Source organism: Mangifera indica, chromosome 8 (genome assembly GCF_011075055.1).
Source record: "Mangifera indica cultivar Alphonso chromosome 8, CATAS_Mindica_2.1, whole genome shotgun sequence".
Lineage (NCBI taxonomy): Eukaryota > Viridiplantae > Streptophyta > Magnoliopsida > Sapindales > Anacardiaceae > Mangifera > Mangifera indica.
This window is the reverse complement of record NC_058144.1, coordinates 13,786,826-13,858,914: the sequence shown is the minus strand read 5'-3', so window position 1 is coordinate 13,858,914 and position 72,089 is coordinate 13,786,826. Positions and strand designations below refer to the sequence as shown.

General features: G+C 32.9%; 5 protein-coding genes across 10 annotated transcripts; 3 read left to right on the top strand and 2 right to left on the bottom strand.

The window, feature by feature from the left end:
* Positions 1-33,563: 33,563 nt before the first annotated feature.
* LOC123223999 lies at positions 33,564-34,013 on the top strand. The gene is made up of 2 exons (XM_044647483.1): positions 33,564-33,792; positions 33,850-34,013. Exons 1-2 carry the CDS (start codon positions 33,564-33,566, stop codon positions 34,011-34,013), a joined length of 393 nt encoding a protein of 130 aa, XP_044503418.1.
* Positions 34,014-44,627: 10,614 nt separating this feature from the next.
* LOC123224336 (late embryogenesis abundant protein D-34-like) lies at positions 44,628-45,768 on the top strand. Its single transcript, XM_044647972.1, has 2 exons — positions 44,628-45,359; positions 45,451-45,768. The coding sequence occupies exons 1-2, from the start codon at positions 44,736-44,738 to the stop codon at positions 45,610-45,612; spliced, it is 786 nt and encodes a 261-aa protein (XP_044503907.1). The 5' UTR covers positions 44,628-44,735; the 3' UTR covers positions 45,613-45,768.
* Positions 45,769-48,593: 2,825 nt separating this feature from the next.
* On the top strand, positions 48,594-49,646 carry LOC123223125 (transcription repressor OFP16-like). The gene has a single exon (XM_044646213.1). It carries the CDS (start codon positions 48,754-48,756, stop codon positions 49,456-49,458), a length of 705 nt encoding a protein of 234 aa, XP_044502148.1. The 5' UTR covers positions 48,594-48,753; the 3' UTR covers positions 49,459-49,646.
* Positions 49,647-52,675: 3,029 nt separating this feature from the next.
* LOC123223633 (40S ribosomal protein S18-like) lies at positions 52,676-54,242 on the bottom strand. Of its 3 annotated transcripts, none has more exons than XR_006503824.1 (4): positions 54,127-54,242; positions 53,864-54,045; positions 53,390-53,578; positions 52,676-53,204 (listed from the first exon to the last, which is right to left on the bottom strand). XR_006503824.1 is itself a non-coding variant. In XM_044646902.1 (2 exons), the coding sequence occupies exons 1-2, from the start codon at positions 53,677-53,679 to the stop codon at positions 53,099-53,101; spliced, it is 396 nt and encodes a 131-aa protein (XP_044502837.1). In that variant the 5' UTR covers positions 53,680-53,734; the 3' UTR covers positions 52,676-53,098. The 3 variants fall into 3 exon arrangements, 1 of the variants encoding a protein (XP_044502837.1); XR_006503825.1 differs by having other exon boundaries at positions 53,947-54,045; XM_044646902.1 differs by lacking the exons at positions 53,864-54,045; positions 54,127-54,242 and having other exon boundaries at positions 53,390-53,734.
* Positions 54,243-54,842: 600 nt separating this feature from the next.
* LOC123223632 lies at positions 54,843-63,292 on the bottom strand. 4 transcript variants are annotated; one of them, XM_044646899.1, is made up of 10 exons: positions 63,034-63,292; positions 60,573-62,779; positions 59,855-59,993; positions 59,634-59,716; positions 58,966-59,204; positions 58,255-58,341; positions 57,200-57,299; positions 56,364-56,577; positions 55,249-56,264; positions 54,843-55,169 (listed from the first exon to the last, which is right to left on the bottom strand). In XM_044646899.1, exons 2-10 carry the CDS (start codon positions 62,775-62,777, stop codon positions 55,164-55,166), a joined length of 4,089 nt encoding a protein of 1,362 aa, XP_044502834.1. In that variant the 5' UTR covers positions 62,778-62,779; positions 63,034-63,292; the 3' UTR covers positions 54,843-55,163. The 4 variants fall into 4 exon arrangements, with proteins under 4 accessions (XP_044502834.1, XP_044502836.1, XP_044502835.1 ...); XM_044646901.1 differs by having other exon boundaries at positions 55,366-56,264; XM_044646900.1 differs by having other exon boundaries at positions 54,843-55,194; positions 55,366-56,264; positions 63,034-63,291.
* Between the last annotated feature and the right edge of the window lie 8,797 nt (positions 63,293-72,089).

Sequence of the window (72,089 nt, the reverse complement as noted above, 5' to 3'; positions counted from 1 at the left end):
AACTCAATATTTGATGCTATAGATTCTTTCAAAAGAAAAAAAATCGTATTTCTAAATTTGAATCAAAATAATCAATTCATAAGAAAAAAATATTTATATAAATTTTAACTCAAAACTTAATTTTATTTGTTAAATTTAGATCGTATTTTATGTAAAGGAGATATTTGGATATTTAATAATAATTTAGGGGTTAACAAATATTAAAAAAATATGGAGGGTATTTTGATATTAAACAAAATATGAAGACTTTAAATAAAATATTAAGAATAGATAAATACATTTTGATACAAGAGAATATATGAGGGTATTGAATGAAATATTAGATAATTATAGGGTTAAATAAAATATTAGAAAAATATATAGGTATTTTGATATTAAACATTGTAAGATGGTTTAAATGAAATGTTAAGAGTAGATAGATGCATTTCAATATAAGACAACATATGAGAGTGTTATATAAAATGTTATATGATTATAAGGGTTAAATGAAATGTTAGAAAAATATAGAAAGCATTTTGATATTAAACATTATAAGAAGGTTTTAAATGAAATGTTAGGAATAGATTGATGCATTTCGATACAAAATAACATATGAGAGTGTTAAATGAAATGTCAGATAAATATAAGGGGGTTAAATGAAATGTTAGAAAAATATGAGAGACATTTTGATATTAAACATTGTAAGACGGTTTAAATAAAATGTTATAAATAAATAGATATATTTCGATACAAGACAACATATAAGGGTATTAAATAAAATATCTGATAATTATAGGGGGTTAAATGAAATGTTAAAAAAATATTGAGACATTTTGATATTAAACATTGTAAGAAGATTTCAAATAAAATATTATGAATAGATAGATAAATTTTGATGCAAAACAATATAAAAGGGTGTTAAATAAAATGTAAGATAATTATAAGAGGTTAAATAAAATGTTAGAAAAATATAAAGGTATTTTGATATTAAACATTATAAGGCGTTTGTAAATGAAATGTTAGTAGTAGATAAATGTATTTCAATACAAGATAACATAAGATGGTGTCAAATAAAATGTTTGAAAAATATAGAGGACATTTTGATAGTAAATATTGTAGGACGGTTTTAAATGAAATGTTAAAAATATATAAAGACATTTTTGGAAACTAAAGGTGGCATATATATCAATAAATGGTTATTGTAGATTTTTTTCTTATAAATGTTTAATTTTTCCTTAAAATTTTTCATTGTACGATTGATAATTATAATAGCTAGTAATGCTTATATTTATTTCCAAAAAGAATGGATTTAACGTGATGAAAACACAAAGAAATATATTGGAGGTTGTAAACAATTAATAAAAATTCCCTCTAAAACAATATTTAAGAGATTTATCTAATTTTTAAGTGAACATTGTAGTATTTATCTAATCAGAAACTACATTCAACTATGTATAAAACAAAAAAGAATTGAGTTTGACTACCTTGTAAAGATTGAAAATAATAAAGATGTCCAAGACCTTATTGACATGTCTCAATATTTCAAGGAATGTATTCTTATTTTTGTTACATGTGTCCCGATCAAAGGACAAGAAAAAGAAAAGGAAGAAGAAGAAATTGGTGAAGCAAAAAAAGAATCTGATTAGGAAGACTTGATTGATTTTAATAATGATGCATTCTATATTACTAGTAAATAGGCTCATGGAGACAAAGAAAGGGTTTTTGACTGGGGTGACTTTGACAAGAACAAGATAACTAATATTCTTTTTGATGAGACAGATTCCTAGGATATATCACTTGTTACCTGTGGCATAAATAGTTTGCAGCTTAAATATCCTATTATTGGTGGCGGAAATTATTTAGGACCATTTTTTGACAATATCCCCACAGATCTGTTTAAGTGGCTTTCCGATTTTCCTCCACAGTCTTCAACATCATCAAGTGGTGCAGGATTGATCCGAGAGGGGAATGCTGTAAAACTTGGTGACATTTTTCACAACAAAAAACACTTGAAAAATGTTGTGGACCAATTTGCCTTGGAGAAAGGATTTCAATACAGAGTGTTTAAGTCTAACACGGGGCGATGAAATATTAAGTGTTATAATGATAAATGCTAATGGTATTTAACATGAAACAGAGTCAAATCCAATCCCACACATGTTCAATTGATCAGATAATACCACATCACAGAAAGTTGTCAATTAATGAGATCAAATTTTGTGTTGATTGATCGAATTTATCAACCTAAAAAGATCATTATTGACATCACTGATAGGTATAAAATTGACATTTCATATTCACAGGCCTGGTGGGTAAAAAATTGGACTTTAAATTCATTGATGGCCCACTGGAAAAATCATTTGTGCTCTTAACTGATTATTGCTATAATTTAAAGTATGCTAATTTGGGAACCATGACAACCATAGAAATAAATGATGAACATCGATTTAAGTATTTTTTTTATGGCATTGGAAAGTTCTGTTTATACATTTAAACAATATATTTGACCTGTTATTTACATTGATGTTGTTTTCCTTAAAGGTCAATATCTTAGACATTTATAACTTGTGGTGGGCCTCGATGGTAATAACCAAATATACCCTATTACTTTCAATGTCGATAAAAAGGAAAGTCATGACACGTTGTGTTGGTTTTTGACAAAGGTAAAAGAATGCATCAACGAAATCCCAGAGTTGGCAATAATTTAATATCGACATCATGTTATATACTCTACAATGGTTGAAGTCTTTTTAGATGTATACCATGGGTATTGCTGTCATCACCTTCTCTGTAACATGCGATCAAAGTACGAACGCGACTCATAGGTAACATGTTTTTACATGTATAAAAATTTTATACTATTTAACATTTTATAAATTTTGATAATGAAGTGCTCATATTATTTACAAACTCGTAGGTTGCGTATTTATATTGGAAAGTCGTATAGTCATATACAAAAACAGATTTTGAGGCTATAATAAGATCTATTGATGAGGTGCATCTTCAAGCCGAGTCTTACCTACGTGAGGTGGGGTTTCACTGATGGAGTAGGACACATTTTTTTAGGCATCGGTATAACATAATGACAACTAACATTATGTTAGGTCTTACCTACATGAGGTAGGGTTTCATCAATGCCTTTGTCAAACACTCACAAGGTCTACCTATTATGATGCTCGTCAAGTTCATTTGGGATACATTATAAGAATAGTTTTACTAGAGGAGAAACCATGTAAGTATGTACGGAGTTATTAATAATTATCTATTTGAGCATGTCTTTCTTCTCTTGTGCTTGTTATTAATAAATATGTTGTTGCTTTTTTCAAATTACAAATGAATGCATTAACTATGTTACCCCATAGACCAAGGTGAAACTCCACCACCATGTGTTGAAGGCTGCATACTTGGAAGTTCACCTAATTTCAAATGTTTGGTATCAGGTTCTAGGTATTGGTGGATACATGGGCATTGTGGACTTTAATGAAATGTCTTGTACGTGCAAGAAGTTTTAGCTTTCAGGTATTCCATGCATGTATACGGTTGCTGTTGCAAGACACATGAGGTTCACAAATGTGAATGCATAGGTTCCTACTTTCTTCACCACCAAGTGGTATCGTACAATATATACAAAACCTGTCAATCCACTCATGAACTAATCATAATAGTTGCATGCCCTTGAAGAAAGAGTTATCTTGCCCCTCACCCTTCTCCCCACCCCCTTGGTTCTCAATCGTCATCGAATAGGTCACCCTTCAAATAGAAATTGATATCCTACGCAGGAGATGATTATTACACCCAAGGTATGTAATCGATGTAAACAACCAGGGCATGTTCAAACACAATGTAACAGCTTAGCACCAGTTCCAAGTTTTGTCTTAGAAGGTTTATCTAGAAGAGGTAAAAGAACTAGATCTTGATTAATGTTTCATTTGAGTACTTGTGTTCATATGCGATGTAATATATTTAGTATGAATAATGTTTTAGTTATATAGTTGTTATAATAAACACTATTTATGTAATTGTTAGAGTAAACATTTTGTTGTTTCATTAATGTATGATTTACTTGTGTTTAAGGAGTGTTGGTAGAGTGTAATTTGAAGTGAATAATATCTTTTAGCTCACCCTTCTATTTAGTTTTATTAAATATATTATGTATGTATTTGTTAAAAAGATATGTAAATCAATGTACTTTGATTAATGTTTCACTTGGGTACTTGTATTCATATACAATGTAATATATTTAGTGTAAATAATGCTATAATTATATAATTGTTATATTGAGCATTATTTTTGTAATTTTTAAAGTAAATATTTTGTTGTTTCATTAATGTATGATTTACTTGTGTTTAAGGAGTGTTGGTGGAGTTCCAAAGTTGGCGGATTTATCTTTTATGCCTTGGTTATGCTTGGGTTTCAATTTGGCACCATTTTAGTATTTTAGTGTATGTGTGTGTATTCTTTAAGGTGTCTTGGCAAAGAGTTGCAGAGAAATTACAAAATTGCCACTGTGATTTTCTTCTATTTTTGATTGTCTTGCCTTGATCAATATTTGTACAACACTTGATGATATGATAGTTTAGGGTGTTATACATACTTATGTATAAAGCTTGGAGGTATTGAAATTACATTTGAGGCCTAATTTGTAGAAATTGTAAGATAGTGTAATTTGGAGTGAATATTATTTTCTAACTCACAATTTTTCTATAAACGATAAGATAATGAATAAGTGACACTTCGTGTAAGAAATTGTAAGTTGAGTTCAAGTTTTGTATTGTCGTTTTGATAGGTTCAAGATATGGCCATATATATATTGATTGATAAAATGGAAAAAATAAACAAAGGAAAAAATTGAAAAAAAAAAAAGGGAAAAAAATGAAATTAAACACGTAACAATATATAATGATAAACAATGTATATCAAAGGTATAACCATATATAATAAATATATACATAACAACTCAGAAGTCAGTAAAATAAACAATGATAAATACAAATTTATCTCCGTAATCTACTCAATACAGTGAAAATACAACTACAAGAGCAAATACTGACACATAAAGGTGGATGACTCTCGGAGAAAATCTAGGCTCTGTGACAGCGCCATACACTCTATGAAGCGTAACATAAAAATATTGTAATCACTAGAACCCTTGCCCTACTGGATGACACCTTTCGCTTGACATAATATCAGGTGATCTACTCGTGGTGTATGCCCAAAATTGGTCCAAAAACTTGTCGTCTCTAATACTGTCAGTATGAATGTCATGTAGGATCACATCCACCGTGTGAGCCCCTCATAACTCGTTGTGTACAATACCTCGGAGTTGTAAACTATGATTAACCAATCATAGAAATCTATAACTCTGGTCGCCCAAAGGGCATAGTTAAAGTTAATAAGGATGAAAACCTCTAAACATTGAGAAATTATAATGGATACATGTGTTGTATATAAATTAATTCAAAATAAATTATAATAAAAAAACTATTATACTAGAGCTTATGACCTCCCCCAATGGTTTGTAAAATAAACCAAGGGTATAATATGCGTCAACCATCTTTATGAATAGCTTGGGCTACTCGTACTCCTCTAGCGACGTGGTAGTCCAACTATCGAATGCTATCCTGATATGCCCAGCGAAGAGGGTGTAGGTTGTCATCCAACTTTGTGGAATGATGGCTTGTTGTTGGTGTTGGTGTCGACATAATAGTGCCCAAAAAGAATCTACATGCTAAAATAGATATATAAAACTTGGCTTGTATTAGTTTTTTGGCAAATATATAAAATGTTTAACCAAATTCAATGAATATAGCAACTTACATCGTTGATTAGCCACTCGCATAGCTTGACAACAATCTTCCAAAAAGTGTCTCTGAACTGAGCTCTAATGAAGTAAACCCCATGGTTGTCGGATCTACAACTTTAATGTACCACGTGAGGAAATATTCCTCATGCTTTGTAGCAGAAAATATAATAGTCTGAATTTACTGTTTTACCCTTGATTTGATTAGATTTGTATATGGGGTGCAAAAAAGAGGATGCTTCCAGATGACCCTACCATGAGTAGTCCACACAAACTGAAAAATAACATAAAATTGTTAATTCAATATTTAATCTTAATTAACAAATACAATTAAATCGGTTAATGTTACCTAATCGATGTATGACGGAGGAGGTTTGATGGAGAAATCCTCTATTGTTGTCAAGTCAACCATCCGTACCTCCTCAATGGACTGTAAAAGTAATTTCATATTATCAGTGATTGATATATATGAAAATGTACAAATTATAATGGATATATCTCATTCTGCTCTCCATGTGAAATAACATCCAGTAGCTCGTCCTTCTGTAAACTAATTTGAATTACCTTTTTACTAGAGTTGGAGATATCAATAATTAACCACAACCATTTATCCTGAAAAGAAGAAAAAACACATTTAAAATATATATAATAATATTAATAACAAATTGATCAATGATATTTTATAAAAAAATATACTACCTCTATAGTCGGGGAAGGTATATGAGAAGAACTCTCGATCAATATCTTTTCACAACTAGTATCCTATACGAATATTAATAACAAATTGATAAATGACATTTCATATCAAATATAATAACAACAATAATTTTCAAACCTCAAATAGGAGAGGTGATGCAATCGATAGGGCTAACTAAAACACTTCATGACCAATACCCTTTATGAATATATAAAACAAATTAATTAATAACAATTAAAAATATATATAATAATAATGATAAATGACAAACTTCGGATGAGGGAGGTGATGTAGTCGAAGGGCCAGCCCTCTCATGGTTAGTACCCTGTGCGAATAATAATAACAACTTGATTAATGACATTTCATATAAAATATAATAACAACATTTCATATTAAACATCATAACAACAATTAATTACAAACCTCAAGTGGGAGACATGATGGAATCGAAGGGTCAATAGGTGAGGTCGTCTCGACACCGTCGAGACATTTGAGAAGACACCTCGTGCCATAAACAGGAAATCTCACACAATAACATCTGTTGAGGATAGAATGGATGATGTAGTCAATAGACACTCCTATGTGGGGTGATTGGTAGCATGGTCTTGAACCCTGTGGACAGAACAATACCTGCATACCATGGTTTGAATAGGCTTTTCAGTTGTCTCAAGATTATCGGCCTGTATATCAATAGGTGGAATTATCGAAAATGCTCTATCTCCTGTTGAAGGGGGCACCAAAAAGGATGAGGAGGAATACAAATCTAACATACCTATGGATAGAACAATACCCGCATACCATGGTTGGGGCGGGAAAGTGATATCATCCTATTCATTCATATATATAATTCAATTTATTTGCAATAATCAAAGTATCAATTAACAATTACATACCTTATCCTCGGTGAAAATAATTCCCATATAACTCTAACCAGGAACATCTCGCGTATGCTACCTGAACATCCGTAGAGATGTATGGACATCAACCAAATCCACCTAATTATATAAGATGTTGAGCTTCTCATATATCCAGTATTACAATATAAACATTAATGGTTAAATTTAATTAGTTTTTGTTTTTGTCAATCAATATAGATGATCAACAAATATACACTTACCTGGAATGCAATGGGAAATCTGTAGATGTCATATTTATGCATGTCAAGCATTTGGTCAGAGCAAACTCTATCACTTGCCTGAGACATCAATTTGAATGTCATCTACCATATTTAAACACCCTAGGGATAAGAATTAAATCTATCCAAGTGATCAACCAACTGGAGGTACTCTACAGATACCTTCTATTATCTATCATTCCCTAGTAACATCATATGAAAATAATACAACAAGCCAATTTTGATAGCGTCGATATCGTTATCCCCTATGGCCTAACCAAAAAAACATACTTTACATCATGATACTACACCTTTTAACATCCTTAAAAATAGGTATCTATAATCCTATGTCCAAATCTACGTGGAATATATGATGCAAGTGCAGTAATCAACGTAACCCCGCCATCAATGCAAACTCGAATAAGTTGAATCTCACGTCAACCCCATTTGCCCTAAATCAAAGCTCATCTCTGCTTAAGCCCCAATATAACTGTCGTAGCAGAAATGAATGCACCAACACTCCACTGAACTTGATAACTGGTAATTATAGGAGATACCCAAAGCATGTTCTCTCGAACAACCGCAACTGCCCTAACATCAATATAGACCTAATCTTCGATATACTGGTGCACTAGACACAATATATAACCTCTGCTCAGAAGTGTCGTGACATATTCGAGATTCTTAATTCTTCACAATCACGTTTTCTTTTATGAGAAATATCCTGGAAAAAAATTTAAAGTTTATAAGAATTTCATAAAAATATATATATAAAAACAGACATGGAAAAGACAAATATAGAAAAAAACAAACCTAAAATTTGAAAATTACATATTGGAATACTTTAAAATGGCAAAAATTGAAAAATCGAATGAAAGTTCAAAAATTACATATGAAAGTACCTTAGATGTGAGACAAACGAAAAAAACAGACTTAAATTTGAAAACTAAACATCTAAAAACCTTTAAATGACGAATATCAAAAAACAGAATTGAAATTCGAAAACTACACGTTAAAATACCCTCGAATATCTAAAATTGAAAAATCACACGAAAATTCGAAAATTACAAGTTAAATTACCTTAGAATGATAAAAATAAAAGGGAAATTTTAAAAAATGGCCAAAATGCCCTCCCATTAAGCAAAAATGCCCAAAATCACTATTTCCGAGCCAAAATGCCCAAAATCACTATTCCCAAACAAAAAATGCCTATGTCTTTTTTTAAATACCAAAATTACCCTTCCCCTCATATTTATATAACTCTCCTCACTCACTATAGGGATTAAATATAATTTTAGATAAATATGGGGGGTTTTTAGATATTTTACATTGTAAAGGGATTTTGATATTTATTTATTTATTTCAAACTTTTTCTAAAATGTCAAAATTACCCTTCCCCTCATTTATATAACTCTCTACACTCATTAGGGGGTTAAAATAATTTTATATAAATATGGGAGGTTTTTGGATATTTTACAATGTAAAGACATTTTGATATTTATTTATTTATTTCAAACTTTTTCTAAAATATCAAAATTACCCTTCCCCTCATCTATATAAACTCTTCTCACTCATTTTGTTTACACACACTTCTCATATCACTCAAACACTCACTCTCACTTTCATTTTTATTCAGGATCAATTAGTAGGGATTCATTCGGGTGGAAGAAGTTCGTATTTCTGAATTCGACTCGAAAGAATACTATTTATCAAAAAAAGGTATTTATGTCAATCTTAGCCTAAAACTTAATTTCATTTGTTAAGTGTAGTTTTTATGTCATAATATAGGGGTTAAATGCAATGTTACACAAGTATGGGGGTTAAATGTTATTTAGGATAAATATGGAGGGTTTTTGGATATTTTACATTGTAAAGGCATTTTGATATTTATTTATTTATTTAATTACTTTTTCTAAAATGTCAAAATTACCTTTCCTCTCATCTATATAAACCCTCCTCACTCCCTTTATTTACACTCACTCTCACTTTCATTTTTATTCAAGATCAATTAGTAGGGATTCGTTCGGACGGAAGAAGTTCGTATTTTTATATTTGACTTGAAAAAATACTATTCATCAAAAAAAGGTATTTATGTCAATCTTAGTCTAAAACTTAATTTCATTTGTTAAGTTTAGTTTTTATGCCATATAATGATTCACAAGTATAGGGGGTTAAATGTAATTTAGTATAAATATGAGGGGTTTTTAGATATTTTACATTATAAAGGCATTTTGATATTTATTTATTTATTTATTTATTTACTTTTTATAAAATGTCAAAATTACCCTTCCTCTCATCTATATAAACCCTCCTCACTCCCTTTATTTACACACACTTCTCATATCACTCAAACACTCACTCTCACTTTCATTTTTATTCAAGATCAATTAGTAGGGATTCGTTCGGATGGAAGAAGTTCGTATTTTTGTATTCGATACGAAAAAATACTATTCATCAAAAAAAGGTATTTATGTCAATCTTAGTCTAAAACTTAATTTCATTTGTTAAGTTTAGTTTTTATGCCATAATATGGGGTTTAAATGTAATGCTTCACAAGTATAGGGGGTTAAATGTAATTTAGGATAAATATGAGGTTTTTTTGGATATTTTACATTGTAAAGGCATTTTGATATTTATTTATTTAATTACTTTTTCTAAAATGTCAAAATTACCCTTCCTCTCATCTATATAAACCCTCCTCACTCCCTTTATTTACACACTTCTCATATCACTCAAACACTCACTCTCACTTTCATTTTTATTCAAGATCAATTAGTAGGCATTCGTTCGGACGGAAGAAGTTCGTATTTCTATATTCGACTCGAAAAAATACTATTTATCAAAAAAAGGTATTTATGTCAATCTTAGCCTAAAACTTAATTTCATTTGTTAAGTTTAGTTGTTATGCCATAATATGGGGGGTAAATACAATGCTTCACAAGTATAGGGGTTAAATGTAATTTAGGATAAATATGAGGGGTTTTTGGATATTTTACATTGTAAAGGCATTTTGATATTTATTTATTTAATTACTTTTTATAAAATGTCAAATGAAATGTTATTAAAATTAGGGCGCATTTTCATATTAAACATGGTAGGCGCATTATAATTGAAATTATAGGTTTTTTCGAGTTTCACTTCTTTAGGATATATCAATTCACATTTTCCAGATTTTTGTAAAATTTTTCGATTGTTGCCATACTAGGGTATTTCAACTTTTAGATTTCGAATTTCAGTTCTGTTTTTTCGAATTTCATCCCTTTAGGATATATCGATTCGTATTTTTCAGATTTCTGAAGAATTTTTCGATTGATGTCATTCTAGGGTATTTCAACTTTTAGAATTCAAATTTCAATTCTGTTTTTTTGAATTTCACCGTTTTAGGATATATCAACTTGTATTTTTCAGATTTTCGAAGAATTGTTCGATTATTACCATTCTAGGGTATTTCAATTTTTAGAATTTGAATTTCAGTTCTATTTTTTTGAATTTTATCGTTTTAAGATATATCCACTAGTATTTTCCATATTTCTGAAGAAATTTTTTATTATTGACATTTTAAAGCATTTCAAAGTATAGAATTTGAATATATATTTTAAAGTATAGATATTATAAAAACGTTTTAAATGAAACGTTACAAATAGATAGATGCATTTTGAGGGGTAAAATAACATACGAAAGTGTTATATAAATTGTCAAATAATTATAGGGGGATAAATAAATTATTAGAAAAATATTAGGAGTTTTTTTTAATTATTAATAATTGTACGACTGTTTTCCATATTTATTATTGATTTTTTTATTATAAATGAATAATTATCTTCAAAAACTGGTCATTGCAAGATTGATAATTAAAATGGATGGTTATGCGTCAGTTCGTTATCAGGGAGAATGGATTCAAGGTCGCAACAACACAATGAAATATGTTAGAGGAGCCAAACAATTGATTAAAATCCCTTATGGAACAACATTCGAGGAATTTATTGAGCTTTTGACGGAGTCTTGCAGTATTGATCTAATGAAAAACTACATTCAAGTATCAATGAAGCCAAGAAAAATTGAGCTCGACGGCCCCATCCAGATCCAAAATGATGAAGATGTCCAAGGTCTTCTTGATATGTCCTAGTACTTTCAGGAATGTATTCCTGTATTTGTTACATGTACCCCAATTGAAGGGTAGAAGGATGAAGATGAAGATGAAGATGAAGATGAAAACGAAAGTAGTTGGGTCAAAAAAGAATACGATTTGGAAAAGTTGATTGATTTCAGTAATGACTCGTTGTATATTGCAAACTCATGGGCTTATGGAGAAAAAGATATAGTTCCCTATTGGGGTGACTTTGATGGAAATGATAGGCCCGACATTCCTTCAGAAGATGTAGAGCCTGAGTATATGGCATTAGTTACCGAGGGTATGGATAGTTTACAGCTTGAAGATCCTATTTCAGGTGGTGGAAATTATTCTGGGCCATTTTTTGACAATGTCCCCACTGATCCATTTAGGTGGCTTCCTGATTTTTCTCTACAGCCATCAGCATCATCAGGTGGTTCCAGATCGATTCGAGAGGAGCATGGTGTCAAGATAGGGGATATTTTTCATAATAAAGTCAAATTGAAAGACGTTGTGAAGCAATTCGCCTTACTGAAAGGATTTCAATTTGGTGTCAAAAAGTCTGATAAGAAACGGTGGGAAATTAAGTGCACGGTCGAAAATTGTAAGTGGTATATACATGCAACCAAGTCCACTGTCGGTGATGTGTGGGGGATCAACTCTATGAATCCTATCCACACATGTTTAGTTGATCAAATCCTGCCACATCGCAGACAAGCTGGCACCCGAGCTTTAGGTCAATTAATGAGATCAAAGTTTGTGATGATTGATTGAATTTATCGGCCTAAAGAAATAATTGTAGACATTGCCGACCGATATAAAATTGATATTTCCTACTCACAGGCTTGGTGGGCAAGAAATTGGGCTATCAATTCATTGAGGAGTTCACCGGAGGAATCTTTTATGCTGTTACCAGATTATTGTTACAATTTACAACGTACTAATCCGAGCACCGTTACTGCTATTGAAATAGATGATGAGCATCGATTTACAAATTTTTTCATGGCGTTAGGATGTTCCGTTCGTGCATTTAGTCAATATCTTCGCCCCGTTATTTGTATTGATGCTGCTTTCCTTAAAGGTCGATATCTGGGGCATTTATTTATTGTGGTGGCTCTTGATGGTAATAATCAAATATACCCTATTGCTTTTGGTGTCGGCAAAAAAGAAGATCACAACACGTGATGTTGGTTTCTTATGAGAATTAAAGAATGCATCCCTGACCTCTCTGAGCTTGCAATAATTTTTGATTGACATCATGCTATCTACTCGACAATGTTTGAAGTTTTTCTAGATGTCCACCATGGATGCTGTTGTCATCACCTTCTGTGTAACATGCGGGCAAAGTATAAACGAGACTTAAAGGTATATTGTAAACAAGTAATTAAATTTATAACAGTTTATCATTTTCAAACATTTTGCTTACAATGAGTTTTCATATTTTTTACCATCTTACAGGTCGCAGGTACATATTGGAAAACCGCTAAATCATACACAGAGTCTGAATTTGGTTCTATGATGTAATCCATTGACTCAATGAACCCCCAAGCTGGCGCTTATCTACGGGATGTCGGCTTTCACCGTTGGAGTAGAGCGTACTTTCCAAGACATCGATACAATATCATGACCACAAATATTGCTGAGTCATTTAATGCCCTTGTCAGACACGCACGGGGCCTACCTATAACCATGATCTTGGAGTTTATTTGTGGTACCATGCAACGATGGTTTTACGAGAGGAGAACCCATGCAAGTAAGTATCAAATCGATCTTAATTAAAAGTTGTCTCATATACTTTTTTCCACTTTGTTAATCATATTACCAAATGTGTTCTTAATATTTTTTCCGAATTACAGGTGAATGTCATAACTTCCTCACCCCTTGGGCAGAAGAGAAGATCAGCAATCGCCTTTAAAAGTCTGCAAGTCTGAAGGTTTGACCGATTACACCTACTCGGTCTCAGGTTGTTGGATTTGGTGGATTCATGGGTATTGTGGACTTTGGTGACATGTCTTGCACGTGTAGAAAGTTTCAGCTTTCACGTATTCCGTGCAAGCATGCCATTGCCGTTGCATGACATATGAGACTCACGAATGTGCACGCATGGGTTCATCCATTCTTTCGCACCGACATTTATCATGCAATATATCAGGAACCGATCAATCCTCTTGGAAATCAATCTGATTGGTTACACTCACCAGAGGAGAGAGTTATATTGCCCCCCGTCCTTGATAGTCGTCGTGCAAGTCGTCCATCAAACAAAAATCGACGTCCATCGCAAGGAGAAATAGTTACACCGAGGATTTGTAGTCGTTGCCATGAACCGGGGTACACACGAACCCACTGTAAATCCCCAGCATAGGTCCCAAGCTCCGCCCCGCAGCATTCATCTACAAAAGGCAAAGGAACGAGATCTTGACATGCTTATACTTAATTTTGTTATATGATTCTTCATTGTGGAACTGATATGTAACCGATGTACTTTTGTTATTGTTTCAAACATGTAATTGTATTTTCATTTGATGTAATAAATTTAGTGTTTCTTATGAGTTATTTCAGTATTACTTTATTTCCTCTATTTTTTTCAAGTTTTTACATGTTTGAGTAATCATACGTTTTTATTGTTGTTTCATGTCAAGATGATTTAAAAAATGAAATCAAATACGAAACATATCCATAAATAACCACAAATAAAGTATATCATACACATAGAGGTAGATGACTAGACAATGAATATATACATATAAACATAGGAAGAACGATAAATATACATCCGTGAGCTACTCAATACAGTGAAAGTACAACTACGCCGCTAATCGTCGACGCATAGAGGTAGACAACTCTCGGGGGAAAACGTAGCTCCGTGACAACGCCAAACACTCAAAAAATCACAACATAAACACGCCACAGTCACCGGAGCCTACCCTCTATTGAGGGACATCTGACGCTCGATGCAAAGTGAGGGGATCACGTCGTGGAGTCATCCCAGAAGCTGTCCAAAAACTCGTCGCCTCTAATAACGCAGGAATAAAGGTCATGTATGGTTGCATGCACTGCTCCAGAGTCTCTATATTCCCCAAAAATGAAACCTCTGAATCGTACACTGTAATCGACCACTCATGGAAATCTATAACTCCGGTGACCTAATGTGCGTTCTCGAAGTTTATAGGGATAAAAACCTATAAACAATGAGACATTTTAGTTACTTATCGTTGTCGTTATGTTCTTGAATGTAATAGAAATATATATAAACTATATCTGATCGACCAGCCCCCATGGTTTGTATAACAATCCCAGGGTGTACGCTGCATCAACCATCCTCGTAAAGAGCCCCGAAAACTCGAACTTGTCAATCGGGGTGGTCTGCCAACTCTTCCAGGCCATCTCAAAATGGCCTCCGAAGAATGTGTGGGCAGTCGTCCAACGCTGTGAGATAGTCGACTGGTGATCATCCTGCTGCCGGCATAGTAAAGCCAAAAAAGAATCCACATGCTAAAATGGTATAGACAAGTTCACGTGTTAGTAAATATATCTAGCTTTTTACCAAATTATATAGACAACGACAACTCACATCGTCGGTCAACCACTCGCGCAACTCTACAACAAGCCTCCAGAAGCTGTCCTTCGACTTCTATCCTATAAAGTACACATCATGTGTGTCAAAAGCCGTAGCTCTGGTATACCATGTGAGGAAAGATTCCTCACGCTCTGACGCAGAGGCTGGAATCGTCCTAAGTTGCCATTTCGTCCTCCCTCTGAGTGGATTTGTATACGGGGTGTGAACCAGTGGACCCTTCCGAATGATCCGACCACGTGCTGTATGAACCAACTGCATTGTACAAAAAACTATTAATTCATTATTTCATTCAACAAAATCATAAACATTATTCGATTTATGTTACCTTCTCTATGTATGTGGGAGGAGGTTTAAGAGGAGAATCCTGAATCACGGTTAAGTCAACAGCGCGTGCTCCGTCGACAGACTGCATAATTATATATTAAACCATCTCAGTGATGTATATTTATCAATTATATTTATTTAGTAATTATAATTGACAAACCTCAATGTGAACGATCTCAGAAACATCCTCCTGGAAGTTCTCCTCCTGTGAACTAATATCCATAAGCTTTTTAGTCGAGCTTGGGATATCAGCAAGTAACTATAGTCGCTCATCCTGAAAAAGGGACAAAACATCATTTAAAAAAATATATAATATTTAAGACAAATTGATCAATGAAGATAATCTTAAATCCCCATAACTTGAACTTCTGGGGAAGGTGTTCGGAGATAACCCTCGATCGATGATATATCAATGTCGAGTCCCTATATGCATCAAAAGGAAAAAATGGTAAATGATATTTTGCCGCTAAAATGTAATATGAACAATAATGTTCATACCTCTAGTGGATGATCTACAACGATAGGAGATCCAATCGGTTGGCCTTCAGGACGAAGACCCTAAACAAATATATACCATGAATTAATCGATAACAAAATAGTATTAAAAATTAAGTTATAATGATAAGTGACATACCACAGATCGGATCGATGAAGTCACCGATGGTTCAACCGGTGCTCCATCCTGTCGACTACCCTGAGATAATAGTAATATTAAATGTAATTCAATGACATTTTATATAGAACGATATTGTAATATAATAACAACATTGGATATTAAATATAAATTTGAAATTACATACGTACCTCATGTGACGGATGGGATGGTATTGCGGTATTAATGGGGGAGGTCATCCCAATAACGTTATCCCTCTCCTGTATGAATGTAATAATAGTTGTCAAAATAATAACACTGAACACATTTTATATAAGTAATAAATTAGAAATAGTTTTACAACCTCAACGATGGGGGTTGGATATGTACGCATGACGATGTCCTCCAAACGAGTCATACGATCCTCTAATCAAGTCATCTGGGAATAGATATCGTCACGTAATTGACTCATCTGAGAAGAGATATCGTCACGAAAACTCGATATCTCAGGAAAAATTGTAGCACCCCAGTGTGCTAAGGTAGCATCTGATGTAGAAATACTGAGTGATACGAATGGGGGACACTGCTCGGTGGCATGATAGGTAGTGTGGTCCTTCACTTCAGGATACTCTTCCACGCTAGGGTGGTCCTCCAATCCAGGATGGTCTGTCATCCGTGGGCTCTGAACAACAGGGGAACATATAGGCTGCTCCATAACATGAGGCTGAATAGGCTCCTCATATGTCTGTGGAGTCTCTACGGGTACATCTGAAGGTCCCAAGAATAAAGGAGCCTCGTCTCTAGTTGTGGTCGGGACCGAAAAAGACGAGGAGGAATCAGCATCGGGTAAACCGGTGTACTCATGAATCTCAGCGTACCATGGTAAACCCTCCTCGATCACTGATGGATGAAGAGGAAATGTGACATCCTCTTAGTGATGAAGATATATAAGTCAAAATAATTGTAACATATAATGAATTAATCGACCTATTAATTTACTAGTATATACCAGATCACCAGTGAAAATACGACCTATATGAGTCCAAACAGGGACGTCTCGTGTACGCCACCTCAACATCCATAGGGACGCATAGAGATCGATAAGGTCAATCCAATCGTGTAACGTCTCTGAAGTCTCATATATCCAATACTGTAGATAATCATTTACGAGGTAAATAAATCAATTTATATTTTTGTCAATTAATATATATAAATAATAATATAAAACTTACTTGAAATGCGAAAGGAAATCTGTAAAGGTCGTATTTACGGATTTCCTGTATCCGTCCGGAACAGACTCTCTCACTCGCCTGTGACATAGAATCGTATGTCATCTGCCATACAACGACGCCCCAAGGGTAAGAATTAAACCCGTCCAAATGATCAACTAACTGTAAGTACTCCGTGGACACCTTCTTTCGTCGATCATTGCCCAACAAAACCATGTGTAGAATATACAACAAGACGAGCTTAACAGCGTCAATATCGTCATCCCCCCATGGCCTTGACAAGAAAACACGCTCGATGTCGTGATACTACGCCTTCGGACAATCACGAAAGTACATAGATCTGATCCTATGTCCGGAGGAGCGAGGAATGTATGAAGAAACATCAGTCCGACTGCTAAACGAAAGCCCTGTCACCAACGCAAACTCAAACGGGCTAAACCTCACATCAACCCCGCTAATCCTAAACCAAAACTCGTCTCTGGCAAAGGGTGGATGTAACTGTCGGAGCAAAAATGCATGAACCAATATCCCGCAAAATTTGGTTTCGGGTAAACGAAGGAAAGACCCGAAACATGTCCTCTCAAATAGTCACAGCTGACGAGGGGTCAATGTAGAAGAAATCCGGGATAATGCAGTATGCTGTGCACGAGATATCGCATCTGTCTAGAAGTGTCTGAACTCGTCGGGAATGCACAGCTCGTTGCCAATCCGTCTTCTTTTGCAAGAAATATCCTGTAACAATCACGTAAAATTTGTTAGACATTCATAAAAATAAATATGTAAACAAATGTATTAGTGAAAAAAACATAAAAAGATGAGAAATACCAAATAATAAAAAAGGAAATGACAAAACATAACAAATAAGAACTGAAATTCAAGTTCTATACGTTCAACTTTTGTAGAATATTAACAATCGAAAAAGTTATCCTGAAATGACGAAAAATAGAAAAAACGAAACTGAAATTCAAATTTTATAGGTTGAAATACCTTAAAGTGACGATAATCAGAAAATGGTTCCGGAATCTTGAAAATAAGAATCGATATATCCTAAAATGGTTAAATTCGAAAAAACAGAACTGAAATTTCAATTCTATATGTTGAAATATCTTAAAGTGACGATAATCAAAAAATGGTTCGAAAATCTTGAAAATACGAATCGATATATCCTAAAATGGTTAAATTCGAAAAAACGAAACTAAAATTTGAATTCTATATGTTGAAATACCTTAAAGTGATGATAATCAGAAAATGGTTCAGAAATCTTGAAAATACGAATCGATATATCCTAAAATGGTGAAATTCAAAAAAATGAAACTGAAATTCGAATTCTATATGTTGAAATACCTTAAAGTGACGATAATCAGAAAATGATTCGGGAATCTTGAAAATACGAATCGATATATCCTAAAATGGTTAAATTTAAAAAAACGAAACTGAAATTCGAATTCTATACGTTGAAATACCTTAAAGTGACGATAATCGGAAAATGGTTCGAAAATCTTGAAAATACGAATCGATATATCCTAAAATGGTGAAATTAGAAAAAACGGGATTGCAATTTGAATTCTATACGTTGAAATACCTTAAAGTGACGATACTCGGGAAATCATTCAAAAATCGTGAAAATACGAATCGATATATCCTAAAATGGTGAAATTAGAAAAAATAGAACTGAAATTCGAATTCTATACGCTGAAATACCTTAAAGTGACGATAATTGAAAAATCGTTCAGAGATCTTGAAAATACGATTCGATATATCCTGAAATGGTGAAATTCGAAAAAACGGAGTTGAAATTCGAATTCTCTACGTTGAAATACCTTAAAGTGACGATAATCAAAAAATCATTCAGAACTCGTAAAAATACGAATTCATATATCCTAAAATAGTGAAATTCAGAAAAACGGAACTGAAATTCAAATTCTATACGTTGAAATACCTTAAAGTGACGATAATTGAAAAATGGTTCAGAAATCTTGAAAATACGAATCGATATATCCTAAAATGGTGAAATTAGAAAAAACGGGACTGAAATTCGAATTCTATACGTTGAAATACCTTAAAGTGACGATACTCGGGAAATCTTTCAAAAATCATGAAAATACGAATCGATATATCCTAAAATGGTGAAATTAGAAAAAATGGAACTGAAATTCGAATTCTATACGCTGAAATACCTTAAAGTGACGATAATTGAAAAATCTTTCAGAAATCTTGAAAATACAATTCGATATATCCTGAAATGGTGAAATTCGAAAAAACGGAGTTGAAATTCGAATTCTATACGTTGAAATACCTTAAAGTGACGATAATCGAAAAATCGTTCGGAACTCGTAAAAATACGAATTCATATATCCTAAAATAGTGAAATTCGGAAAAACGGAACTGAAATTCGAATTCTATACGTTGAAATACCTTAAAGTGACGATAATCGAAAAATCGATCGAAAATCTTCAAAATACGAATCGGTATATCCTGAAATTGTAAAATTCGAAAAAATGGAACTGAAATTCGAACTCTATCAGTTGAAATACCTATGAATGTCGCTAACCGAAAAATCATTTGAAAAATTGAAAAAACGAATCAATATATCCTATAAACGAAAAATCGAAATATTAAGTTGAAATTACGTCGTTACATCGTAAGTTGTGTCAAAAAGCACCAAAATTTGAAAAATACATATAGAAAAACCTATAACAGAAAAAACAGATATAAAATTCGAAAACTACACGATTAGAAACCGTAGATAAGAAAATTCTCCATTTAACCCCTCGTGAAAATTCTTTAATTAAAAAGGTCCACTGTTATATGACAAATTTTCAAAAAAACCGCTGTGTTGTAACGAATTTCATCTGACTCCCCAATATTTTAAGAAACCCACTTTATCCCCCAACTAAGAATGCAAAATTCGCTGCCGTGGGAAACGCCGTTCCCACGGCAGACTGCCGATTCATTTGGCAGCCATTTTCGGCCAAATTTTGGTCGTTTTGACCTCCGATTTTCACATACATCAAAGCTAGACGTTGTATAACATCAAACCCCTCAATCAATTCAACCAAAACAACCAAAATTCGAAATATTTTAAGCATTATTCAAACCGTAAACCCTAAAATTTCAAACCCAAAATTCTCAATCAAATCTCAATTATTTCAGCAATAACTTGATCCAAACAAGATTACGAGAGATATACTAACCTTCTTTGCCATTTGCGGTTGCCGGGAAGTTTCAAAATCGATGGAAATGACCTTCGCCATGGGATTGACGTGGGAGGTGGAAAGCTTTTGGAATTTTCATGGAAATGCATAGTGAAAACGCTACTTGCCGTGGGAAGTTGCTGTGCTTATAAAGGGGGGCAGTTTCGTAATTGTGTTTTTCCCACGACAACGTGCGGAATTTCATAAAAACCCGACGTGGGCTAAGGATTTCCCCTACACCCCAATGTTTTAAAAAAGCCAGTTAACCCCCCCAAAAACCCATTGTCCATTCAGCGGCCGTGGGAAACTTTGTTCCCACGGCAGGACAACCGATCCATTCGATAGCATTTTCGGCTAATTTTTGGTCGTTTTAACCCTCGATTTTCACATAAATCAAATCTACACATTGTATAACATAAAACTCCTCAATCAATTCAACGAAAACAACCAAAAATCGAAACATTTTAAGTATTGTTCAAACCGTAAACCCTAAAATTTCAAACCCAAAATTCTCAATCAAATCTCAATAATATCAGCAATAACTTGATCCAAAGAAGATTACGGGAGATGTACTAACCTTATTTGCCATTTTCGGTTGTCAGAACGAAAGAAAATCGACGAAAATGACGTTCGCCGTGGGATTGCCGTGGGAGGTGGGAAGCTTTGGAATTTTCTCTCGGTTGTACAGTGAAAATTTGCTAACTTTATATATGGGGCAGTTTCATCATTTCACAAAATATGGGCATTTTTGCTTAAACCTAAATTTTTTGGGCAATTTCACTTTGACCCCTTTAATTTTGTCTATTTTTAATAATTTCCCAAAATAAAAAAATCGACCTAAATTTCAAAAACTAAACGCTAAAATACATTGAAATGATAAAAACTAAAAAATCGATCTAAAATTTGAAAAGTATATGTCGAAATATCATAGAATAACAGTAATCGAAAAACTAGACTACAATTTCAAAACTACACGTCCAAAAATCTTAAAATGACAAATATTGAAAAATGAAACTAAAATACAAAAACTACACATTGAAATGCCCTAAAATGTAAAAAACAAAAAAATCGCTCAAAAATATGAAAATTACAAATCAAAATACCTTAGAATGATAAAAATAAAAAAATCAATCTAGATTTTGAAAACCAAATGTTGAAATATCTTAGAATGATAAAACCTGAAAATTGAGCTGAAATTTAAAAAGTACATATGGAAATACCTTAGAATGATAATAATTGAAAAATTAGACTAAAATTTGAAAGCTACACATCCAAATATCGAAAAAAGAAAACTGAAATTAAAAAGATCGCTCGTTAAAATACCTTAGAATATCAAAAACCGAAAAATCACTCAAAAATTCAAAAATATGCTAGAATGACAAAAATTAAAAAAGGGTTTTCGAAAACTAAACGTTAAAATACCCTTGAATAGCAAAAACTAAAAAACGATTTAAAATTCGAAAAGTACATATGGAAATATCCTAGAATGGTAATAATTGAAAAATTGGACTAAAATTTGAAAACTACATGTCCAAAAACCTTAAAATGATAAATATAAAAAAAAAACAAAACTAAAATTCAAAAACTACATGTTGAAATACCTTAGAATGTCAAAAATAAAAAAATCGTTAAGAAATCTGAAAAGTACGAATTGAAATATCTTAAAATGACTAAAAATAGAAAAACTAGATCTGAATTTCAAAAACTAAGTGTTTAAATAGCTTAGAAATGAAAAAACTAAAATATCGATCTGAAATTTAGAAATTACATAAGAAAACTAGCTTAAAAAGCACAAAAATAAAGAAATAGACTTAAAATTCAAAAACTACACACCCAAAGAACCCTAAAACAGGAAAAATAGATATGAAATTTGAAAACTAAATATTGAAATAGTTTAGTATGACAAAAACTGAAAAATCGATCTGAAAGTCGATAATTACATCATAAAATGGGTCTAGAAAACCATAAAAATCAAGAAACACACCTTAAATTCAAAAACTACATATAAAAAAAATCTAAAAAAGGAAAAACCGATATGAAATTTGAAAACTGCACTACAAAAAACCCTAGAAGTAAAAAATACCAATTTGCCCCTTTTTATATTTTCTACTCTCCACAAGTCTTATAATTTCCCTTTGCCCCCTCATCCATTTTCAAATCTCTCACAGGCATATAATTTCAAAAAAGTTAATTTCCCTCACCCCTCGTATTCTCTGTGTTCCATGGATCATCCCTTGGGTTACTGTACAATTCCCCTCTCCCCCAGGGCTTTCCCTTGCCTCCCTTGGGTCATAACTGTTTGGAAAAATTAAATTTCCCCCCATCCCATGGGCTATTGTTCTAACTTGAGGGAGATTTAATTCATCCTAGGGAATCCAAGGGTCCTCCCAAGTTAGATCTCTAACCAAACTAATGCATTTTTCTATCATAAATCATTATTTCAACACAAATCAAATCTACACATTCTATAATATAATAACCCTCAAAAAATTCAACCAAAACAACCAAGAATCAAGACATTTATGCATTGTTCAAAATCAAAACCTTAAATATTCAATACTCAAAATTTTCATCAAATCACAATAATCCTAAAAATTGAATTGATTCAAACAAGAGTAGGGATAGTGTATTAATCTTCTTTGTCATTTTTTGTCATCGAAAAACACAAAAAAGTTGACAAAAATTCGAAAAAAGATGAACAAACACTGAGACGTGGGAGACTAGTGAAAATATTTGAATTTCAACAGTGAATCCATGGAAATTTGGGCAGAAATATAAATTATTTTTGGTTTATATATAAGGCATTTGGTCATCGCAATTAAATAGGGAATTTTAGCTTAATTTTTAACTTTTGGGGCAATTTCCTTAGGCCCCTATAGATTGATATACGAGCAATGCTATGTGTACCCATTTTTTGTACACAATTCATATACAGAGTGATGTGTAATCATGTGATTAGGTGATTTTAAAATATGTGTCATTATATGATAAAGAAATATCCAATCACATGATAACACCTTATCTGTGTATACAAATTGTGTACAAAAAATGGGTACACATAGTTTTATTGTTAATATACATAGATTGATTCACTTTTAAGCCTTTCATCTTTCTTTCAATTCTTTATCAAATTATATAAAATTTATTAGATGTTATTAGCAACATCAGCTTAGGTATATTTTAATATTAGTTATCTTTAAATTATGTTATTATTTTATTTGCATATTGCAAGTACGAATATTCCAGTTATGATATTGTCTTATTTGTAAAATACAAACTTTTGATGTTTTAATTATTGTTATCTTTTATTTAATTTTTCATTTATAATTATATTATATTTATAACTTGAAATTTGTAAAATCATGAATTTGGATTTGATATCGTGAATATCATAAATCTGGATTTGAAATCCTGAATATTATTTATAACACATAGTTTACAAAAATATGAATTTAGGCTAGAAGTCTTAAATATTATTTGAATATTTATTTTTATTATAATAATTGTATCTGATTTATGACTTAAAGTTTGTAAAATTGCGATAATATATATATGGGCTCGAAGTCCCAAATTTTATCAAAGTATTTATTTTATAACAATTATATCTCATTTACAACCTAAAATTTATATAAATTATGAAAATATGGACTTGAAGTCCAAAATATAATTAGAATACATATTATAATATTTTGAATACTAATTACAAAATCAAAAGTTTTGTAATATATGATATAATATATGAACTTGAAGTTTCCAAAAATTAATCTCAATATTTTCCATACAAAATCAGTTATTTTATAAGTATAAGATAATATATGAACCTGAAGTTTAAAAAATTAACTCATATATATTGTCTACAAAACCAAAAGTTTTGTAAGTATGACAATATTTGAATCTGAAGTTCCTAAAATTGGATGGACAATATTAAATGGGCTTTCCACACGATTTTCGACTTAGAATTTATGAGCCTTGAGAAAGTGATTAAATAAAATGTCTCAAAAGGATAAATACAAAGCTATTATTTTTTTTGGCATCACATCCCTAAAGGATTATAAGCTGAATATATGGATATAATGATATATCCATTAAATTCATAGAGAAATTTGAAAGATAGATTTGAAGATCAGATTCAATAATAATCTCAATAGCTCTGTAGTTTAGTATAACTTTATTATGTGTAGAATTTTTCCCTGGTTGAGATAATGTAGAAGAGAAAATATTTTCCACATTTTATTTTTTTTATATAATATGCTCTTGTAGTAGTAATATCGAGAAAAGAAATTTTGAGTTAATTTTTCTCATTAATGAAAAACCATCAAACTTGCCCCATAAATATTTCATCGTTCCTTGAAGTGAACGTAACTATTAGAAGTAGTTATTATGGGTGTGAGTTAGATCATGGATGAAATAATTTTTAATTTGAAGATGGTTATAATAGAAAATCTCAATCATACCATAAAAATTAGATTAAGACTGAAACGAAATAAAAAATAATATATAGTGAAACACAAAACAATGGACGTGCTCATAAAACTAAAACGAAATAAAGAATAACACATAGTAAACCATAAAATAGTAGATGTAATCATAAATGTCATTAGTTGTGTACCTATAGTTCACACAAATATTGGGTGGATCTATATTAAGCATCTATAAGAATTAAAATTTTAATGATTTAGATCATATCGATCTAATGAATCTTTATGTTTCAAAACTTCTTTCAAGAGTAAAATATCGGTCACTTGACTAGTGACATGAATGCCCAAGATTTTTATAATTAAAATCTATCATATATAATTATTTTGGAGTCATAAAATTATTTTGTATTTTATTATCATGTTCTTATTCTTTTCAATATTTTGTATACGTTATGACTAACATAATTTTTAAATGAAAGGAAATAGACTCCAAAAGTGAAGCGTTGACTTCCAAAGTTGATGATAGAGACGTATTTGGTGGATAGTGCAACAACGCACACAATTTTCAAGGAAAAGAAATCTTTCTAAACTTTAGTACTGGTTGAAGCTAAAGTAAATACTATATCAAGATCAATAAATCTGATTGAACACTTTAGAAAAGCCACAATTTTATTGAAACATCGGACCAAATTGAGCATTAATGATGCATTATATTCAAGTAGATCCAAAATAAATCTACTTTGTTTTAAAGATATAAGAAATAATAGTTATCACATTGAAATCATGAGTGAAAATAGTGCAGAGTTCATTTGTACAATTGGTAATGCCTTCAGAAGAAGACTTATATTAGAAAAATTGTTCGTTTTATCATCTAAATTGTATTATCCAAATATAAAGGCAATTGAAGCCTAAACAGTATGGAACTAGAAGTTTTTTGATACAAAAGTATTTATGCTTTGACATGACCATTTAGGCCACCTAAGATCTACAATGATGCGTAGGATTGTTGAAAATTCATATGGATATATATTAAATAATCACAAGATTTTATTGTCTAGTGAAAAATTCTACACCATTTGTCCTCAAGACAAATTAATAATAAGACTATCTTTCTCCAAAATTGGAGTTGAATCTCTATCATTCCTATAAATGATTCAAGGAGACATATATGGACTCATTCATCCACTGAGTGGGTCATTTCATTATTTTATAGTTTTAATTGATGCATCTACATGATAGCCTCATATTTATTTATTGTTAATTCAAAATGTTGCATTTGCTAAACTGTTAACACAAATTATCAAAGTAAAAGTACATTTCATAGATTATTCGATCAAGTTAATATGACTAGATAATACTGGTAAATTTAAATCCAAGACATTTGATGATTATTACATGTTTATGGAGATTGATGTTGAATATCCAATCTTGCATGTCTATACTCAGAATGGATTAACTGACTCTCTTCTCAAATGACTCTTGGTAATTACACGTACTTTATTACTAAGAATCTAATTACCAACTTCTATGTAAGGACATGTTATATTATATGCTAAAGTGTTAATTTACTTGCAACCTTATTCTTATCATCAATATTCTCCCTTACAATTGGTTCTTAGTCACCAACCTAATATATCTCATTTAAGGATATTTGGTTGTACTGTATATAACCTTATTGCATCTCCTCAACACACAAAAATGGGACCCCAATGTCATTTGAAAATTTATGTTAGATATAATTCATCATCCATTATCAAGTATCTAAAACCATTAACAAGTAATTTTTTTTACTACACGATTTACAAATTATCACTTTGATGAGACAACATTTCCACTTATAGGAAAAAAGAAAATGTCTCCTAAAGTTAGACATAAACTTACTTGTTATGTACCTACCATGTCTCATTTAAATCTTTACATATCCCAAAGTGAAACTGAAGTGAAGAAGATAGTACATTTACAAATTACTATCAACCAAATGCCTGATGCATTTGTAGTTACTATAAAAGTAACAAGATCATATGTACCAGCTAATAATGCAGTAGCAAGAATTAATATGACTACTAAACAGTCCATTCAAGTTGTGACTAATCAATCTACTATATGCTAGAAGCATGATAGACCTGTTAGATTGAAAGACATTATTTCTTAAAAAAAGATAGACAAATAATCATATAGATATCAATCATGATGATCATAAAATGAATGAAAAATTCACTCTCTAATATTCCTCTAGAAGAGGTTATGATCTTTGAAGAGACTCAAGCCTTTGAAGTGGTACAAACCCCTAAAGTGGTACAAAATCTTGAAGAATAAGAAAATGATAATATTGAAATATCTTTAAATTATACTTATACACGAAAGATGTGAAACCGTGAAACTGTTAGCATTAATGATGTATTCTCATTTTTAATAGCTACTAAAATTATTAATGATAATGATTTTAAACCACATACTATGACTTAGTTCAAACAAAGACATGAATTGCCTAAATGTGAAGAAACCATTGGAGCAGAATTAACTTCTCTAGCAAAATATCAAGTGTTTAGGCTTGTAGTTTCAACCCCTAAGGACGTACAACCCATTAGATACAAATTGGTATTTTGAGAAAACGAAATGAGAAAAATGAGATTGCTAGATATAAAGTCAAGCTTGTAGCCCAAGGCTTTTTCTAAATCTCAGGTATAAACTTTGACGAAATATATGCACCTGTGATACATATAATCACATTCAGATATTTAATCAATTTAATAGTCTCTGAAGGATTGGATATGCGTCTAATGGACATAGTAACTACTTATTTGTACGAAAATTTGAATACTGAAATTTATGTGGAACTCCTTGAAGAATTTAAATTGTCTAAAGCAAAAAGGGTTCATTCAAGAGGCATGTACTCAATTAAATTACAAAGATCATTGTACAGATTAAAACGATTCAGAATAATATGGTTCAATCACCTCAATGAATATTTGAAAAAAAAGGTTTATGTGAATGACTTTATATGTCTATGTGTCTTTATCAAAATGCTAGAATTGGGATTTGTCATTATAGCAATTTATGTTGATGATATGAATTTAATTGAGACTCCTGAAGAGCTCTAAAAAATTGTTGAATATCTGAAAAAGGAATTTGAGATGAAGGATTTGGAGAAAACAAAATATTGTCTTAACCTGCAGATTGTGCACAATTAAAATGAAATGCTTATCCTTCAATTAGTATATATTGAAAAATTATTAAAATGCTTTAATATGGATAAGGGTTATCATTCGAAGCACTGTAATGATTGTTTAGTCTCTTGATCTAAAAAATGACCTATTTCGTCCTAAAGAATAAGATGAAAAGATACTCGATCCTGAAGTACCGTATTTTAATGCTATTGAATCCTATTATATTTGGCCTAATGCATTAAACTGGATATATCCTTCGTAATCAATTTATTGGTCCAATTTAGCTCTATATCAACCCGTCGCCATTATAACAAAATCAAATATATACTTCGTTACCTATGTGAGATTAGAGATTTGAAATTATTCTATTCTGTCAAATCCTCTAAAAATCATAGTTTAGTTGAATATGTAGATGTTGGTTATCTTTTTGACTCTCATAAGGCCCGCTCGTAGACGAGATTTGTTTTTACTTATAATGACACAATGATATCTTGACGCTCCACCAAATAGACTTTAGTTGCAATGTTTTCAAGTCATTCAGAAATTCTAGTTTTTCATGAAGCCAGTTAAAAATGTATATGGTTACAGTCTATCATCTATCATAACTAAAATACATGTAGTTTTTCTTCTACGATAAACACTTTTTTCCATTTTATAGAGGTGGATACATCAAAAGAGATAGAACCAAATAGATTTCATTGAAATTCTTTTACACTTATGAGCTCTAGTAAAACAGAAAGATTAATGTTAAATAAATAAGATCCAATGAGAGTCTTGCAGATTTGTTCACTAAGATATTATTGACATCAACATTTGAAAAGTTAGTATATAACATCAGTATGCGACGGCTCAAGAAGTAACCAAATTTATCTTATTACAAAGAGGGGGAGCAAATTTTTTTAAGTTTATCATATTTTGGACAAAATGTATACTGTACGTTTTTTCTCTTCACTAAATTTTCTTAGTAAGGTTTTTAATAAAACAATTTAGCACTTCCAATCTCACTTTACAGGATATTAAATAATTATATTTTTTTGCTTTGATTTTTATCACATTAGATTTTTCTTTAGCAGAGTTAATATATTTATCTGTAAGTAGTAAGAATTCAAGGGGTAGTGTTATATATGGTGAATTTTTCCACCACATGATAAACTTTGGCCAAAAAGTTAATGTTAACACATTAAATACCTTGGAAATTAACTTTAGAAAATGGCCATTTTCTTGATTGAAGGGGCGACAATAATTTGTAGAAATACCACCCTCTCTCTTCTCTTCATTTGGAAGAAAGATATACATAAATTGATTCACTTTTAAGCCTTTCATCTTTCCTTCATCTTTCTTTCAATTCTTTTCCCAATTATCTAAAATTTATAACAAAAAAGTTCTCATTCAACTTTTATTGGAAGTAGTTGTATTCCAAATGATAAATAATTTGGCTTCCAAAATTCATGAAACAGGCCTTCCTAATATGATGTGCCAAGATGTTTTACTTTACACAAAACCAAAGTTTGGCATAAAGACCAAATTTAAAATGCTCTTCCATATTTATTAACTTTGGTAAATTACATTATAACCCGTAGGTTTGGTTAAAAAAAGGCCAAAAGATTTATTCCTACCTAAGGTATAATGGAACCTCAAACTCATACCCATCAATTTTTAAAAACTCAAACACCTACCCATCACCAAACTTCTATTAGAATGAAAGATAAAATCATCATTTTATTGATAATATTAAAAAATTATGATTTTATCCCATTCCTCCCTTTAATTTTGAGAACTAACAATTTTCGCATAATTTTATATTTTCTAGCTTTGAAAAGTGATTATTTACCCCCAACTCTAAAGTTTCCTTTCTTTAAGTTTTTTTTGTTATTATAGTCACCCACGCTAATTTTTTGAAAATTTTATTTCACCCCTAATGGTCTGTACATCCTATTTCGGTGATGAAGCTCCTTAATTTATGGTCACCTTCTTTACCTGACGTCAACCTTGCTTTCTCTCCAATGCCTAAGTTGATGTTAGACCAAAATTGCACATTTTTTATGAAGAAAATTGTTGACTGAAACCACAAAAGTCACAATGGTATAAGGAATGCATGTGCAAAAAAGATGTTGGAAACGTGCAGGAGAGAGGCCAAAAATGCAAAAAGCGGAGAGAGATGATTTTGTTGGTGAAGAGAGAATAGCGGAGATGATTTTCCCTCATCCCTTTTTGTCGATGTCATCTCCATCTCTTCCAAGAGGAAATGACACTTCTTTTCATCAAACGAAGAGACAACGAAGTCAGACGATCTCCCACAATGGTCATCTAAACGATTTTAACAGTGAAGGTGGGAGGAGGAAGGCATCGGTGATGGAATGGTGGCCAAACAGGGGAGAAAAGAAAAACTTATTTGTGAGGGAGAAATAGTCACTTTTTAAAACTTGAAATGTTTAAGCAAGGGTAAACTTGTTAGTCTTCGAAACCTGAGGAAAAAAATGAGATAAAATTATAATTTTTTTAAATATTATTGATAAAATGATAGCTCTACCCTTGACTCTAATGAAAAAATATAACATATTTTGGGTGATATGTGGGTGTTTAGGTTTTTAGAAGTTGGAGAGTATGAGTTTAGGATTTCACTATACCTTAGGTGGGAATAAGTCTTTTGGCCAAAAGAGAAAACGGTTCCATTTTGATAAACAGAGCTAACATTTTCATATATAGATCTTATAAAATTCAATCATGCAGTGATACATTATAGTTCATGTATAAATTAATATCTATTGTTAGTTTATAAAGTTTTATTGTTTCGTAAATTAGATAGGTAGAATGACTATTTCCCACCCACACCTTGATAAAATAATATTTTTCATCATTTAAATTTAAAAACCATTTACCAATATATTTTCCACTTGCATTAATAAAAGCTATTATGTGAAAAAGAAATCATTTTTCTTATTCTCTTTTTTTTTTTCCTCACCTCCCAAACCACCGACTCATTTTGGAGAAGAGATGGCTATGGGTTGTTATGGGGATTGCAGGGAATCTCCATCTTCTACCTGTGAGGAATAATTCTATTTCCATTCTCTCCCCTTCCCCACCATCTTATCATCCCCTTCGCTTAAGTACTACCATAATAGTAACATTGTGATAAATAATTAAAAGTATAATGAATATTTTCATACATTTTACTTTTAAAAAATGTACAGAATGAGAAGAGGAAAAGGTTAGGCAAATATATTTCTATCATCATCCCCGCTTTAATAATTATTTTTGTTCTTACTCATGTCTCCGTTCTCACTTATGTCAAGGAATCCTCCCTTATGTGAGATGGTGCAAGGCAAAAACATTGTTTTTACGGTTAAGTTGACACCCTATCATAAAGCATGTACTTAGTTACAAATGCTCTACTATCTATTAAACCACCCATAAGTCTTTCGCTTTTATTATTATTATTAATTTACAAGTGGTTAGACTTGGCAAACAGGCAAGTTGGGCCAAATCTAGGCTAAGTCGATACGGGTGTGGATCGAATTATAGGATAATGATTTTTAAAACCCCTACCCAGCCTTGCGGGTACGGATTGACACGTTGGTTACTCGCTAATATTAATTTTTCACTATTTTACTTATGTTTTTATTATTTCAATGTATTTATTTTGTAATTTTCAATAATTTTCTCTTCAAGTATATAAGTATTCCATAGAGGAATAAAAATTTACCTTAATTTATAAAATTTTTTCTATAGATTTGAAGCATTTTAACATTAAACACAGAATAAACATTTATAATAAAGTGTTTAGTGCTCATATTCTTTAAATTTGTTTTCAAGACAACAAATTTTTTAATTTCAAGGTGTATTTGAGTTCATTTCATATCAAGAGAAGGGAAAATATATAAAATTTGTATTGGATGTATTGTAAATTTGATGTTGAAGAGGAAAAAGATTAATAGAAAAAAAAAATAATGAGTGACCCGCGAGCATACCTAATCCACCTGTAAATATTTATTACTTATAGATACGTATTCGAAACCGGTATTGATCCAAAAATTTAAAATTTAAAACTGTTTTTAAATGAGTTATCTATAGGTCCTACAAATAACCCGTTCATTTTACCAAGTCTATTAGTGGTGAGTACATGCTCTCATTCTCTCTCTCTTAGCATTGTTCATTCTCCTTGTTTCTCTCTCTCTCTCTTTATCACTTTACTTTCTTTCGATCCCATGCTTAACACCTCTTCACACAACTATTCACCTAAAGTTACTTCACTTTTTTTCCCCGCTTCATGAACCATTGCATTTTCTTTTCCATTTTAGATATGATGTACTCCTTTTCTTCGTTTCTTTCTTCCTTTAACTGCTTTTTCATTTATTGCTTTAACAAGTTGTATTAAAGGAAATTAAAGTTGGGATTTTGTTTTCCTAGTTTCCTTTTATTTTCCTAAACTTTAGGATAATTATTGTTTGACTTTTGTTGTATTAATTCTATACATTTAGATTCAACAATAACTAAAATATCTATCATGATATGATTAAATTCATATTTACTTATTAATAAAGTTCAAAATCACAATGTTCATGTATGATTTACTTTATAAACGATAAATTTATAACTTTTCAATTGTGATTATCAACCCCTTATTGTGTGTAATTTATAATTTTTTTATTATATTTATGATTAATCTATTATTAATCATCTATTTATTCATAAATCATTAACAATTTTTAACAAGACATTATAATTATCCAATCAATAAAAAATCAATGAAACAGTGATTTTAACCTTTACGGTATGTCACTGTATATTCAAATCATTTTATAAATCAATAGCTCATCAAGGCTGAGGCAAAATGCATATGCATGCATGAAATGATTAATTACGTGGCAAATGTTTGATGATGGTTAATCAAATGATAAAAGTTTGTTGTCCAAAGATTATAAGGATTGATGGAGATTCTTAATTCAACTTCTATTGTATATAGAGATTTTAGATTATAAAAAATGGGAAAAAAAAATTGTGGCAAATTAGGCATGGACGGTGGAGTGCCATCATGGAATCTAGTGTACATGTGGTTCAGTCATGAACACAAGGCAGTTTCATATGTTGCGTGCGGGTACTAAAGTACTGCCCTTCCCTCTATTATGCTAAAAGTTTAAAAGCTTCCTTGTTTGAATCTTCACCAAAAGTTGACTAAATTCTAAGATTTCTCTTATGTATAACCACTATTGACTTCACCACCACTCTCATTCTCCTTCTCATTCTCTCTACTCTCTGAACAAAGCTAAAAATCTCTCTCCCTCTTTCACCAATATATGTTTTAAAGATTTTGTCAAGTATATAATTCCATCAACAACCTCGTTTATCAAGAAAGTTTTTACCATGAAGGTTCACCCTGGGCCAATCAAGCTCCAGAGACTCCCTCACGTATTTGCCAAAGTCCTTCAACTCCCTTTTCACTCTAATGCCGATATTTCAATTCAAGAAACCTCAGAGTCTTTTCTTTTCATGGCTAAAACCGATGATATGAGTCTGCAGAATGTTCGGGCTGATGTGATTGAGATATATCCCGGGGTGATGAAGGTGGTGATCAAAGAAATGAAGGGCGGTGGTGATGAATTTTTGTTAGATGCGTATGAGCTTAATTTGTGCTGATTTCGACTTCCAGATTCCACGCGACCAGAGATGACAACGGCAAATTGTTTTGCTGGGGAGTTGGTTATTACGGTGCCAAAAAGTTTGAATTTGAACAATAATAGTGAAGAACAAATTCAAGAAGTATCAGATTGCGGTGAAATGAAAGGAAAAGAGAGACTTGTTCTTGTTGAGTGATCAAAGACTGATGATTTAAACATTATATACGCATATTTAATTACAAGAGGAAGAAAATACACACTTATTTTCTTGTTATTTTGTCTCTCTCTACTTAATCCATGCACCAAATCAAGCAAAAATTATATCATATAACTAATTATAATAAAGCCATGAATCATTTTAATAAAGGCACTTAATTTCTAAGCAGCTTTACAATTCATGATATAAAAACATATATTTTGTATTATGTTATATAATACTATAGATTACAATGTTCAATGCTCAGTCAAGTGCGCCCAAATATTGAAAGATTGTTCTTTTTGCTTTATGATGTAGGCTTGTTAGTTCTTGTTATACACTGCTTATATGAGAAAAGATGTGGAATTAGGGTCATGGATTTGTTAATTTTCCTTTCCCTTTGTCCATGTCACGTTCGTATGGCAGAAATGACTTATCCACACTGCTGAATTGAATAGCGATAAAAAGGGGCAATCAAAGTCTTGGAAAAAGGGGAAAAACAACTCCACTTTCAGGTTGAAGAATCTTATAGCACGCACTCTTTCTTCTCTAATGAATATGGTTGGGTGTGGTCCGTTTAAACTTTGCATGGAGCTTAATTCATCACAAAAGCAAACAGACCCTTATCCTAACTATCCTAGTCTCAACATTTTGCTTTTCTATAATGCAAAATAACACATTCGAATTGATAGCCATCAAAACTTTATTTTATTCGGTTAGTGTATGCAAGCATGGACATGCAGATGTACATGCCATAACAAGTGATGTGATGCCTTCATCTCAATCTTGCTCATTTATTGCAAACAATTAGAAAATCTTCCATATAACATGCTGCATTGCATTCCATTAATGACCTAATATTACAGTTATTTGTTCTTTTTTGATTTATTATATGAAAGATCTTATCTCGGTTAACACAAGACTTCTCTCAAGTGCAATTAAGAGTTATGTATCTTTTATGTTGTAGAACTCTTCGTTCTTTCAACTTGTGGAACACTCAAGAGATGATTAGCTAACCACTTGATTACTGATCATACATGTTATTTACCCAAAGGGACAAAATCAATTCCATTAAGAAAAGGTCTAGGCCTACCACTTTAAAAATCTTTTAATAATTATAGGGTAGGCTTACCCTTAATCTAACCCCTTTTTTTTAACTTGTAATTATTAGTCAATTTCTTTCTAATAGATTTTTTAACCTATAAATGATGATGTGCACTTAAGTGAAATCTCTAAATTTAAATTTTGGAAAAAGTGAGATTTTTGTATCATTTGAGAGCTATTTTGCTAAAAAAATCCATCCATTTTTTTTTTTTTGTATTTTCAAAACTAAATATAAGTTTGGGAAAAAGTGAGATTTGCATATACTATGAGTAAAATTCTTGAAGTTGAGGTTTAAACATTGATTGATGAACAATGACAGAGTTGTGGAGGCCTCTCTTAACAAAAATTATGGTTCTGCCACTGTCTACTTGCACATAATATCAAAATGCAAATAAAAGTCATTTCACCTAAAGATAGTGAGGAGCATTCAACTCTTCAACATTGATGAGATCAATTTCTTATATCATCTCATGTCTACATAGAAAAACTATCACATTCCATGAAATTGTGATTATCTAATTAATATAATTATCTTATTTTCATAAAATTGGGATTGAATAATATCTAGATTCTATGTTGTATTAGGAATACTTCATTATTACATTAACGTGTAATCCTATCTCTTGTCCTATAAATATAAAGGACTTTACAAAGCTAAGGGAGTGCTAAATTTTTCACATGAATTCTTGTAATCATAACCAATACTATGTCATAATTGTTCATAGAGACGTAAAAACATACATATGGACATAGCCTCCCGAGCAAACCAAACATATTAAAAACTCCTTGCATTTAATTCTCTCACACAATCTCTTTCACTCATAATTATTTCCATTCATTACCATACATAGTAGATATAGAATTATTCCAATTATCATTATTATATTTTTGCACAAGATCCATTCTTGCGTATTTCTTATTGGTGTATGACTTTTCGCATAAACAATTTGACACTAAAAGGAGGGTTTGAGAAAGATTCTTCTCAGCTATAAAAAAACACAGGCTTCTTCCTCTAGTCTTTCGCCACAAATCATCTCTCCCAAATGGCCTTCAGTAGAAGGAACAAAGGAACCATGAGTGACAAATATTTTAAGGATTCGACTCCAATGATAGTGTCACTCTCATTGGATTATTCAATCCAATCTTGTTTCTAAAAGCCAACTAGTGCCAATAGTTACAGTGCAACCATTATCATTTAATACAATAACACAACTAAATGAGATCATTGGTGACTAAACCAATGTCGTCCAATGAATTGACAATGTAGCCCCAACAACATCATTACTAGAGAGGCTGATCCCCTCCAAATGGTCAGTCACAACAAAAGCACAAGCTTCTCAAATGACTACCACCTATTCTTGTCAATAAGAACAATGACAGGGTGCCCTTAGGTAGAGGACTCGTAAAACTTTCCAGGCCATACATATGGCCTTGGACATATTTATTATTCGATGCAGCTCAAATAGGGAACTTCAAGTTCTTGGCTAAAGTAATCAACCTTTATCCAGATATGGTTCATTAAAAGAATGATGATCAATGGAGCATGTTTCACATTGCAATTATGTATCCTAATGGTGATTTGTTCAAATTAATTCATATTATAGGTTTTAACAAACAATTGATGCAACTTATCTAGATAAGGATAACAATATATGATTAAATCTAGCTATAAAATACCCAAATCCAAAATCAATGAGTATTGTGCTAGGTGCATCTCTAGAATGGCATCAAGAATTGCAAATATGTAAGATAAGCATAATTTTATTGCTTATTTAGTGTATTATTTATTTAGTTTATCACCAACTTCTTGTATACAATTAATTATGCAAGCCTACAATGTAGGATGTTGAATTGCTTGTAATGCTTTCATATAAAGTGTTTTTATTTTTATGACCCAACCTTCATATAGAGAGTTGGAGAACAAAAATGACAAAACAACTTGCCAGTTTTTCACTAGTACTCATGAAGATTTATTGAAAAATGGAAAAGAGTATATGAGAAACATAGCTAGCCAATGCATACTTGTTGCAACAATCATTGCTACTATGGTTTTTCAAGAGGCTTTTAATGTACCCTAAAGGTAACAATGATAATGGAATACCTATGCATCGAAGAAATATTGTATATCGTATTTTTGTCATGGTAGATGCGATTGTGTTATCTTCTTTTTTGATTTCAACACTAATGTTTTTATCTATTTTAACATTCCAGTATGCATAAAATGATTTTTAGACATTGAAAATATGTTGAGATATATTTTAGAAAGTTTATAATGTGCATATCATGTCTGTTTAAATAGATTTTTTGTAACATCCCTCTCTTGATACACAACCCCACACTAAGTATGCACCTAAAGCGATGGGTTAATTAAAACTTTCATGCATAAATATTTAAACTAAACATAGAAAAATATTAAATATTATCTTACAACCCCAAAAGTGTATTTATTATTTTATAAACCAAAATAACAAATCTGAAATGCCAAATTGTAAAATCCAATGTATGTAATAAATAAATATAGCTAAAAATAAATAAAAAGTCCAATTATGAAAAATAATGATAATGCCCCTACCTTCATGTGTCACCACGAGCTAACCCATTGACTCTCCCACTGTCGCTCTGTTGCTCCAAAACTCTACCTGCAAAATCACATAAACAAAACATGTGAGTGAAATACACTTCATAAGTAAGTGATCCATAAAACATAATACATATTCCCATATTTGTACATAATGAAATTTATATGCTACGATGTTATAATGCTCGTTGTCAGTGCATAATCATTTAAAGGTATCAAGGTCACATAGACTAGTTTTATTACTTTCACTATCACGCTACACACAGCTCAATAATTCAAATTAGCATGATACACTGTTTCTAGTTTTCGACCCGAAACACTCTAATCAGGGTAAGTGTCGTCGCCTACATAGTCAGGTATACTCATAATGATTCTTATTACCAAAAACCTTTATAAGGGCTTTGTCATTTTCAAACTTTCCTAATCATAATTGAACCCTATATTACCTTTGCTAACTTCTCTTGCCATTATTCTCAAGTTTCCCTAAAAGTACACGAGTATGTATCCCTTACACACGAGGATGTATAGATCAATTCATATGGTGAAAACCCTAAACACACAAGTGCATATCTTTGGCGTAGGACACACAACCATCTGTCTCATGCCACATGGAAGTGATCCCATTCCCAAATCCACACTCCTTTGCATTGATCTAGCATAAGGAGAATTTCCCCCAAACATACACAGTGGTGTGTCAGGTGACACACGAACGTGTAATGCTAATTTTCCATATTTTTGTCTCTAATTTCTGAATCAGTTTCGATTACACAAATTCAACTATGGTACTTTCGAATCCTTAATTACCAGTAACACAACTATCACAAATAATTCTCATTTCGATTTACTTTAAGATCATCACTAAAATTTCCATACCATACTTTCTAATCTCTAATCCACCGGGGAACACCAATTTAACATTCATATGGCCATCATCATGCACAAATACACATAACATCACCCTCGATTATACACTGTTGGTCCTTATTGTTAATTCATACTACCCGATATAATTAACTTTAACATTAACATTCATTCTTTTAAAAGAACAAACCGCCGATCACTCATACTCAAATATACATCAACACCACAATTATCACCATTCCCTATTTGAGTTTATTAATAGGTGAGCATTCTTTTTCACAATCTATGATTTTGATATAAAAATTTTTAACTAAAACAACATAATAATTACAACCACTATTCAAGGTCACAAGCATCATCTCTTTCATAGATACACATACTTATTCAAACCAAATAAATTTTCAACCTCTACAGATAATTATCACGTATACATATATTTTGCGTATCATAAGTTAAACTATAATAAATTTTGCAACTAGAAGTATAGCCAAATTATTAACGTGGTTTAAGAGAATGAAAAATCATTTACTTACCTCTTTTTTGATGATAAAATCGATCTTCACATGGCTTGCTAATCCCTTTAACAACTCTTTTGCGATTTTTGGTTCAAACTTTAATAATCTCCCCTAAATTCTCTCTTTGTGGTTTGGAAATAAAGGCAGAATAATTAGTTAAATGCATCCAGGTTCCTTTTTATTTTCACTCAAGACAGTGATGTACGAACATGTATTAAAGACACACAAGTGTGCATGTCATTACGCAAATAAACCCATATTCCAAAATCTTCGCAAGACACATCTTTGTCCAAAATTCAAATATGTTGACGATGCATAGACATGCATTCCCCATGCATAGGCATGCATATCTCCCAAATTGAGCCAAATATTAAATAAAAAATGGGAAAGGATGATTTTCCCCTTTTTCACTACAAACATAGCGTATGTGGCCTCCCCACACGATCATGTGTTATGAATTTTTTATATATACAATTATTTAAGTATTATTACAAACATACATAGCTAAAAGATGAAAATACCCTTAAACATACCTAAGGGTGTTATATTTTTTAATTAGATAACTAATGACATGATCATTCACCCTTAGTGTACAAATGTTTATCACTTAAAATTATCTAATATGGCATGCTATCTGGTTTGTCCATCTGGCATGATATGAATAGAAAGGTAATTTTAAGTGATGAATAGTTGTAACACTCATAAGTCCATGACAAGGTTAATTTTGTCTTTTCATATTAAACATAACAAGCCTCTAAAGCTTTGCAGGTGTAACCATGCCCCAAAACTATGCCCAATCTTCCTCTAAGATGTATTTCCTCACCATGGAAGTTATTGGTAAAACTTCAATATTTATCTGAACACTCTCCTTGGCATCTTAAGACCTAAAAGTAAAAGGAAGAAGTGAACACATTATATTGGAAGCATGGGTAGTCCATATGAGACTACCTTTAACAACTACAAGATGGTGTCCAATAACACATGGTATCTTATTCGTAATCTTATTGGTCGTTTACCATAATCCATATGAAGGACTTGTTTATCTCCCATTCTAACATAGATGAGTTGACAAGAATAAGGGTGAGCGAGTCTAGGTATTGTATGAATATTTCAAGAAACAAAACTAGAACTAGAATTTACTAATTACTAAAAATAGGAACCAAAACCTTGAATCTACAAGGTCGGCTCCTACCCGTAACCAATTGTGTAAGTTTCAGGTAGGTTTCGGTTTCAATTTCTACTTGCTCTTATATTATAGATATAATTTTGGTTAACTAATATTAAATTTACATATCAACATCAAGATCTTAGATAAAAGAGTGCATGATTAATTTGGGATGATAACACCAATAAAAGAGTAGAATGTGTAGCTATGAATTCATAAGTTACTTAAGTTAGCAGATGAGAAATTATAACAAAACCAAAACCAAAAAAAAAAAAAAAGATCAAAAGATGCATTAATTAGCAGTGGTCTCAACTCATGCATTATGTTGATGCACTAAACATGTCAGTGCAATGCAACAACAAAATTAAAAGTCCTTTGGAAGTTTGGAACCAACACACAACAAACACCAAAGTAAACAACATCTCACAATAGCGTACCTTGATTTATGTGATACTTTGATTCAGTTATTCAATCCTCTAAAAGACTAAACCAAATGAAGGAATAAGATTAAAGATTGGGAGAGAAAGTTTGAAAGTGGAGAGGTTGGGAGAAAGATAATTGGGTAAAAGGAAATAGGGTTTCCTATGAATTTTTTATTTTATCATTGGGTCAAGTGCCTAGCTTAGTGTATTAAATGAATGAATCAAATCAATTTGGTTCGATTTTAATTTCCAAGGGTAAGAAAAATTGGTCTTGAAACCTACAAGCTCCTTTAGTTTATTACTTGAATCCTACCTTATTTCCTTCAATTTTGGGTAGGAACTGGAATTGATAGTTTGATGGTTGATAGTTCCAGTTTCAAATGGATAATTTGCTCACCCCCTAAGTAGGAATATACTCTAAACAGTTTAACTATTCATAGAAGACTTAATTAGTTAAAGAAGGCATCAAGATGATCTCCTCATATCTACAAAGAGGATAGCAAAGTCATCGACTACACAATATTTGATCTATAAGATTTTCAAGAATCATACCATACCAAAAGCATGACTCAAAAACCCTAACAATGTTTCTACTTTAAGGAGCACAAAAAACCCTAAAAGTACACTCAAACAACATATTAATGAAAAAAAAAAAGACAAATGAAGTTAAGGAAAACTCACCTTTAGATTAAAAGTGTAGAAAATGCATTGGAATTGTGTTTGAAAAAAATTAGTTCAACAAAAGATGCAAGGGTTTTAAAAAGACTGAAAAACATTGAGACCTTCAGATAAATCTATTGCAAAAAGGCCTAAACACACTATTCTTGATTATTAGATGGTAAGCAATCTCTATCGTTTGAGCAAAATTATAACATCTCTCTCCATAAGTACTACCCTTTAGAGAAAAAATATTACTAATTAATATCTAAAACGTCTATTTAAAAAAAAAAACTTTAAAATGAACTCCTCACTAAAAGCGTTTAGAAATTGTTCTATGAAAACTAAAAATCCAAAAGTGAACAAAAGATGTATATATCACATGTAAAACTCATCTGAAAACATCTAAAATCATAAAGTAATATGTACATACCCTTAGATACAACTGTACAACTATTTTAAAACTTTATCTGCATAAGGCCAGAAGTAAACAATATCATACAGCTATACGCATATAATATAAATCATAGATAACTTGCTCTAGCTCATATCTATCCTCACTGACCTAACCTTGCCTCGTATCTACCCCAATCACCTCTACCAGTAATCATGAAAGGAAAAGAAGTAAGGGATAAGAACACTTAGTAAAGGGAAATAAATAAATAAATTATCTCCCTTTGAGGGAATAATTTGGCTCGTCTTTTTCTATTAAGGTCACACTTTGTCCTATTTAGTATCCATCTAATACTTTCTAGAAGCTGACTACAGGGATATAACACTTTTTTAAGTTTGAGCTCTCTCTTTTTTATCTCACTACACCAACTCGAAATCCAAACTATACTTTACTGCGAGCGGACCCTACTACAAATCTATGTTTTACTACGAATTTGTCCTACTGTGGACATACCCTATTGTAGGTAGTGTAGTATGAAGTGCTCTCTCACAGTTTGTAGTATGCATGCATTATCTTTTACTAATTTTGCTTCCATCTAAAACTGAAACTCATGCCCGAGCCCTTTCTTTCTCTTTAGGCATATAAAATATTATAGCGTATCTATAACCCATCAGACCATACTTTGGGGATAACCCTTGACTCTTGAGCCCAAATTTCCTTTCTTCCTTTTCTTTCATTTCTTTTTCTTTTCTTTTTCTCTCTTTTCTTTTCTTTCCTTTCCTACTTTCCAAGAACTGTAATTACTATTCGTTTGGTAGAGCAGTTTTTTTGTTCAAGCAATTTAATAGTTCAAACGGTCTCCAAATCATACAAACCATATATAATTGAAAAGAGGATTTAAAGAACTTTTCAACACGCTATAGCAACACTTATGATTCATCAAATAAAACAGTCAAAATGTGGGACGAACTCAGTGACAAAATTATAAATATTTCTCAACTCTCTGCCATGAACCAAAATCATACACATAGATACCCCAAATGACAAAACAACATCTCTCAACTTTAAAACTCCTCAACCATGTCATTTAACTCAACTCAATCAAGTATATATGTCTATTCATATCTATATATGTATCTCTATATCCTTTGTCATGGCCTTAACATTTATATATATAAACCTTTCTCTTTTGCTTCCAACGATGACCAATGCATCCATATAACACAAAATCATCATTTATAACAGAGAGCAAGGGAATCAAAGGCATAAAAAGTGAAATATAGACTTTATTTAGCAAATTTAGGGTAGACCAAGAATAATTCCACTTACTTTGCTTCAAGCCAATACTTGTCAAGCTTGCTCTCTCCTCTTTGCCTTACTTATTTTCTCACCAAGAACCACCTTAAATCAATGCCAAAACACACTAACATATTCATATAACATACTTTAATATATATATATATATATATATATATATATATATATATATATATAAATAAATATAGGTAAAGAAAAAATAAAGAGATCTTTTGGTTATCAAGGCCTCCAAAGTGTTTCCTCTTCTTTTTTTCCTTACTTTGTCTTCCAAAACCCCTTTAAATCATTGCCTTTTCTTCAAAAACAAAGAAAAAACATGAAAAAGGTTGAGTTTCTAGAAGATGATGAAAAAAGCATTTTGTTTTGTTTTTTATCCCTTAATGTATGTACATACATTTTTGGCTTATCATATTTACTTATCCTTTCTCTTTTTGTAAGTTTTTGTTTTTTTATATATATATACATACGTGTGAACATATATATATATATATATATATATATATATATATATATATATATATATATATATATATATATATATTTATTTATTTATTTATTTATTTATTTATTTATTTATTTATTTATTTATTTATTTATACATACATTTGAATATATGTATTTAAGATTGAAAATGTCTCAAAGTAAGGTCAAAAAATAAAAATGTCCCTAGAACGTACCTGAGAGTATTATAAAACCCTTACAACATGTGTCATCAATCTAATAATGTACACGAAATGTGCTCACTTAGACATCTTGGTGATGTGGATGATTGTGTTAGGCACACGACACAAGCATCTGATGCATTAAATACATGATACAAATATCATCATCACAATGAATTATAAGCCTACCTAGGTTTCATGTGTCATTTGTCTATGTAGAAAGATGAAGGATTTTTGAAGTCTTATTCATCCTCCAAAAACTATGCGATAAAACTCCTTCTTAAGTAGACTCATAGAACATCATTTAAGAGGCAATTAGTCATCTACTCAATTAGTGACCAAACATGCTATCTCTCTGCAGATAAGATCAAAATGCTCTCTTTATCAAAAAAACAACAAGAACTCAACTTAGCATTTCAACTCCTCAATATCTATGATATCATTTTTTTCATTTAATCATTTGTCTACAAAGGATAACTATGTTTTTTTCTATAAAACTAGGACAATCCTTGTAATATAGTTATACATATAAGCTTTAAGTAGAACGTGGAACCACATTAAAATTCTATTTGTATTTAATTAATTATTCTCCCGTAATTATTTTTATATCCTATAGAATAAGTTCAATAATTTGAATGGCTATTATCCAACCCCAACGCAAGACTCACAATTGCCTATTTTCCATTAATGTACGAAATTGTCGCTGTGCGAAATTTTCGCATCAGCAGCATCATCTCAGCGATGCTACGTGTTCCGCAAATATAAGCACGTTTACGTCCAGGAAAGTGTGTAACACGTGGCAAATCTTGGGCATTTTAATCCCAGCTTCCTTGCCACCTGTCAAAAAACCTTCCACAAGTCTCTTTCATATTAGCACACGTGTACAGTTACAAACCCTGATGTCAAATTCTCCAGAAACTTTCAACTATCTTCAACCTTGTACTCAGACTACTTGTACGCAACACCTCGCTGCCACCTCCACACAACCGCAGTTATTATCTTGCTTTAACGTTGAAACTCTGTATAACACAATCTCTGTTGTCCAAAATGAGCCAGCAGCAACCACGAAGGCCTCAGGCCGACCAGTCACCCCAGCAAGAACCCATCAAATACGGGGACGTTTTTGACGTCTCTGGCAAGCTAGCATCCAAGCCCGTCGCACCACGAGACGCCGCCAGTATGCAGGCAGCCGAGAGCATGGTTCTCGGAGAGACCCAAAAAGGCGGGCCCGCTGCTGTCATGCAATCAGCAGCTGCGGTCAACCAGAGGGCCGGTCTTGTAGGCCGCGAGGCTGTTTCTGATATATCCAGAGAACAAGGCATAACCGTCGCTGAAACCGTCATAGATGGCAAACATGTTATCGTCGAAGCCATTGGAGACCAAATTGTGTGCCAATATGAGCAACCAGAAATCCCAGCGAGATCTACAAGAGCTGTTTTTGATTGTGATTCAGTCACAATTGGCGAAGCATTAGAGGCGACTGCTCTTTCCTTGGGGGATAAACCGGTGGATCAGAGCGACGCTGCTGCCATTCATGCGGCGGAGGTGAGAGCGAGCGGTAATAATGAAATTAAGCCAGGCGGGATAGGTGCTGCAGCGCAGTCTGCAGCCGCGCATAATGAGCGGGCAACGTTATTGGCAGATAAGACCACCATCTCCGAAGTTTTAGCGGTAATTCTTAGTAATTTTTTTAGAGATGGATGCTTTTTTTTTTTTTTTTGAAGGCTATTGTGTCTTAACCTTTTTTTTTTTTTCTTTTCAGGATGCAACTATGAAGCTACCTGATGACAAACCCGTGAGGCGTGAAGACGCTGACAGAGTGATTAGTGCAGAGAGAAGAAATAAAACTGATATGAGGAATACACCAGGTGGGGTGGCGTCTTCCTTGGCTGCAGCAGCTAGGATTAACCGAAACGAGATATGAATACTAATACTTTGCTGTTTTTGTTTGTTTACGGTTGATCTGTCAGTTTAATTTTCCTTCTTTATAACAAAAAAGAAATCATGTTTTCGTTTTTATAATATAAACTGCTTGTAATGTAATATCATAATATCAAATAGTAGTTGGTGCTTCTTATAATTGAGGTCGTTTTGCGCAACTTCAAGCAAATATGGTGCTGGTTTGGAGAAAGATGATTTTTGTTACTTTGTGGGCTATTCAGTTTGCGTTAAATCCTTATCGAATTCTTGAATATGGTCAACACTACATAGTTAAACCGATGACCATGCCCATCGCATGGTCGATTTGGACTGATTGTGTTGAGCTAGCCCAAACATTGCTCATCCGGCAAAGGTCTTTATATGTTTAGGTTGTTGGACCTCATTCAAAAATTTTTAAATCCGTACTTGTTTTTATGTCTAGTTTTTGACATTTCATAATCATTCTCATTTGCATGTCAATTAATACAAGTCCTCAAAACCTTCTTATTCGATTAACCTTATTTTATACATATGCATATATATATATATACATATATATATATATACATATATATACATATATATATATATACGTTCCTCAAAATTACATTATGCATTTGTTAAATGTAATTAAGGATGGTCCAATTAGTTAACTATTCCTAATATTTGTTTTGCATTTGATGTAATTGGTTATCTAAACTAAAAGCTTTAAAAGGGTGGTTTCAAAACAATTAACAATTGCACAACTCTTAATTTCGGCCACTTTTTATATTCAAAATTTTCTGTTTAGACGACATCAAAATCAGTTCCGGTAGAGTACTTACCCAGGCTGTTTGATGAGAGAATAGTATATGTATATGTATATATACAATATTAATAACTATCATGCGCAACTCGATTGGATGTACTAATTGTAGAATGGAGATGGGAGAAAGAAGCTGACAAGTCTCACTGACACTGCACAATTAGGCTGTCTAATGGGCAGAGTTCCTGGCAAAAGACAATTTGCTACTGTTCAACTCTAATATCTCAAACACTCCTCTGATCATATCATCAAGATGCCCTGATTATTGGGAGACAGAGAGTGTGCTTCTACAGCAACACCATCTCTCTTCCTGCTTCTTTCCTAACACGTGAAAATTGTGGTTTATATTATAATATTCACCCTAAAACTACTGAAGCAGCAGCAACAGATAGCACATTTGCATGCAGCGTGGCTGTGCGTATCCGATCACTTGTACTTCTTAATGTGTTAATTTTTCATGATTCAACTCAATAATTTAGTGTTCTTTGGCAGAATCGTAAACAAATACATTGCCACAGTGATCAGAAACAGCAGTTTAAAATATTAAATAGTCTTCTTAATTTGTTTTTATCTTTCTGCTGCAACTTACGAAATTTGGAATGCCCCACCTAAGAGATTTTCTTTCTTTTGTACATCACGTAAGTTTCTTGCGTGCATGAATTGACATTCACCGGTTGCACAAAATTAGAATATATGCAACTGTGTGTCCATAAGTTTCGGTGAATTAATAAATGAGTTAACTGTTAAGTGCTTGGGGGATCGTCAGCCTCATATATGACAAGTATTGTCAGTCAATTTTGGACTACCGATACGTACAAGCTAAGCTAGGTGAATATAAATATAAAAACTTGCTTGTTTTTATTGATGATGCCTATGGTAGAATGAATATTAATTAAGCTTGACAAATTCAAATACCTAAATATGTGTAACAAATTAAAATGAGAAGATAGATGGCTCCATTAATCAATAAATAAAAGTAAAAGCAAGGAGGACAATCATATAAATGTTCTCATCTCATGAAGCTGATGTTGATTTCTCACGCACATGAGTTTTGTTTTCTGCAGGCAGTGGTCACGCACTGCTGCAACAGTTAAAAGAAATGGTGGTGAGTTAGGGCAAACAGAAGCAAACAATTAGTTGGATGGATGAGGAATTGAAGAATTGAAGATTGATCCCCACCATGTGCGTGGCTGATCACAGTTTCAAGGTTGACAGGACCATGTTAAGAGTAAAATTCAGAAGTGAATATTAGGGGTGTTGAAGTGGGAAATAACGGAAGGAAGCAAAACAATGTGCAGTAATGAAACGCACCGTGTCAATAATTCAGAAGGATGAGGATGAACAAGAGCAGTATGAGTTTATTCTAAAAAGAGGGAAAACTTTGGCTTGTGAAGGTTTTCTTGCTACTAAGGTAGAAGGCAAGGCAGAGATGAAAGATGATGTGACGGTTTCGAAACCTGATTCTGGTTGGTATGATTGATTTTCCGGTGAACAGTGGAAATTACAACATTTATTAATTTGATTACTCACCCAATCATCTATTAATACGAAATTATAATGTTCTTCTTCAAAGGCTACACGTTAATTGAGGGAAAGATCACCCTAATTTATTATAAGCATTTATTTTCCCTGTTTTAATTACATGTTATTAAAGTAAACCCTAAAAGATGATTTCATTAACCATCCAAATCATTCAAGATTCTACCTTTATAAGATAGCTTAATATGAAAATTTTTTAATTAAAGAATAGAAAATAATATTATTTTTTGAAAAAAGACAAGTGAGAAAAGGGAAGAGATAATGAAAAAAGAAGGAATGATTGATGTTTCTAATTTCTTCAAATAACCTAAAGTTATAACAAATTAATAACTTGATAAATTTTCGTCAGGGAAAGCTAGTGGGGCCCAAGACCAGAGACAAGAGATCCTGTATTGTATTGTTTTGTATTGTATATATAGGTGGTGATAAGATATTCAGAGCCGTTTGATCAATCAGTCTCTGAAAACTGATTTTATCAGTAGCCGCCAGTAAGTGATTGATTATGACGAGTCTGTAAAAATAATGGAAATTAAGCAAAACTTACCTTCTCTCACGCGCTTTTTACCCTACGTGCCAATTATAAAAATGATATGTTTTAGGGCACTCCTCTCCTCTCAGGGAAAAAGGTAAATTACTCAATTAAATGTCACTAACCAAACTTATAATTGGCACGCTTCACTTTCGACGGAGACTTTTTAACGGCTGCTTGGACTCCCGCATAAATGCACCCTTAAGAGTTTCTCTTCTCCATTTCTCACACTCTCTGTTTCTTCTCAATTCTCAACAACGACAATAATAATAATGCCCACCACACATGGAAGAAACCCCCATTTGTGCTTCACCAAGATCAAACGTCCAATAAGGGCCCCCCAGTCATCCCCTCCCCTCCATCACCACCATCCATTTCTTTTCAGAAATTTCAACACTCTTTACGATTACAACTCCACCAACGCCCTCGACTCCACTTCCAAATCCATGACCCGCACGCATTCCTCCGACTCTATTTTCTCAGAATCCGAATTTCAATCAGAATCCGAACCCGACTTCGCCACCGTTTTCGCTTCTCAACGCTTTTTCTTTACCTCCCCCGGTCGCTCCAACTCCATCGTTGAAAACACACCGTCCGTCGTCACCGCTGAATCTTCCGATACGCCCGTTGGTATGATCAGTCCCACGAACGACGATTCGCACCAATCATTAGATGTTAATATTTTATCGGAAGATTCATTTCAATCTTTATTGATGAAGCATGCGACTGTTAAAGATAGTGTGGCGGTCCACACCGACTCGTCGGACCCCTACTTGGACTTCCGGCGATCCATGCAGGAGATGGTGGAGGCACGTCACTTAATGGGCGCGAAAGCCAACTGGGATTACTTGCAGGAGCTTCTTCTATGTTACCTCGCGCTGAATACGAAGAGCACGCACAAGTTCATTGTATCAGCTTTTGCTGATCTTCTGTTGAGTCTGATGTCGTCAGACAATAATTCTAGGGAGCTAGAGTAATTATCCCGTCATGGTCAGCGGCGGTGGAGGCGGCGGAAGCGGTGGTATTTAGTGTAAGTTTTGAAGAATTGTCGGTTGAAGGATAATGTAATGATTGTCTAATTTTTCGTTACATAAATATTTTGGCAATACATAATTGATAATATATGTGGGGAACTACAAAAGATGGTCCCCTGTTTCTGTCTTCTATTTTATCTATTAGCCAGCCATATCTTTCCCACCCTTTCCCTTGGCCCTTGTTTCAAAGCCCGCGGCAAAATCAAATTTTGCTTTCTTAATTGTTGCAGATAAACTTAAACTTTAGTTCTTTTATTAGTTGATAAATATGGTTGAGAGGTCTGCGTTGGTTACGTTCTTAGTTAGTAGCGTTGAGGCCAATTAATGAAGGGGGGTTGCAAGAGTTGTTCATTTCACTCTCTGCACTTTGTTAATTTTCCATTTTCTTCTTTATTCTCCTTTTGGTTGTTTGTCCATAGTTTCCAAGAGGATACTCATCCGACTGAAAGAATGATAATGATAATTTAAGGTAGAATTCTCGTCTTTACAGAAGGTTAAAGATAAAGCCAAATGGTTAATCCATAAAATAAAGTATAGAATCGGTGGTTTGTCTATAACTGGATTAAAATGAGCCTAATTGGACTTCATTTACCTGAAAAAAAAGGGCTACTGCCTAGTGCCTAGCAAAGACAGGACCAGGGAATCTTGATGTTGTCCTTTATATTTTGTCAATAGTGTTTTATTTTTCTCTTATAAAGATTCATATCAGCGATGAATAGATGCCATTGATAAGGACTTGTTTCTGAGGAGAAATGGTTTTTTAAAATTTGAAGTCGATGAACTCATCTGCATGTTTTGTTTTGATGGCAGGAGAGGTAGAGTAATATAATTAATGGGAATCTTACAGCGAGATCTCTCAATATGCAGAAAATTTTGAGTACTTGTAGTTGTTGTCTGTCATTTGCTGAAAAATAAGTTCAATATTGATTCAACTGGAAGAATTGCTTCTATTTCCTTAATCAGAAAATGATTTTACAATGGAGGGTGGCCTTCTGGGTAGATTTTACGTGAGAGTCATTTTCATGATGCAGGCATAGACAGTCTATCTGTCGGATTTAATTCTGTCATGTGAAGCTGTGCAGTCCAGTGCGAAATGTCTTGACATTTTTATTTCGCATCATTTTGTGGGCTTCCCGAGACGAGCCTGTGGTTTATTGGCCCAGGCTTGGCTGAACTCTTCTATTTTCTCTCTTTTTAGACTCTGATTATCGTTAAAATTTTATGAAAAATACTTAACCAAAACAAAAAAAATCAAAGTAGTATGAATCGTCATATCATAATGATACAAATTTAGCGCGATACATGCATAACACATAGGTTGATTTTAGAATAATATAAGGGCTACAAGACTATTTCCCATCCAAGTTTATGTACGATTTTAAAGTCATATTTACAAAGTTTGAAAATTTTAAAATTTTATCTATTGACCATTTGAGATTAAATTTTTCTATTAGAAATAAAAATAAAATCATCATTTTATTAATAATATTAAAAATATATAAGATTTATTATATTTTTTTCTCCTAAGTTTAAAAAACTATCATTTCATCTATCTTAAAGTTTTTTAATTTTGAAAAATCACATTTCCCCTTCTCTCAAACTCTTAGAATTTTCTTTTTTCCCTTCGACCACTTTCTCTGACGATTTGAAAAAAATGACGATGAAGCCTCTTTGTCAACGAAGAGATCCAAATCTCTTTATCAACGAAGAGATGCCAAATCTCTTCGTCGATGAAGAGATTTGGGTTTCAGATCTCTTCATCGACGAAGAGATATCTCTTCGTCGATGATGTAGAGATTTTTGATCATTTTATCCACGAAGAGATTTGAAATCTCTCAGATCTCATGTGCACTGACTAACTATGTATGGTAGAGAGGGGAGATCGTCGATGCCGAATATAGTATCTGGAGGGATGAAATTATTAGTTTTTCAAAACTATAAGAAAAAATATTATAAATTTAAATTTTTTTAATATTATTAGTAAAAAATTTTACTTTTATTTTTAACAAAAAAAAATTAACAAAAATTATATTATAGATGAGGTTTCAGATTTTTTGAATCCTATCAATGTGATTGTAAGATGATATCTAAACTTGGGTGGGACATAGTCCCTCGGCCAATAGTATAATTATGACCGACAAGCTAATCCATGAAAAGTTGAAAGTGCAAACTACCCATTTTTTGAGTTAAAAGAAGGGTAAATTAGACATTTAATAGTGAATGGATAAATTCGAAGACCAAGTGTGATCAGGTGAATGGATAAATTGGTATATAAGTCAAACTCCATAAATTTTGAATTAACATTGACTAATGATGTGACAATGAAAGAGTCGAGCCACAACAATATCAATCTGAATATTTTCATGTCACGTTACCCTGACACCTTTGCTTCTCATTTTGTTATAGGTACAAGGAATGACAAAGTATTCAATGTGCATTATTTTATGCATTTCAAATTTTTATTTATCGTAAATTTTATGTTGAGTGACTTAATGTCCCACCTGGGACACCATTAAAAGGGGCAATTAATTACACATGTAAGAAACAGGCGACATTGAGCCAAAGCTAGAATAACATACCCAGCCCTACATATTCACAATTGTGTTCTCTACAACTGAGTTGCTTCATTTTATAAGGGCACACACAATTTCTTCATGAATTGATGAAAATGACATTGACACTTGACATGTTTCAGAAAACTTTTGCAAGAAAGCTTTCATTGAAATATTCCTGCAAATATTAATATCCACACTAAACCATGTCATGTCATGTCATCAGCATTATTCATCCATTGAGAGTCCTGTCTGAAGACTAATGCCAATCATATCTTACCTTTTGGTTCAGGGTTAAAACTCTCAGCTTCATAGTTCTGGAAAAGCGGAATTTGATGCTTGAAAAGTATCATCTTCTTTAAATCTCTATTCTTCCTAATTAACAAATAATGCTGCATATATAAACATTTTTTAATAACTTATTTATATAAATTTATATGACAACATGTGATTGGATAATTTTAAAATAAAATAAAAAATAAAAAATAAACAATCACATCATTCAATTATATACCATCAAATTAGTATGCATAGATAGTAAGAAATTTTTGTTCATGTTTCACTCTTCCTAAATACAGCTCTTCAAATATCAAATATGTATCTCTCTATTCGTGCTGGGTGGTGTTCTTAGGTTTCCCTTGGTTCTACTCTAAACAAACAACACAACTCATGAAGAAGATGCACAAAAAGTAGCACCCCTCCGTGCTACTCTGAACTCACATGTGCACCAAACATTACTAGTTAATTATCAGGGTTCAATCCTACTGCTTCAGATACAGTCTTAACAATCAGAGCAATCCAAACCAGAAAAATCCTACCAGTACAAGTGAAGAGAAGCTCTAAGTTATAAAAATGATCACAACAGAGAAGCCATAATTTCATTTCAAAAAAATAAAAGCAAATCATACCTTTAAAAATCAAAATTGAAAGAAAGCATGTGAATTCTCTTGTACATTCTAAAAGGTAAATCCTACTAAAACCATTGAAAACAAAGCATGGATCAACAAGAAGATCAAAATTGGGAAACCAGATTATCGTTTCTTGGAGACACCAACAGTCTTTCCTCTGCTGCCAGTGGTCTTGGTGTGCTGCCCAGGCACTCTAAGACCCCAGTAGTGACGATGACCACGATGATTCCTGCCAGAGAAAACGTCAAGCAAAATAAATAATTGCAGAAGATGAAAATGACACCTGCTGAGATATAACCAACAAATCACTTTGGAAATAGGCACCACTATGTTGATATACAGACTTCAAATATATAATAATAACCAATTGTCAATCAATGGAATCTGCTAGTCTAAAGAGTCCCAAAAATAGACCTCATCTTCTTCAAACGTTCAAGAGCATCTCTGAGCTTCATATCCAAGGCATTGGAAACAACCTGAGAGTACCTTCCATTCTTATATTCCTTCTGCCTATCCATTAACCAGTCTGGGATTTTGAATTGGCGAGGATTTGCAACAATTGTCATAAGGTTCTCAAGCTCCGCGGCTAACAATTCTCCGGCTCTGTGGACAACAAATTCAGGAGTCAGAGACCTCAGAAAAATCCAAGCAATTAAAAAGAAAAACAAACCCTCAATATCACTACTGCGACTATTTTCTAACATCACCCATTCAAACCATTAGCAAGTAACCACAAATCAATCAGTACGAAACCACAAACAAATTCAAATACAGGTGCACAAGATATAATAACAAATTGATTTATCAAAAAAATGTCATATTCTTTATCGAAATCTTATAGATAATAATTTTTCAACAGATAATATTGTTCATGAAATATATGATTACTTCGGGGAGAAATTGAAGATACTTCTTGTTCATGTCAACATCAGCCTTCTTGCATACAATGTTGGCAAAGCGACGGCCGATACCTTCAATGGAGGTTAAAGCAAACATGATTATCTGCTTCCATCGACGTTCGTGTTGAGTAAACGAAGAATGTGTTGAAAATCTTCGTTGGCTACCAAAGACTACACAAGAATTGATCCGATCAACAAGGCCGCATCATTTAGCTTAGATTCTCTAAGGAGAAATATGAAATATTAACTTACCATTCTTAGGTTTCAGATTTGCACCAGCAGATTGCGTGTGAGTGACGACTTTCGAATGAAGGGGCAGTGAGGAATGCAAAACCCTCGAAATATCAAGTGTAGCGTATTTATAGTTTATGAGGCAATGATATCACATTGCCAGGACAATTTTACTTTTTATTTATTCCGCTCTCGTGAATATTAAGAGTCAACTCGGTTCCGTGTGACGCTCAATTCAATCCAAAATTAATTTGACTCAAATTCAATTTAAATTATTTTTTAATAATATTATTTATGTTTTTATTAATAATATTTATTTCATCAATAACCTTTGAACAACTCTAACCAATCAAATAAATTCAAACTAACCATTATAGATTTAAGTTTAACTTAAATCAATCTATACCCAAACTCGATTCGATTAGACTCAAATTCAACTTTGATCTTATCACATCAAAACATCATCTCACACTCTCATATAATATATTATACACTAATAAATGATACAGATATAAATACAAAAATTAATATATTATCATATAATTAAAATACTTTGAATTAAAAAATAAAATGTCAACTAACCACATGGTTCATCAACATTTGTTCAGATGTTTATACTGATTGTTAATAAGATGCAATATTACTCTGTCCCATAACAAGTACTAAAACTTAATACCATGTTAACTCCATGTGACAGATGAAATATCAAAAAAGAGATCACCCAATACAGATAGGAATGGTCAGAAGAATGACTATTTTCATAATATTGCCATGAATTGTTTCATTTACAAAGGGGCATGGATGATGTTAGAAATACACAACCCTCAGTGGCAGCTAAATCTAGATTTTAAAGCTACGCTATGCAATACCATTTCGATTACAAGGCTCTGGCTAAACTGTACTTCCAAAAAATTGCAAATTCTGAAAATTTGACTTCCCAAAAATTAAGACGCCTGCTTTGAGCCTTCAGCTTCACCGCTACAAAATGAACCTCAAAAAGCTGAAATGCTATGATAATGAGAAATCACTTGTCCAAGCCCGTCATCCGGTTACCTCGTTCATTTCTACCATAAAAAACACACCTGATTTCTACAGAGCATAACAAAAACGAAATCAATTAGCCTGGTTAGATAGGATTATCACCTCAGGGGTACCACATGAGTTGCCCCCACCAGAGGCACAGTTTACACCCACACCAGAACCAGGACTCAAGTTGCACAAAGCTTCAGAATTGCAATGTGTGACAGTTGAATGAATAACCTGAGAATCTGCCCCAGGGTGCATTGTAGACTTGGTATTCATCTGAGAGTCATCAGCTATAGAGTTCTCAACAAAAGAACTAGAATTATCAAGATTTTGTAGAATTTGGGAGGTGGGTGAGGAAGCTTGGTTAATACTGCAACTGGGGATGTTGCTACTCTTCTGCAGCAAATTGGTACAAGAGCTTCTGGTAGATGCACGGTACAGATCAACTGATGCTGTAGACGGATCCAGGGAAACAGCAAGGTTACTTTTTACTACATCAGTGTCAACTGTCCTTTCACCTGACTCAGATGTGACTAGCGACTGTTGAGGACCATTAATAAACTTTGCATTGAGATCCACATGATTTGTAGCCTCCGAATCATGAGCGACAACATTCTCACTAGAAGGTTTTAATCTCTGTAAAATGTTCAGATCCTGATGTTCGATAGATTTACTGGCATCAGATGCAAGTGCCTCGTCACAGGAACTGATGTGTTTAATGATGCTATTTTCTATTTGAACATCAGATGCACTGCCTTCAGTAGTCAATGCAGAAGCATCAGGACATTTTCCATGATCACTGGGAACTTCAGTTTGTCTAAAATCAGATGCAGAACCCAGAGGACTAATGACAGATTTATCATTCCCCTTCACTACATTATGAATCACACCCAATTGGTCGATACATTGTGTATCAGTAGTGGATTCTGGTAAGTTGACAGTCTCACTCATCACATTAGATGTATCACAGGACAATCCATCAGGAAACTGCAAAGTGGATCCAATGACAGATTCATCAAGTTCTGTATCTTCACTACAAACATTCAAATCAATCAGATATAAACGTTTCCCATCCGAATTATGTGCCATCTCATCAACGGTTTGATGCTTCTTAAGTTCTTCGGATTTTACACCTACAAAACATACACTGTATAAAACACACTAATGCATAATATGAACTGAGATTAGAATGAGTTTGTGTGCGCATTGGTGTGTGTTCTTCCATTAAGTACCTTCAACAGGAACCATGCTTTTCCCAATAAAATGATGTTTCAGCATTGGTTTCTGCAACAAATCTACACCGGGGAACACCAATAGATTCATGTTCTTCATTTTGTGCTTGCTTGACACTTCTAGGGGCTTGAAACCAAAAACTGAAGTCCATGTTTCTGTGAGTTGGGAGATTGCAGGAATGACTAACTTCTCAACATGTAGAGAGCAAAGAACCTGATAATATATAAGAGTTTGTATGAAGAGAAAAACCAGAATTTGAAACCAGTAAATAGCAAGGTCGAGAAGATAAAAATTTCAAAAAAATAAATGAAAATCTACAAAAACCCACATACAAATACCAATATAATGGCACTCTGTGCACACTTTAATTATTAATATGGACATCTACATGTGTTTCAATGATAAAACCTTAATTTTTTATTTATGAAAAAAAAGGCACTCTTAAATAATTTCCACAAACTACAGATTACTCAATGCATAAATATGATGAAAATCTATTAGCAAGGAGACCATAGAAAGCTTCCAATAAGAAGAGAGTAATAAACAGTTACTAAAAGGGGATGGTCAATGACATTTTTTTCAAACAATTTTGAATGAGAGACCAATGCTTTTTTAGCAACTAGGGTTTCATATATGAATGATAAATGCACCTCGAAATTGAATTAAATGCATCAAAATGGATTGATCCAATGGTTCACAAGTATCATATTTTGTGAATAATAGAAGTCACTGATCCTAACTATTAATCATATTCAAACTGAGTCTGGTATTGATCTGCATCCCAAAACAAAGTGAAGCAGATGAGAGCAGAAAAGATTCTTGATTCTTTACATACAGATTCAATTCCATTTAAAAGCCGACGGCACATTCCTTGACGTCTATACATGTGGCGCGTCCCAATAAAGGGCATCTCTGCTAATTCATTTCCATGGATCCTATTTGACAAAATATAAATAATAAATCGTCAGTATTTAATTCTTTTCAATGCCAAAGAAACACATGCAAAATCGACAATACACAACGGAAAAGAAAGTGTTACTTCGTATTCAACTTGGGCTAAACAAAAATGATCTTAAGAGAAAATAACAGACAGATTATGTGATTGCAATCACATCCTAAAGTCCCCGGGTAAGAGGTTTTGCCATGAAAAGTAATTTATCCCTCTCCATCTCAAAGTACATGATGTCTCTGCCAGTAATTGATTATGAAACCATCTCTGAATTTATTTCAAGGAGAAATAAATGTCAAGGAATTACAAGCTCCATCAACAAAAACTGCATGAAACTCAACATTAGCCCAATCAACATAATAACCAGTGCCCGTAGCTTTCAGAGGAAGTGCAAGGCTACTCAGTCTTCCAATGTTGAAGGCCAACAAGCAATAGAAAAAAGGAAGGAAAAAAATTGCAGTAGTCAGAAGTGGTTCGTTCCTACATATGACAACATAGTAAAATAAGTTGACCTACACAATTAATGCTGGTTGATAACATAATCAAAATGGATAGTCTGTACAGCTGCAACCTAATGGACCATCAATTTTATCGGACTTGAAATAAATTAGAATATCCAAAAGGTAAAGTTCATAGAAAAGGAAAGAACTCAATTTCCAAAAGCTGCACATTTCCTAAAAGCTACAATTATTACACAATAGCTATGATAATGCCAAAAAATGAATCTGTTTACATCACAAGTACGATCAGTTATAATCTGCTTATAGGCAGTTAAATAATTCCATGCTTACTTGGATGTATGAATACTAATCCATGTATGCATTCATTCTTTCCAATCATATAGCAAAGCTATTTCTACACATGTATCAAGACAATTACAAAGCACTGATGTACATCACAAAGCAATTAAAGCAAATAAAATAAAATCCACAGGCATATACCTAATGGATGCTGCAGAGATGATCTCATCATCTCTCTCTAGAATTGCTGTGTAAAAACTGCTATAATTTAGACGCTTAAAGTTTGACCTGAAAAATGAGATGAGCGGTTCAACAGAATACAGAACAATTATAATTCAGCTATAACAAATAATTAACAATATTTATAGGAATAATCTGTGTTTACTTTTAGTATAGAAGCTCACCAAATATACAAACTAAGTACACGGTAATTTGTGTTCCAACACAAGCAGAAAGAAATATAAGAATTGTAAAGAATCGCATTTTGTTCCTTCCATGAGTTTCTTGTATTAACAATGTAGTCTATGGTTTTTTATTAAAATTGTTTAAAACTCAACTAAGTCAATAATAGCACTCAAAATCACAGTGAAGTACCAAAATTTCACTTGCACATAAACACACACCATGACCGTAATGCCAGCTAGATGAAAAATTAAATCTTTCATTATAGTAGTAACAAGTATACCAGCAAGATTGTAGCACTAGACACACAACAAGAATAGAAGCAATGACATAAAATTCTATGTAGAACCTGTCAGGGGGAAAGATGTTTAAACTGAATTATAAACAACAATGGTCAATAAAACCCCGAACCATTTGAAGCAAAAATTAGAGACCAATTGCAGTTCAATCTGTCAACCATGTGCAAAATGGTCAATAATGCACACAAACATATAGTGCAACCGTGCTTACCCAAAATTATAGACAATATTCTGTATCAGATTAACTCCACTCTTGTGGTCAGGAAGAGGCAAAAAGCATTCATCCATAACAAATAATGCAACAGCTAACTTGGCATTACATTCAACCTTCTTACACACATCAGTGCAAACAAGATCTGAACCAACATCAGACCGATGGATAAGAGTGCATGTATACCCATCTTCCAATTCATGTTTAACCCCAAGAAGGTTCTCTAGTCTCAGAAATATCTGCACATCAAAAACAACAAAATCAATTTCCAATAAAAAATAAAGATACATTAATTTCCCCAACAGAAAAACCTACTTAACCTAAAAATTAAAAGAAATACTAAAAACACTATTTTCACAAAATAATTTCAGGTGTATGCAACTGCCACAAATGTCTCAATACCATATCCAATCAAGCATACGTTTTTCTGCTTCAGGTCCACTGCAAGGCTATAAGGACCATTGAGCCATACATAGGCTAAATCTCCCATATCCAATAAAAGTGCTACCATGGTCCAATGCAGTCTATTCCCAAGTCTCAAATGCTATATGCAATAGACTACATAAAGCTTCAAATGACAATCCCCCAGAAAAAATAATGCTTCTAAATATAGCAAAGCGAAAATGACATCTGGTAGACTAACTAAGTCAGGCAAAATGAAATAGGACCTTTTGACATTTCTTTCCACAGAAGGACAGACTACTAGGATCATCATTTGTAGCATCATCTGCCTGACAACAGCTTGGATGATCTACAACAAAAAAAACAAAACACTTAATTTTTTGAGCCAATGGTACTCCCTTCAGAAAATGTTAACAATTTTGAGAACACTTACGATAATAACAAACGAATATATGACAAATGACATTTAAGAAGATAGAGTAAATACATTTTTCTTCACACAAACTGCATATTAGTAATGCCGGTACAGCGGAGTCCTTATCATCCATTTGGCAAGTATTATCATCAATTCTCCCACAAAATTTGCAAGAACAATATACACAATGCCACTTTCCAGAAGGGAATTTCTGCAGTAAGAAAGAGGGGGGTACAAAAGGAAAATGCAGATTACTCATAAGCCTAAAAAAACCCGAATTAAGCATATTACCACACGCTAATGCTGAAAAGACATGTCTAAAATTTAGTCATAATTTCAGTCCTTATTTCAAAGAAATTTTGTTGTCTTTACTCCTGCATATACTATTAGACTACACCTGGTAATGATAAACCGAGGCCATCAACCGAAAACATGACCACGGCTGATAAAAAACTGATTCAGACCTTCAGAACATGTCATAGAGATAATATATAAGAAAACAACCAAAAATATTTTGGATACATTCAAAGTATAGCATTTTCATTTTCATTTTCATTTTCATATTAAAAGTAAGTGTTCAAGCACCAAACATTAAAGAATTTTAATGTCAGTTTCCAAGATTGTCTCAGCAAGATACCAAATATAAAAGATTTTTTTTTTTTGGTAAGTAAATATAAAAAATTATTTATGCTAACTATGTCATGGAAATTCTCCTTTTTTTCCAAGTTCATCAAAACACAAAACTTAAATTGTGTGTGCTTTCTATATTTATTTGCTGAGGTATACATACTATTATGTCCAAGCAGTTTTGATGGAAAGTTGACGGGCAACCGTCACAACAGATTAAGTCTCCACCATCTCCACATATACCACATGTATCATCATTTGGGTCTTCACCACCAAAATCAACAAAATGGAACCCCTTACATTTGGACTCTTCTTGTTTGTTCCATGAATCTTGCATGCACTGTAAGAGGGAAGTTCCAGACTCCAAGTAGAGATTTTGAAATGGATAACAGGGCTTGCTACTTGCATGAGCCTCAAATTTGGGAATTGATAAGATTTCATCACAACAATCACAATGGATTCCATCTTTTGTAATCTTGCCCTCTAGTATTTGTCGTGTCTTTCTGGGGTTCAAGTATTGCACTTTCCCATTAAGTGGCACAGTGCCCAATTCAACCATCCAAGCAAGCACAGTTCGCTTACCCTCATATAGAAGATAGCTATCACTATCAGACTCTAATCCCTCCACAGTGTTGCGGGCCAACAAAGCACATCGCTTCCTATTTTTTGGTTCTTGTTGCTTACGCTTCCTGGCTGTCATTGGTGTTCCTTTGTGTGACAGAACAACTAAATTGTCCTCACAAAGTGAAGATTTCCTTTTAATTCCCCTTTTCAGTGACTTGCCACCTGAACTGTCAGCAGAACTCAGTTTTGCTCTGGACAGTTTTAGTTTTTTCTTGTTCTTTGTAGTAACTGTATCACCATCTGTGTCCTCATCATTAGCTTTTTTCTGCCATCTTCTCTTATTCTTATCTGACCTGGTCTTCTGAGTTTTTCTCTCAAGTATTTTGAGCTCGTCCTCTGGTATTGGAGTAAATGTGAAACTGCTCCTGGCATTATGATCCCCCTGTTCATAACTGAATTTAAGAGACTTGTAAGCTTTGGTGACTGACCAATGAGTTTTCCCTTCAGGATTTACATATACCGCATCTTTGTATTCTCTACCATTCCTAGGCCGATACTCAATCGTCCAACCAGCAGCAAAAAGAAGTCTCACTATTTGGTCTCTTATCAACTGTTTTGCTTCACTTCTAACCAATGCTTCCTCTTGCTTAGCTTCAGCCCTTTTCTTTTCACTCTGACCCTCAGCTTTCAAGACCCTTACTGCCTCTGATGTCAGCCTTGACAAAGCCTCACTATCCTCTGTTTCACATTTAGAAGGTGCAAACCTCTTCTCATTCAATCCTTTCCCATTATCTCTCTGCTCTGGCACCCTTCTGCTTTTTCTAAAGCCATTTACCTTTCTTCCCTTACCAAACTTGGGCTTCAAAACAGTATAATTAGCATGGTCCTTGCGTGGCCTCCCACGCTTACGTTTCAAACACTTCCTTCCCTCACCATAAGCTTCTTCACTGTCATATGCCATTTTGTGGGGTCTACCACACTTATCTTTCATTACCATCCGCTCATCCCCATCGCACTTAAATTCTGACTTATTTCTTCTCTCACCCTTAGCTTCATCACTATCATGCAGTTTTGGGGGTCTCCCACGTTTAACCTTCTTCCTCGCTTTATCATCATTAGAATCATCACTAGATTGAATGTTAGGGGGTCTCCCACGCTTACCTTTCACCTTCTTCTTCACCTCCTCATGATAAATTTCATCACTCTCCTTAACTTTAGGGGGTCTCCCACGCTTACCTTTAACCTTCTTCCTCACCACACAACCAACAGATTCTTCACTCTTTCGCAATTTTGAGGGCCTACCACGCCTACCTTTTACCTTCTTCCACACCTCACCATCATGAGATTTATTACACTCTTCCACTTTCATTTTCATATTCGCATCTCCCTCTTTGATTTTTAACCCCTCTTCTCCACATTCAACTTTCTCTGACCCATCTCCCTCCTCAATTTTTAACCCCTCCTCTCCACATTCAACTTTTTCTGAACCGTCTCCCTCTTCGATTTTTAATCCCTCCTCTCCACATTCAACTTTCTTTGACTTGTCTCCCTCTTCAATTTTTAATCCCTCCTCTCCACATTCAACTTTCTCTGACCCATCCCCCTCTCCAATTGTTAATCCATCCTTTCCACATTCACCATTCTCTGACCCACCTCCCTCCTCAAGTTTTATAAGTTCTTTCACAGAACCAGACCCATAAGAACGCTTTAGATTGTCATAATTCACTTCAACTTCTTCCTCCGGCAAAACCTTGTCTTTCTGCACTTGCACGGAGCGCTTTCCAGATCTCAAACCCTCTCTCATCCCTAAAAGACCAGCACAAAACCCTAGCTTTAAAAGATTTTTCCTTTTCAAAACAACTTCAGTATAATCAACCCAAAACACAAGGAAGAAACTTCCATTACTGTAAACAAAGAATTCAATACGAGGAAGAACAAAGTACAGTGGACGATCTTAAGCATTACAGATGACTAAAAATTTAAAGAAAAAAATGGAGAAAAAGAAGAAATTTAATCACATTAAATGAAGAAAACCAGAAGCAATGAAGATGTCTACTTACCAATGCGTCAATCGCACGACGTCGTACAAGTGTAAAATCTCCTATTGAATGTACATGGCGTTTCAGATTCTGAGAAAAAGGAAATTATTGCCAAGACTGAGAAAACGAAGAAGGAAAGTGAGACAAAGAGAGATTTTGGGGATTTTATTTCTTTAAGGTTTTAGGGGTTTTTTTAATTGGCTGGCATGTAACAATACTACGACGGTACAGAGTACGAGAGGGAGTAGGATGGGCGGGATTGTCATTTTATATCGTCCCTTCTTTTCAATTTCCCTCCATTTCATTTTTTCTCCAAATTAAAAAATCAAATGCTTTCATCTTCCACCCGTCGCCGCATTGATCTATCTAAACCTTTTCATAATGAATACGAGGCTCACTTCACTCCACCATAACACTAGTAAAAAGGGTGTTCTGCCATTCCACAACATCTTTTATTTATTTGATTTATTTTTAAATTAAAAGGAAGTTTATTTTCACTCATTCTTTTTATATTTACTCAATCCACTCATAGTCATTTAAATAGTAAGTAGATCTAATGTTAGTCATATAAATGGCATGGTGATAAGTTACCAACTTGTTTATCAATAGCTTACATCAAGAATTTAAGTATTTTTGTATTAATAGCTCGTGTAAACTTATTCATATTAGTGTAGGCATTTTTCCATAAATAGGATTGTAGTCTATATACACTCAATACATACAAAAGATTATATAAACTATTTTGTCTTTTTATCTCTGGATTATTCTAATATGGTATCAAAGTTGTTATTCCAAGTCATCTAGAACTTATACCATTACTAATCCTTTTACATTGCCAAACATACCTTTATTAGACACGTTATTGTTATTATGGATTCTTTATAACCGTTATTATCTCAACCTTTAAATACTCTCTTTTATTGCCTAAATTCATAAACTCAAGCAATATCCAAAATCTTTGAGTTAAGACAATCATCTAATTGAAAACCACAAAGCAAAAAGACATTGCACGTTCTCATAAGTGTGATCTCCATTCTCAGTCAAAAGCCACAAGCCTACACACCTCTTTATGTGTCAATGAACTCATATGCTCTCATGCAATTTCTACCACACTAGCACTATTTTTTTCCACATCAACATTGACCTTCTACCACGCCAATGTTGATCATTTAAAACATCAATGTTCACATTTGATCATGTCAACATTGGCTCTCTGCCATGTCATCAATGACGTTATGCCACATTGTTTGTGCTTACATTAGTTATTTTGTCATGTTTTTAATAACTTAAAGGCCAAAATACTTATACCCATCCAAGGTTTGATGCAACCCTAAACTCTCACCCAATAATTTTCAAAAACTCAAAGTTTCACTAATTAGCTATTAAAGTTAATACAATCAGTTAGTTTTATTGTAAATTATTAATTTACCTTTTTTGAAATTTATGTATACATACCCATAGAAAATAAAAATTTGATAGTGTATTATTTAGAAAAGTAACAATTTTCCCTCAGTCCACCCCCAAAGTTTAGAAACATCACACTTGCACCCCTATTTTCTACCATTTTCTCCCTTTGTCTTCAAGACCTCAGGTGTTCTTTGTTTTCATCAACTTTTTTTAAAACATAAGACATCGCATGTAAATGTGCATTTTGTTTAGGCTGGGGTGCCATGTGTGCAGCCACACCAAAGTTATGGTACACCTGCACCACTTAAGAAATATATATATATATTTATTTATTTATTTACATTTCCACAGGTAATATCAATGTTGAGAAATTGCTTAATTTTTGATTTTGCTAAGTAAATTGAATAATTGGAATGTGAATTTGGGTGACTGCATGCATGAGTTAGGGAGTTCATTGTCATGAATAATGCTTTTATGGACTATTCCTTGAATTTAATTGATAAAATTAAGTAAGATTAATATAGTCATAATTATGTGCATAAGTGGTTACGAGTTAAAGACTAGTTGATAAGACATCCTAGTATTAAGAAAATCACGTCAAAAGCCAGTTGATGAGACATCATGGTATTAAGAACACATAGACTAATTGATGAGACGTCTCGTTCCTTGGAAATGGAATCGAAATGATTTATTATGTTAAAAGGAGGTAAGTGACACCTGAGATGGGTGTCCATCCGAGTTATGGCTATAAAAAGTAGTTGAGATAGGTGTTTAACCTAGTGTGCATATGAGATGGATGTCCATAAGAGGCATTGGAGACAAGTGTTTGGTCGTTGCGCACAAGGCATGTTCGATAGTGAGACTTTGTTAGGGAAAAAGTTAACATGGAATACCATCAAAATCAACAGTGTCTATTGAGTATTTATACTCACTATATTCTTTGTTTTATATTTGTAGGTAAGAGAGACAACGGAGCAAGTAGAGAGGTGAATGGATCAGCACGCTGAGCTGAAAATTTGGCTACTGCTATTCCATTGTCTTAGTTAATATTTTCACAAAATTATGCTCATTGGGAATAATGATTTTATTTATAATTGTTAACCTCATTTTCGGGATACCTTTGGCTATGTTGATTTCATTTCAATAAATATGTGGTCTTACTAATTCATTTAAATTAAATGAGTGTTTTAATTTAAGCATTTATTTATATGCGACACATCTTTTCAAGATAATTATCGCTAGGGGTATGCTTCTAAAAAGGGGTGTTACATTTTTTGTATCAAAGCATGGTTTTGGAAACCCCAAAAAGTGTTGAAATCAGTTTTTTCTTTAATAAATTGTGTATAATTTAGTAGTCGAAGTAGTGATGATTGCTCCCTTACCTTGACCATTTTAATTAAGTTACCTACTGTAATTGTTGGTATGTTTCATGTTAAGTTCTGTGCTATTGACAATGTGAGGAAGTTTAGCAGATTGAATACTCTCATCCTAGAGGAAAGCTATTTAAAGACACCGACACTAAGGATGCTTGAGGTATTTGAGATTAGGAATATTGTTCAGTAAGGGTCGACTACTCAACATGATAATTAACAATGTCAAAGCTAGTAAGATGTTGAGTAAGGGATGTATTGGATATTTGGCACATGTGGTTAATAAAACTGATTCTAAGTCAGCCCCGAGCATAGGGAATGCTCTAGTGGTTTGTGAGCTTTCACACGTGTTACTAAATAGCTTGCTAGAATTAGTGCCTAAGAGAGAGATAGAGTTCAACATTAAGTTGGCCTTGAGAACAACATTGATATCAAAGACATCTTATTGTATGACCCTAACAGAGCTCCAAAAATTAAATAAGCAACTATAGGAACTACTTGATAGTGAGTTTATTTGGCCGAGCCATTTGTCATAGGGGTATTGATCCTTTTTGTCAAAAAGAAGAATAAATCAATGTGTATGAGTATCGATTACAAAGATCTCAACTGAGCGACCATTAAAAATAAATACCTACTACTAAGAATTAATGACATTTGAGTGTATTCCAAGACTTGAGATGAGCATAAGCAACATCTAAGATTGGTGTTGCAAAGACTAAAAGATTAACAATTGTATGTCAAATTCTCCAAATGTGAGTTTTGGTTGGATTGTATAATTTTTTCTTGTGACATTTGGTTTTAGCTAACGATATTTTTATAAACCTGAGTAAGGTAAAGGTTATAATAGAATGGCACGAACCAGATTGGCTAAAGAGGTTTGAAGTTTCTTGGGACTGGTCGACTATGATTGATAGTTTATTGAAGGTTTTTCCAAATTAGCCTAACCATTGATAAAATTAACTCGTAAAGATGCTCTATTTCATTAGTCTTCGAATTGCAAGAATAGTTTCTAGGTCTTGAAATAGAGATTGACTACGACTCTAGTCTTGACTTTACTGATTGGTGGTGAGTGATATGACCTGTATACAGATGCATCACGTCAAGGACTTGGGGTTGTCTTGATGCAAAGAGGTAAGATGATTGCATATGCCTCCCGTCAACTGAAAGAATACGAAAACGATACTCTACCCATAACTTAGAGTTAGTTGTAACATTATTTGCCCTTAGATTTGGTGTCACTATTTGTATGGGGTGAAAGCGAATGTATACACTAATCACAAAAGTCTAAAATATTTTTCTACTTAGAAGGAATTAAACATGCGATAAGGTGGTTAGAGTTGGTCAAAGATTATGACATGGATATCGGATACCATCTAATAATGCTAATATAGTAGTCGATGCTTTGACTAGAAAGGTAACATTGTCTCAAATGACTGCGTTTCCTGAGTTATAATGGGATATCCTCCGCGAGCAAATTAAGATGGTCACTAGGTTGTTGGCCAAATTGGACATCAAATTGACTCTATTTGGATGAGATTAAAGTAAGGTAAGTTATTCATAAGTGGTGTGTATAAATGACACAGAGGGTTGTTAGTGGACTTGAACAAGATTTTTGAGCAATTAATGAGGTCTTGAGGCTTAGGGATCGAGTATTTATCCCTTAAGATAATGACTTGAAGGCTTAGTTTTTTATAAAGGCACATAGTGCACTTTACACCACCCCTTGGGAGTGTAAAGATGTACCAAGATTTGAAGAAAATGTATTGGTAGTCTGATATGAAAAGCCAATGGCAAATTTTTGTGTCAAAGTGCATGATTTGTGAACAGGTTAAGATTGAGTACCAATGGTCATATGAATTGTTGCAACCTTTGACCATTCTTGAGTGGAAATGGGAGGAGGTTTCAATGAACTTTGTGGTAGGATTATAGAAGGTCAGAGGTGGATTTAACGCCTTGTAAGTCATTGTGGATTGATTGACCAAGTTGACACACTTCATCCTGGTTAGAGAAAATATAGGTATAGATCAATTAGGATAAATTTATATGCTAGAGATAATCAGACTTCATGAGGTGCCTATAAGGATTGAATCGGACAGAGATACACAGTTTGTTTTAGCATTCTAGTAAAGACTACAAAAAGGTATTAAATACTCGATTGTCTTTTAGTATAGTATACCATTCCTAATTAGATGGTTAGACGGAGTGAGTCAATTAGATGATTGAGGATATGCCAAAAGTTGGAATTCTCATTCTAATTAGGTGACATAACCTAATACCATTCAATCAGGTGATCTTGGTTCATGATATTCAAGAATTTGGAATTCTCATCTTAATCCTTGATTTGAAATAGAGGACACATAACCTAATACCATTTAATACTAAGATTTTTGGTCAAGTTATCAACCAACCCTCTTAACACTTATTAGCATGATTAATACATAGTCAAGATTTATAGTCACACAACCAAAAAAATTAATCATGTTATGAAAATAAATTTAAGGCTCTCATAAATATGCCAAAAAACTAATAATTAATTAAAGACATAATTGAATTCTCCTACTTACCTTAATTCACAATAAGTAGGTTTGGACTCAATTCTTTCTCTACTTCTTGATCATTGTAAGTTGTCCTATTTGTTGGAACTCACCACTAATACAACTAGAAGACTTTTCTCACTCAAAGAATTACTCTTTCATAGAGTTTGTTGGGGCAAAATCAATATATAATTGTCAATAATACTCTCCACTTTTGAAATTTGTCCAAAAATAGGACTTCTCTATAAGATATCATGTACAATCATGTATCCCAAGGATGCATGTGTGTACCTTTATTAGTCTTACCAATATGCTAATCCACGTGGGATTACCATGTGATGACAGATGTATGAATGTGAACTCATCATAAATGAACATACCTCAGGCCAAAATAAAAATTCATTTTCCAAAATTTGTCGTTTTCAATTTAGATTTGAATATAATTAAAGGAAAAAGACTAAAATGCCCTTAAAACCTTCTTGAGGGTTTTACAATACTACGATCTACTTAGCATAGGAGTTGCATGAGAAGGGGCAATCATGTTATGCTATTATTACTAGTTTTCAATGTTTATGAGTTACTCAATTGAGACATAATGACATATTGATGTATTTTAGTCTTGCACATTTTCAGATGTTATGATTATGATATATTACAAACATCATTGTGGTTTATGTTTATATATATGGATAATGTGATTCAGTTCATATTTTATGAGCACTCAATTAAGTTATATTATAATACTTATGTGAATGCTTTAAATTCTATTGTATGTTGAATTAGATGCATATTAGGAAAGTTTAAGTCAATACATCTCTTTTTGGGTTCATATTCTTTCGAGAGTATATATTTGGAGATACATGTTACATTGTTGTATGAGAGATTACATATTATTGTATGATTTTCACATGATAATTTATCAAAAAAGTCTTTTGAGACACTGTGAAGTAGTGTAAAGGCATTTAATGACCCTTATAACCCATCGTATCATAGTGGTATGACCAAAAAATAAAAATTTCCGCTCAAATTCTTCCAATGCAAACATTCTACCATAGGCTTGCTTATGCATCAAATCTCCACCACTTAGATCATATACATGCATAAATCAAAAGGACTTTATTTTAGGTTGTAATGGGGCTTCAGGTAAAGGTGAGAATTAATCGATACGAAAGGTTAAAACCATGAGTATTAACAAAGTATTTAAACACATAGAAGGAACAAAAATCTAAAGCTAAAACCATCACATTCACCACATTTTTCTTGTCATTTCTTTGCTGTTGTCCTTTCTATTATTTTTTTTTTCATTTTCTTTCTTTTTTTTCTTTCTTTCTGTCTACTTTTTTTTTTCAACAATTAAGAGAAATTAAGAGTAAAGATAACAACATAAGGCAGTAGTGATAACAAATCTTCATGCCAACTTCTTTTCATAATCTTATCCTAATGCATTTAAGTCCCTTTTCCCCCCACACTTAAATTTTTCAAGATAGTAAATTCACCAAGCAACAAAATTCAGTTTAAATGTCTTACTAACATTCATGGTTGGGTGAGGATATTTGCTTGAAGGTTTGGGTTTGTAATATGGTTTTATCTCAAAGAATCAAAGTTTTGTAAGGCTCAAGAAGCTAACTAAGGAAATTAAAATAGATTGGCTTTTTAAGCTAAAGGGTTTAAACAAGAATGTCTTTATCATTTTCCTGCATGCATATATCAACGCAGTCTCAAAACGGTTCAAAGCAAGTTCTAGAGATATATTCACATAGGAGAATATCACTCATAAAAAAAAAAAACATAGATTGATATGTATGTTTCAATCTTTTTCGACTTAAAACTCACGGGTTAAATCAATTCGCCTCAATTTCGAACAAAGTTCTATCACTTAATTATCAAAATTTGTTTAAGTGCATACCCCTAGTTAATCTAACAAACAGTGTGCATTGCTCTCATACTTAATCAACTAAATCCCATGACAGGCATTTAATTTAATTCATTCAAAATAAAATTAATGGAACTTTTTGGTTGACTAAAAACATGGGAGAATACACCAACTATCATATCAATGAAAAATATAAACAAAAACCAAACTTTAACAAGCAGCGAACAACAACAAAGACAGAACAAGGTGAAAAATAAGGCATAATCAAAAAAAGAAAAACACAAAGAGGAATAGAAAAATAGACAGAAGAATAGAATAGGTAGACATAACAGAGCAGAAGATAGAACATAATAGAATAAAAATATAACACAATGATAAAACATAAGAACATATTAGAAGAGCAGATAAACTCTCATCTACAATCAAACCAAACATTGTCCTCAATGTTTAAACAAAACACATAATAAATCAAGCTGAAATATAAAAGAAAAAGGAAAGAAAACTTCTCTAGATCGGTGGAAAAGGAGTAGCAGTTCAAATTATAGAGAGTTGTGATTGATGAAGGATTTTTCGAGTTCCAGGGGTAGTTCTGGTATAGTAGGTTTTCGACGGGTGGATCTTGCTGGTCTTTGATGTTATAAGCAGGTTCTTACCATGGCATTGTAAAATGAGGACAGGGGCTGCTAGGGCTTAAGTGGGAGAGAAAGTGTGGTGTGACGATGTTGACAAATATGATTTCATATAACCCAGCATTATACTTGCACTTAAGCATATAGGCCCCTTATGTTTAATAGAATAACAAAACAAGAGCTGGACTTTGACAGAAATACATGCCCTAGTTCCAAAACACTAAAATGCAGATTGCTTCCCCGTGAACATTTACAAAAGGCTAACTGGAACCTGGCATAAGGAAGAAGATGATTGAACAGTAAAAAACCAAGTAGTGCCTTTGTTTACTATCGTTAGCTCAACGTAATGCTTGCATCTATTTATCAATGTAGACAGGATCTCTTAGCTCCACTCCTTCATAAAAAGGTTTCAGTCGGTGGCCATTCACTTTAAATACTTTCAAGATCGCTAAGCTCTGAATCTCTACTGCATCATAAGGAAAAACGTTAGTAACAACAAAAGGTCCAATCCAACAAGAATGCAATTTACTTGGCAACAACCAAAGTCTTGAATGATAAAGGAGAACTTTTTGGCCAATCGAAAATTCTTTTCTAGAAATCATTTTGTCATGAAATGCCTTTGTTTTCTCTTTATAAATTTTAGAACTCTCGTAAGCGTCATTGCGAATTTCTTCTAATTCTTGCAACTGTAATTTCCTATTTTCACCGCTCTCATCCACGTTCATGTTATACTACTTGATAACCTAATATGTTTTATGCTCTAATTTAACTGGAAGATAACAGACCTTACCGAATACCAACTTGTACGACAATATACCAATGGGTGTTTTGTAAGTTGTTTAATGGGCCCATAACGCGTCCTCCAAGCGTAAACTCCAATCTTTTCTTGTTGGACCAACAATTTTCTCAATGATAGATTTAATTTCTCGGTTCGAAACCTCAACTTGTTTGCTGGTTTACGATGGTACGACGTAGCAATCTTATATGTTACACCATACTTTTTCAACAATGCCTCTACTGTTCAGTTACAAAAATGTTTCCTTTGATCGCTATTTAGAGACTTCGGAATGCCAAACCTACTGAATATGTTAGATTTAAGGAAACCTGAAACAACTTTAGAGTCATCAGTTCAGGTAGCTTTCGTTTTTATCCATTTCGAGACATAATCAACAACTAATAAAATATAAATGTAACCAAACAAATATGGAAAAGGCACCATGAAATCAATACCCTAAACATAAAAAATTTCACAAACTAAAATAGG

What these genes read in the sequence shown, in the direction of transcription:
- LOC123223999 (XM_044647483.1), top strand. Translation starts at nt 33,564, where the DNA reads ATGAAGGTTCACCCTGGGCCAATCAAGCTCCAGAGACTCCCTCACGTA. An exon ending in CAAAGAAATGAAGGGCGGTG is followed by an intron (nt 33,793 to 33,849) that starts GTGATGAATTTT and finishes TTCGACTTCCAG; the next exon opens with ATTCCACGCGACCAGAGATG.
- LOC123223632 (XM_044646898.1), bottom strand. Translation starts at nt 62,777, where the DNA reads ATGAGAGAGGGTTTGAGATCTGGAAAGCGCTCCGTGCAAGTGCAGAAA. An exon ending in AATATTGTCTATAATTTTGG is followed by an intron (nt 58,342 to 58,965) that starts GTAAGCACGGTT and finishes CTCATTTTTCAG; the next exon opens with GTCAAACTTTAAGCGTCTAA. An exon ending in TTTTAAATGGAATTGAATCT is followed by an intron (nt 56,578 to 57,199) that starts GTATGTAAAGAA and finishes ATATATTATCAG; the next exon opens with GTTCTTTGCTCTCTACATGT.
- LOC123223125 (XM_044646213.1), top strand. Translation starts at nt 48,754, where the DNA reads ATGCCCACCACACATGGAAGAAACCCCCATTTGTGCTTCACCAAGATC.
- LOC123223633 (XM_044646902.1), bottom strand. Translation starts at nt 53,679, where the DNA reads ATGTTAGAAAATAGTCGCAGTAGTGATATTGAGGGTTTGTTTTTCTTT. An exon ending in GAACGTTTGAAGAAGATGAG is followed by an intron (nt 53,205 to 53,389) that starts GTCTATTTTTGG and finishes TTTCTCTGGCAG; the next exon opens with GAATCATCGTGGTCATCGTC.
- LOC123224336 (XM_044647972.1), top strand. Translation starts at nt 44,736, where the DNA reads ATGAGCCAGCAGCAACCACGAAGGCCTCAGGCCGACCAGTCACCCCAG. An exon ending in CCATCTCCGAAGTTTTAGCG is followed by an intron (nt 45,360 to 45,450) that starts GTAATTCTTAGT and finishes TTTTCTTTTCAG; the next exon opens with GATGCAACTATGAAGCTACC.